We start from the raw sequence: 68,007 nt of genomic DNA, 5'->3' as shown, positions 1-68,007 counted from the left end.
AAATCTTGTTTAAAAAAGTCACAAACCACTTACTTGATATTTCAGTGGTAGACTGTCAGTGCAAGTCAATGAGCCAGCCTTACTTCTCCGCTACTATTTCCTCCTCCCTCCACTACATTTAGCATGTTTTTCAGTAACACACATTCTGTCCCTGAGTGTCACTTTAAACAAAAACAAAAAAAGGTTTGCCTGAAGCTCTGTCTTTAATTAGACACTGTTTTTGGGGTTACAAGGTGTCAGCATGTATTTCTTAAGTTACCATGCTGGCTGACAAAACAAGAGAAAGCATGCACTGTCTTACCTGGACTGATGGATACAAAGCTTCATTCAAATTATGCTACTGCTGATGGTACCCAGCTGCAGCCATGTGGGGCTCTAACAAAGATACATGCTTTTATTGTCATTTAAAGGTACAGTGTGTAACCTGCAAGTGGCATGTCACCTACATGATTCCATTTCATGGAAATAGAAAGTTCAAACCATATTCCAAAGCATTATCCATGCCAAGTAAGAGTCAGGTTTGTGGAGATGTAAGCCCACTCAGAGTAACAATGCCTCTTTTTGTTTTTTCAGTGCAGTCAACACAACCAAAAAGAAAGAAAGAAAAAAACAACATTATTTTTATTTAATCTATTTTTGGCTAAAATATACTGAGGCTTTAACATCAAACACATAAATGGAAAAGGTACTTATATTTTATATACTATATATATATATATATATATATATATATATATATATATATATATATATATATATATATATACACACACACACACACACACACACACACACACATATATACATATATATATATATATATATATATATATATATATATATATATATATATATATATATATATATATATATATATATATTATTATTATTATTATAGAATACTTATTCTTTTTGTGTAGGTGTGTACAAAAGGGAAAAAAAGGCGTTATGAGTTTCTTATGCAGAGCAGGAGATGAAAGCTTGTACTAATTAGAGGCTCTGCTCATGGGACAAAAGGTGTAGCATGTGTCATGTTCATTTCTATATATATATATATATATATATATATATATATATATATATATATATATATATGACGCATGCTACACCTATGTGTGTGTGTGTGTGTGTGTGTGTGTTTATATATGTTGTTTTGTTGACAAAATTAAACCTTTGTGGTATTTTCAACTTCCATGTTGCATATGCAGTGAAATGTGTTCAGCATTGATCGCATGTGATTGATTAACTTCTAGTAACTTATATGTTGAAAATTTACATTCCTTTCAACATGCTTTGTAATATATTAGGCCTCAGAATTAGAAAAGGCTAAATATGGGTTTACATTTTAGCACAACAAAATGAAAAGCTTGTTAAAGGTTATCAAACCCATTAGTGGCAAACTCTGTGAATACTTCTTTGCTCTCCTCATTAAAGCTGTGCACCCACCAGAGGACCCTCTCACTGACCTATGACTAAATACATATATTCTCTCCATGGACGGACAACTTTTAACAGATTTAAACTATTACCACAGTCACAATCCCTGACATCTGTATTAACACTGCCCCCTGAAGGACAACAGCACTACTGCATATTCAAGTGCTTGTCCTGAAATACTAAATCTTTCATGAAAGCTATTCATATGGTTTTCAGATTCTAGTACTAGTACTCCAGTACTTTTTATAATATGCATAAATGATCTCTGCAATTTATCAAATAGCCTAAAATTCTTTTTGTTTGCAGATCACACCACAATTTTATATTCTGGCAAAAATCTACAGCAGGTTTTAGAAACAATAACAACAGAAATTAATAAATTAAAACACCGGTTTGCTCAAAACAAACTCTCTCTAAGTTTGAGTAAAACAAACGTTATTTGGTTTGGAAATCAAAAAATCTAATCAAATATTAAATTAGTAATAGCAATAGAACAAACAGATGAACACAAGTTTCTTGGTGTTATTATATATCATAAAATCTGCTGGAAACCTCATGTCAGCTACATAACATCAAAAATATAAGAGCATTGCTGTTAAAGGAAAAACAAAGCATATACTGGCCTGAAAATCTCTGTTTACTTTATATTCTTCTTTAGCCTTACCATATTGATTTTATTATGTGGAAATATAGGGAAATACATACAAAACCACCCACTTTTTATATTACAGAAAAGGTCCCTGCGTTCTGATAACGTATAAAGCAAGGTTTAACTTATTACCAAGCAACATATTAAATATGCTGAGTAGAAAGAGGATGGCAGAGGCACTCTGATTTGCAGTGTATTTATTAATGGCCACCCCATTTGATTTGTGGTGTGACCATTAATAAATACACCGCAGAGTGCCTCTGCCATCCTCTTTCTACTCAACAAGAATTCAAGCCCTCTGGTCTGATAAGCACCTGTATGCGTAAGTTTATCTAATGTCAAATGTGTAATAAATATCATGTAGATGAAATATTGTTAATTGTAGGGGAAGAATTAAAGTAAGCTATGCTTCTTCCTACTCTTTTTTTGAACATTGAATGTTTTCAATAATTTTGTTATCTTTATTTTGTTTCTTTCTCTGCTTAATGTAAATGTTCTGAGAGTATGAAGACTAAATGTTGTGCCCACATACCTTTATGTTAAAAAATAAAATGAACTCTAACTCTATTATGCAAAACTGACTCTTGTGAGTTTTAAGCCATGTTAGAATGCTGTTACCTCATCAAAAACATACCTAGAATAAGGTTTCTATTAGTCTGTCTACATCTCCAAACTCCAAAATGCTCTGTTGCAGCTTGTGATGTCATGTAGTGGTTCTTTTCAAGTTAACAGATTTCTTTTACCTTTAGTACAGTAGTGACTGGTGATTCCAGATGTGAAATAATAGTCTAGTGAAGGTGTATTGGGGTTTAAAAACACAGTGGTGCACTAACCACATGCCCTGAGTGTTTTCAGTATGAGAGAAGATCACATTCTAAATAAGCAGGGTTTGTGTGTTAAACATGTGTGAATGAAGCAAAACACAACTCTAGGTATGATATGTTTGTCAGGAGGAAACAACATTATAACATAGATCAGAAAATAGCGCAATATGAGCCCTTTAAAAATGCTTGTTTGCAAAGAAAAAATGCTTTGTTTAATTGAAATTAAAATCAATTCTAATGATTGAATGAAATAACTAAACAAAACAAATGTGTTGATATAGGAAGGCTGCATCAAAATTAAAAAGTAGCCAAAAGTACGTGCGAGTCTGTTCCTCTTTTGTTAACCTTGGAAAGTCCATTAAAGGGCACTAACTATTGACAGCGGCTGGAGGCAGTAAAAAACCAGGCCATTGCCGCACACCCACTGAATACTGTTATAATGAGGCCTTTAATTAAACGTGCACAAGTAGGAACTCTGATCACGAAAAGCCCCCTCCTCCCCCGCCTGTCACTCATCTGCCCTCTTTTCCACCGGGACGCCCGCAAGATCAGCGTGACCATAACTGTCATTTGAAGTTTAGAAATAATGTGTGAATCACCTACATGCGCCCAGCTACGATCAGACAATAGAGAGGAGCGAGTCCAGACAGCTATTGATCCAGTGCGCAGCCGATTGGACAGTAATGAACTTCCTGTAAAACAAATGACAGTGGAAATAGACGTCCTCAACTTTTCATGCTGTTCTGGCTGACTTTATAAAGTTCCAGATATATTTTTTTCTGTTTTGAAAAGTTATTGCCAAACAAACCAAGGACATATTGTTTCCTGGAGTTGTGTTTTGTTTCTTACACACGTTTAACATATAAAACCTGCAAATTTAGGCTTAGTTCTTCTTTTCTCAAACAGAAAACAACTCCATACATATTTACTAGAAACAGTTGGATGATTTCAGCCATTGCCTTCTCTATTGATCAAAAGGTAAAAGGAGCTGTTAACTTGAAAACTACTGCTTCATGACATCACAAGGTGGAACAGCATTCTAAGCGTTGGAGATGTAAACAAACTAATAAAAAAGGGTCACCAAAACATGCGTGAATGAAAAAAAACACAACTTCAGGAATATTTATAGGACCATTAACACTGAAAATAAAGAATGGCACAAATCCAACTGCACTCAAACTACTTGGAACAGTTTACCCATTCTCACAGGACAATGTATGCAAATACTAGAGGAAAAGTGTCTTGCCCAAGGACACAATGACAGTATCCATGTAGTATTATGTATTACTACATGGTACACGTATTATGCAGAATCAAAATCCAGACTTTCAAATTAGTGCATAGGAAAACACTCAATAAACTAAGCCACCGCCAACACTCTTTTTTTCTACAAAGATCAAAGAGACACAGAATCTTGCATTTCTTTATTCCATCTTGCTTATATATAGATTCGTTTTATCCAACATTTAACTAACAATAGCGGAGAGATCTTTCTGCAAAAGAAGCACATTTTTAAATACATTACAGTGAAACAGCAAAACAGCAAAATCACAAGCCAACATTTTCAGCTAGTGTGTGCCAATGAAACCATCTTTGAATTAGATAATGCTAAACTGGTATCTTCTAAATAAAAAGCAATCTTCTGCAGTTGACCCAGCTCACAGAAACACGAATAAGTGCATAAATTAAAAATAATATACATATTAATCATCTATGCAGTGAGAGTAATCTGGTACGATGCCCAATTACCAAATGAAGCATGGCCCCAGAATAGTGAGTTTCCAGCAGACATGGCTTCTTACAAATTGGCTACAGTGAAATAAGTAGGGAGCAATTAAGTTAAGCCAACCAGAAGGAATTCATTCTGCCGCAACTGTTTTTTCATTACGAGCCAGCAGAAAGTTCCTCAGATCTATAACACCGAAACAGACCCTCTCTCACTACAGCTTTACGAGGCCTGCTTTTTTATTGTCCATTTAGTTTCATGAACAACCTGTCAAGCACTTACCTAGGTGACCCCCCGGAACAATAGGGCTCATAATGCCACCAGATCATTGTAAAAGGAGCAAGCTAAGAACTGACCTTGCCTATTTAGAGTGACTTTTCACCGTCTTGGGCGCTGTTTTCCCTCCTGGCTCCGAGCTGAATAATCATTAAGGTAATGGAGTGGTATAGTGCGGCACACAGGAGCAGAGGGGTACGTGTGCCCTCAACGCCCCTGGCACGCACCTCGCCCTGAATTTGAAAAGTGCCCCATCAATCTCTCATCCAGTGGCTTGTCCAGAGCAATACTGTAAGAGACTGTGTCCGTGAGGGACCTTATGCTGAAGGAAAGATAATAGGAGCTAATGGATTCTACGTTCATGGTCTTTAACTCTGCTACTTCATTAGAGAAGTAGAAGAACTAATTGCACAAAAGCGTTTACTCTTTTTTGTACTAAATGTATCCACTTCTCGGAATGCCAGCTAAATTTATATAAAAATAACTCAGTATTTCATATTAAAGGAACTGTATTGATTTAGGTTTTGAATTCTAGAAACATGATGTAACTGTGTCCTTACATCTAAAACATTTTCAAATCAATAGCTTTTACTGATAACACTTTTAATGCTGATTTATTCAAAATTACAAAAACATTGGGCATAATTGCCAAGTTCTTTATGTTATAAATTGGTGTCATGGTTCTTAAGACGATTATCCAATCAAAAAGCAGAATGAGCTTCACAGTATTTCATTTGGGTTGCCAATGCTGAAATCCAGTCGGTTTGAACCTAAAGGGACTGCAGTATGAGTATATGCTGTTCATATACTGAAAATGAGCAAAACTTGTATGTGTCTGACCGTTATATGCAGGTTAAGGTAACCCAGATTCAGTTGTGATTGTAGTACCTCTCTTAACACTGTAAGAATGCAGGCAACATACAGTCCCTTCAAATGTAGAGCATAATTGGAGTAGCTCTACTTTCCACCTATGATCCTCCTTCCCAGTATTTGGCTTGACTGACAGTCAGCACAGCACACTGCTAAAGCTCTGGCTGAGGGCACTGGCGCTGCATAAATTTGAACTGCCCTGTGGGACGCACTGCAGCCAAACACAAGGCTGCAGGAGGATAGTTTCCTAAGCTGACTTGAACTTCTTAAATGTTTTAATTTTGCCTGTTTGCTTTCTCTTCGCCTTCATCACAAGAAAGCTCTTAATCCACTTAGCACTTTTTGTCACCCTAAAACCCTCCCGCTAGTGGTTTGCCAGGCATCATTAACTCCGCCCCCACCAGCCATACTTTATGTAAAACATGTCTCTTATCAAAAATGTCCTCCTGCTAGTGGAACTGTGGAGACTGGCTGCGCACGCACAAACACAACTGAATTATCACTGCTGCCACATTGTCTGTAATGTTCTATTGTGGATTTTGATTTTCAAATATGGACCAAAAAACTGATAAGAGAATTAAGGGGTGTATTATACAAAGCAAGCAAATATGAACATGAGCAAGCCAAGTCAGATTGTTTTGTTTTTTGCCACATGTTCACACAGTACTTTCAAAGTTGAGGACTTGTAATTTTGAAATTATACATAATGAAAAAAACTAACAAACAAAAAACCACTAACAACCCACCCCTCCACAATCATCATACATAAAACTACACAACTAAAAAACACTAGGTAAATAAAAATTAACAGTCACTCAAGTCCCGTCCTGACAAGATGTTAAAAAAAGCAAAGGTGAGAATTTAACTTAAAAAAATGATCAAAGCCAGCATCTCGACAGTCACTGACATCCAAGTAAAAACTTAGTGCGTCCTTCGGTGTGTGAGATAAATTATCATTTCAAAGATGACTATCACTCTTTCCTGTGGGTCTGTGTTGAAGGAAGAGATCTGAGGAGGTTAGCTCTGTTCTAAACTCTGGTAGAATAATCTCAGTCAAGTCAAGCGTCTGTTTACATGAATATAGTCAATTACTCTACAAACACTAGCGCTAGATTCCTCCATGTCAGTGCCCAAAGATTATTTGTCTTGTGTTTATAACAGCAATTTCCCACCAAAATAGCTCTTATAAAGACAAGACATCAAGTTTGTTTAGTGATACTTTGCAGCTGATCTCATCAACATTCCCTGGGGGTGTGGTGCTAACTGAAGGCTCTGCTCTGTCTAAAACACTGTTATTTAAGTTATATTTTTATCTGAGATATGTTTAACACAGTCTAAAAAAACTGACTTTCCAAGTGAAGTTACAACAGATGAGTTTAAACATGTCCCTCTCAAATGACATTACAGTCATAAGTTAGCTAGCTAGCTAGCATTAGATGACAGTTTTTCAGTTAGTCACTCTCTCCGTTTTGTTGAAACTCTAATACCTTAACCAAAGGCTGCCCTATCTTTAGGCAAAAGAAGGCAGCTGCCTAGGGCCCCTAAACCTGGAGGGGCCCCCAACCAATTGCCCTCAGTGACACTAATGGCCGAGGCCCCAGAGCAATTAGATTTTCTCTCAAAATGACATTAAATGAGAGCAGCTTACTTTTAAACAATAATAATAATAATCATAAGAAAAAATAAAAAAAATTATATATAATGGACGTAAACAAAAAGGTAATTGTACTACTACTAATAATAAATATACTTCCAGTTAGTACTTCTCGTTATCTAATAAGCTACCTGACTAATAAGACAAGTTTCCAATCCACCATAAATCAAATAAATAGAGGTGTGCATGTCTCAAGAAAAATGGGGAAAAACAGTCAATAAATATATATTTAAAAAAAAAAACGGTGCATTATAGTGAGGGCCCCAAACTGAGCTTCACCCATAGGGCCTCCAAATTGCTAACTCCACCACTGACCTAAACAGGATGAAAACCTTTTTGACAGTGTTTGCAAATGTGTGCACTGCGTCATCATGGTTACTACAGAACTTTTTGTCTTAAAGGTTGTATAGAGGATTTTCCAAGGAACGAGAAATCCAGCGACTGTTTGTCCTTTTTCAAATGTTGCGCATGCGTGAAACCAACCCCCCTCCCCTACAGTTCCCTACGTAGAAACGCCTCCTCCCGCCTCCTCGTTACGCCAGAAACAGGTTTGTTTACAGCCGGTGCGCTGCACATGACTTGTAAACAACTAACTACAGTGTTGGTTAGGCAAGGCGGAGAAGTGAGGAGGGGGAGCGGTGTGTGGACATTTCGTGCGCGGACGAAAAGTAAGGAGCAGGGAGAAGAGCGGAGCAGGGAGAGAGGAGAGAGAGAGGGGAGCGGTGCGCGGAGATTCCGTGCCCGGAGAAGTGAGGAGCAGGGGAAGAGCGGATCGGGCAGCGGGGAGAGGAGCAGGAAAGGGGTGCAGAGAAGGTTGCGCGGAGATTCAGTGCGAATGAACTAGCTACAACACGCAGCAGCAAGCGGACTCTTTCTTTGCATTGAAAATTACGTTTTCAGACATAGGATATCGCTTTCGTGTCCTGAAAAATGTTTGACTAGCTCTTGGAAATAAAGTACGTTTTCATAATAAGCAGAAGTGACCTGTCCAGGAGTAATTTGGCGACCAATGCGTCAGTCTTTAGACCCTGCGTCTGCTTCAGTTGCGCCATCGCTGGAATGAATCTTCAAGAATCACCTTAGTTTGGCTTCGCTGCTTTTCCCCTTGTCTTCTTCTTTCAGCAATCTCAAAAAACTTTCTTTTGCGGCTAACTGCTCCTGGATTCTTGTCTGCCATTGCAACAAACTTTGTGCTAACTGCGAGGAAGATATAGGTCAAAAAAAGCCGCTAAGAACTGTTGCGTTGGTGGAGTAAAAGCGTCTGTGCGGCTTGCGTCTGTGGACTGCGTGACAGGCGTACGTAAGCCACGTACCGGCGGCGCTCAGGCAAGTCAGTTACGCTAGAAACGTAGGGAGATTGATTGACAGCCTGTCAGCTCACAGATAACGAGGCAGTGTCGTTATCTATTGGCAAATGTTTAGCTGGCCCCACCACGTCCAGAGTTGATGAATTTTTATTCTCTTTTTTTTGGTCATCATAATTACAAGGCTACTGCATCTCTATAATGCTATCATTGACAATTTGAAACCAAAAAAAATCCTCCATACAACCTTTAAACAAACAGACAGAACACCCCCAGCGTCACTGCAAAATATCAATATATGAGTATGAAGAACAAAATAACTAGCGAAACAGGAGACTTTGTTGCTGATGGACAATGCAGAGGCCATGCTGTGTGGATGCATGTTTTAGTTCTCATAAGCTGTGGTATACAGTAGGCTACTTTGCTGTAACCATATGAGTAAGTAAGTACATAAGAATGCTCTGTTACATCAACCAGGTCTTAGAGGCCAAATGATCATCATTATAAAGCACTTGTCAAACACTATCATGGCTTTTATACCTGTTTTATATGATGAGTGAATGAAGTTCCCTAAGGAAGATGTCCGCCTTGTCCTTGGTTGAATGGTGGTGTTAGGATGACAGAGCTGCTGTTCCAGTGATGATAATGCCCCACTCCATCTCCACAGCTCCACAGAGCTGGCAGGTCAGAGTTGAGCTTGCCTGAGAAAAAGCCAACAGTAGACCATGAAGAGACATCATAATGTATTCAGCAAAAGCGAGCAATGGTTGTGGAAAAAAAAAAAAAAAAAAAAAAAAGACCTGAACTGGACACTTGTTTTATAGTCAGACAATCTTGCATTGCCATACAAAACAGAAATGACTTTAATTAAATTACTTCAATTATAACAAGCATAATTAATTCCATAATTTTGAAGTATATACAATAATTTTAGTTATTACATATTTTTTGTATAATTATTATTTGTTTATTTGGTCAAGACAGTACGCACACCATATTGTAGCCATGGGTTGAACTCTTACTCATACACTGGCATCTGTTCAGTGTCCAGGTATTCCCAGAGGTCTCCCATCTAAATACTAACAAGGCTCAAGCCCCACTTAGTTTCTGAGATCGAACAAGATTTGACATTCTCACAGTTGTATGGCCTCAAAAACTTTTAATAACTATATGCGTGCATATGTTTTACTACCATCCTATAGTATACAAAGAACAACAAGTGAAAGCGACAGAAATAACAGCAGTAATTTTAAAATGGACCTAGCTAAACAAATTTGACACATTATTCAATAATGCATTAGTTGAATGTCTGGTATTTTAAGTTAACAACACACCTAGTAACAAAACTGTCAACAGCTCATAGACCACTAAATAATTCAATGTGACAAACACAATGAAATGCCAGTTAGGATTTGTGAGAAGAGGTGCTGAGCTGGTGCAACAGATCAGTGTGCAGACCATTCCTGCAGGGATAGCGCACTCGCTCAGACACACCAACTCGAAATGGTACATATGGCAGCGCATATATGAAGCAGAATATATCTTGCTCTTCTGTCATTTCTTCCCCTCCTATTGTCACACGCCTCACGTGCACACGGAAATGGCTGAGTGATTAACATTTAAGAGGCTGATTACAGTATGTTTCTTGTGATTGTAATGGGAGAGGATCAGGAAGCAGATGTCAGATCCTGCCAACATGTCATCCACGGCCCCTGCAGTGACGGCTCAGCAAGGGAGAGGAGCTCAAATCATGGTATAATTTATGTGCATCTTAACAGCTTAAGTCTCTGCTGTCTCATTGGAAACACATAGGGGCATCAGACAATAGAGGTTTACAACAAGAAAAACTTGTTCCAATAGTGTCCCCTTGTGGCAGAAGTCATTCTGTACCTGTATTCTATATATTAATGTAATCAAGTCCAGAGAAAATGTTTTGACTCTTTGTATCTATATAGTAATTACTTTTTTCCATTAAATAATAATAGTAATAACAAAAAACAATAATAATAATGATGCATAGTCTTAAATAGCATTTTCCCAGACGTTCAAAGTCGCTTTACTATTTCATACTTTATTAATTCATGGTGGTAAATTACTAATGTAGCCATAGCTGTCCTGGGGCAGACTAATGGAAGCTTTGCCAGTCTGCGCGATTGGTCCTTCCAACCACCACCACACACACACACACACACACACACACACACACACACACACACACAGAACATTGATACTGGGAAGTGGGTAATGTGGGGGAAGTGCTTTCACTTCGTACACAACAACAGTTTTGCCACTGGCGCACTGTGGCACCTGGAATCCCTAGTGGTTTCCTATCCAAGTACTAACCGGGCCCAGCCTTGTTTGCCTTCTGAAATGACGAGATCAGACTTTGACAAGGCCATAATTACCATATTTCAAACTTACAGCATTGTCAGATACCTCTCCATGAGACAAATAAAGCTTTTTTACATTTTTTTCAATCCATACCATTGTGATTTGCATGTACAAAAGTACTATTGATCATATTAAGAGAAACTGAGTAAGTTTTGAGGCGAGTCTAAAACTCTATTCTCTATGGACAATACTAAAACTCCTGGAATTTAATACATGAAAGATCCCTTCTACAAAAATAGCTTAAAATGCAAAAATAGTATGGAGCTCAACAGTGACCTCCTGCAAGTGGTATTAAGACTTGGAAACGCTTAAAATGTCTTTAAATTCAATAAACAGGAGGACTTAAACTTGAAGCCGAAATATTGAGTCCACTTACTTGACACTTCCACAACAATTTGGTCCCACGTGGAGCATACGTAATTTAACTGGGTTAAAGCGCAAAGGGTTGATTGAATTGAAGTATGTTGAGAAATAACAGGCAACAGAACAGAATTCGCATGTTTTGTTTGCCTTTGAAGAAATAGTCTGTCTCCAAAAGCGCAATAGAGACATCTAGTGGTGACACTGAGCATTGCAATGAAAACTTGAACGTTTAGACATTACATTTAGATATTGCTCATTAATGTAATAATTATAAACAATAACAGCTGTGTTTAGTGCATAATATGAGATTGGAGATTGGACTGTACAATCTATAGAAAAGTTATATTATTTAGAACTCCTTTAAATTAATACAGCATAAATAACTTGGGTGCAACATGTCTAAATTTTTGGCTATAATGCCGGCCCATTTGAAAAGCAGTAGGCTATAACATTTTTTCATGCTTACATAATGACATTAGACTAAGTAAACTTTAAATTTTGAAAGCACCATTAAGAGTAGCTAATTCTATTTACATAAATTAATATACCATTTAAAGTAAAAGATCATGACATATTCAAAAAGTTGGCATGACTTCACTCAGCATCACCTCTGAAAATAAAATTAAAGGGGGGGAAGAACAAAGAGATAGTCACTGGCCAAAATTAAAGGGGTAGGAACAAAGACAGAGCCACTGCACAAAAGTACGCCCAGTGAGATAGTTTATTATAGAGATGACTTGAGACATCCTCACTTTCAACAGGAATCCATGCCACTATTTACTTGTCATGGGTATGGCAACCACTTTAATAGCCTATGTAAGCATATTTAATAGTGTTGCTACTGTTACAGGTTTTAATCAAAATAAATACATTAATTAAAAAAAGAAAGCACAGCAACTGCAGCTTGTTACATTGTTGTGTGATTGTTCATGTCACTAAAACAATGAATTAGACATAAAATTCAACAACTATATTTTCCTTGATCGTCCCCTTTGTTTTCCAGAACTAAATGCTTCCTTCTCTGGGTCATAGTCAGAGTCACTGTCTGATGTAGATTTTGGTTTGATTTTTGTCACTGTCTGCTCTTGCTTCCCTTTCTGGAAATCAGTTGAGGGACCATCATCATCTCTGAAGTCCTGACTTTCATCAAAACCCTTAAAGCCAGTGTCATTTTGTTCACATCTTAACCAGGAACTTTCTCCATGTGAAGTTGGGGCTTTTTTAGGCCTCCCCAGTGGTCGACCAGCAGCACTTATCTTAACCTTCACCTGCTGCATCTGCTCAGTGTCCTGGTTTTGTACACTGTCTGCTACTCCGTCAGAACTCTTACTGTCAGTGTCTTTTTCCCCTGACTCCAGTGGGTGGTAGCGCTGAAGGTGGCTCTTTAGACTGACATTGTGGTTAAAAGATTTGTCACAGTACTGACATTTATAAGGCTGCTCTCCCGTGTGCACGCGCATGTGTGACTTCAGATTGCCTGATTGGTTGAAAGTCCGATCACATGTTGGGCACTTGAATGGTTTTGCTCCTGTGTGAATCATCATATGTCGTAGTTTGTGCTTTTTCCCAATTGCCAATCCACAAATGTCACATTTAAATTCATCTGGACCTTTGTGTTTTTTCATGTGCTTTCTGCGTTCTGTATTTTTGGCAAATGTTACAGTGCAATCAGGACATTTGTATGGCCTTGGTTGATTCTGGTGGATCTCCTCATGTGCAAGTTTGTCCAGTTTAGTTTTAAAAGTGGCATAGCAATATTTACAATAATGTTCATATGTTTCACTGTGTATGTTGCTGTGTAATTTTAGAGATAGCTGAGTCACACATCTCTTACCACAGACATTACAGACATATGGTTTAGTTTTGTGCTCACACACGTGTTTTTGAGTACAATAAAAGGCACCACACTCAGTGCAGAGCTGCTTTTTTTTCGGTTCACGAGTGGGCTTCTGATCTTCATCGAGCTCCGCTTCTTCAGAACTGTCATCCTCTGAAGAGGTGTCTCTTGTCATGTCTTCATTTCCTTCCTCTGTCAAAGTCTGAGGAAGCCAGTCCTCATCTGAGCTCTGGTTACCTTTGTCCCCTTCCTCCTCTTCTTCCGAAACATCATCTTCATCTTCATAGCTTTGAGCAGGTGCTTCTGGCTCACTCATATTCTGCTCTGTTTGGTCAGGCTAAAAAAATCATACAAACATTATAGCAGTGGCAAAACATTGGAAGTAAACAAAAAAGTACCTCAAATGTAACCTCTATGCTTCCAGGGCGATGTGAAGTGCTTGAAATGGTTCTGTACTGAGGAGAGAATTCATCACCGTTTTGGACCTGAAATGTAGAAATATACAAGTCAAAACAATAACTGCAGCATGTTGAAGTTGTTTGAAATGAATTTGTTTTATAGTCGACTTATAGGCCAGCAGATAAAGCAGAAACCCCTCACCCAGTAAATGCCCCTGTCTGCTCCATGTTGTCTCGTTGATTCCTTGTGCACCTCAATCTCAGACTCAGATTCTGAGTCCGGATCAAAAATGTAAGGTTCAATTTCACGCATTGCCATTGTTGCGTTGTTAATGTGTTTCCTATAATGTGTGGGAAATGGCAGTTCCAGTACGGGCAGAGCTGGTCTTCATAAAACAGCTGGAAAAAAAAAAAAAAAAAAGTTGTAATGTAAACAAGTAACCCTTATTTGCATATCCAAAGCTCGAAATGCTGTTCCACTTTGTGATGTCATGTGATGGTAGTTTTTAAGCTTAGCTACCTTTTACCTCTAATTCAGTCCACTACACACTGGCAAATCCATGGCCGAATTTATCCTAATGATTCTAGTGAAGGTGTGTGGAATTTAGAAATCCAGCGAAGCACTTCCTGTATTATCACATGACAGCAAAAGGTGGAACAAAGTGTTTGAAAGATGAACTCAGCCTAAACATGCAGGGTTTGTGTGTATGTGTGAATGAAACAATACTAAATTCTAGTTGTCTATGTTTTTGATGATACAACATTATAAATAGTTCCAACTAACCCCCCAACATACAACTCAAGCTGTTAGACGTATCATGTTGCTCCTTGGGTTTATTTTATTGTTTAGAATAAAAAAACACACACACATAAACGACAGAATAGAGGCAGTAGCCACTTCTTCCTCTATAACACAAAAATACCGCAAGAAATGAAAAGTGCTCTGGCTGACAAGGATAATAGCTGAATTAAGTTCACCACAACAGAAGATAAAAAAGACAAGCTCCGTTTCAGCCACAGACGCAAGATCTCTGCTTTAGAACATAGATAATAAACTACCTGACATTATTTTTACTGTGCTGTTCACCACGGTTAATAAGTTGGTTGGATATTTAACCAGGTAGAATATGTGTTGGACCATATAGTGTAGACTGGCCTTATTATAGATCCATGGTAATGACGCATTGGTAGGCCTACTATGACTATTGGAGGCTGGCACCTGAGCATCTTCTGGTGTAGGTGTGTGCATACCGCTGACAATAGACCTACAAAAGAGGAAAAAACAACTTACGAATCTGGCCCCAAAATGGCGAACTCCGCGTCTGATTTAGAGTCCATAGACGTCCCCAGTGCGGAGGTCTCTACAAGAACACGAATCCCGATCCTGGTTAGGTTTACCTGTGTCTTGGTCCTTTGGTGATCTCATTCTCTTTCTAATTTGGGCTACTACAGCACAGACCCGAGGCTGTCTGACAGGGGCTTCCTCATTCAAAAGGCACCAAGTCTCTCGCGATAACTCACTACTTGTAACCCGCAGACTGTATTGTAGGCTTCATAGACTCTTGTAACACGTCTATTCTCTCTGGGTCCTTTACGGTATTATAATTTCTGCTGTTGTGTCCAAATAGCTCTATATGATCTATGCATGTTTTACCATTAAGTCTATGTTTTCTTGCAAATGATGCCATGACACTGAAATAAAACCCCTAAGCACAAGTTTTACAAAGTTAATTTCCATTAATGTGACAACTATAAATACATTATCAAACGGACCATTGCATATTTATCCTTTTACTAACTGTATTTTTACTCATTAGTTTAGTGGAGAGTCCACCACCTGCTTGAGATGTTATTGCTTTTGCCTATAAAATTCCACAGTATAGCAGTAAACTCTAGGGTCAGATCTGTGGATAGTCAAGTCTGCTCACAGGAAGAATGAATGTTATTCCTACTGGTATGCATTAGTTATAAAACACCTGGAATTTAATAGATTCTACATAGAAAGTTTTATACTGAGAAGCATTCTGCACAAGAAATCTTATTGTGGTAGACCCAATTAAAGTTACTTTGTTCACATTTAACAGGACTTGCATCAGATGTAGTACTCTGTCAGCCTTCTGTTAGGGGCTGCAAAGCATAGTCACTTAATACCCAAAACACCCAAAGAGAATTTACTATAAAAACAAAATGCATTGTGCAATGTTTGCTCAGAACAGTATTATGAAAACAATACAGCATTATTTCATAGCTGTTTAAACCTCAACATTTCATAAAGGTTGACATGTATCATACTTTAAACATTTTCCCCACACATTTTGATCTTTGTGTCTTATTTATGCAAATGGACATTGGTATGGTTTTGGTTGTATGTGCAAGTTTGTCCAATGTACTTTTGAAAGTGGCATTGCAATACTTGCAACAATGATCATAAATGTCATTCTGTGTTTTGCTGTGTACTTGTAGAGCTCATTCAGAGACACATATCTTTCCACAGACATATGGTTTACTTTTGTGCGCACGTGTGGTTCTGAGAACAATATAAAGCTCCACATCAATGCAGAGCTGCTCCTTATTTTTCTTCTCTCTTCTATTATTGATCTTCACTTTGGTGGAAGATTTGTGTCACTTCTTCATTCTGAGGAAGCCATTCCTCACTTGTATCACCTTCGTCTGCTCTCTCGTCTTCCTCTGACACATCACCTTCATTGGTTTGAGCAGGTGCTTTTGGCTCACTGATGTAATCTTCTATTTGGTCAGGTTTGAGAGAAAAAACACAAACTAAGTCTAAGCACAATTTTGAAATGCTTCTATGAGGGTATAACTTATCCCCATTTTGAAATGTACAAGCACATGACAGAAATGTCAGAAAAATAATAATCATTTTACAGCATGTAACTATGAGTTAAAAATCTGCTATCACAAAAATCATTCAGCATGCAATAGAAAACCAAGAAAACATCAATTGTTTTGTAAACTATTCAGTCCTATGCTTCCCCTTCAAAGGAAGAGAAAACAACTCCACAATAGCACAGTTAGTAATCTTCTCTACATAGCAGTGAATTAAATATATACATTTTACATTACCATAATGTTTGGAAAGATAAGACACACACACACACACACAAAAATTTTACTTGTGTATTATTGGGGGAAGGCACCGAACTTAGTCTTAATGGGGAACTCACAGTCAGTTTCTTTATGGAAGCATCAAACTGAAAACAGAAACATCCAGTCCAAAATCAAATAAATGGATGAATGGTAGCTTTTAATAAACACTTTAATTGCACATCAATGTCGAAAGGAACCAACCTCAGGTTTAATGGGGAATGCACTTTCACATTTAACTTCTTTGGTGGCTCTCTTTACACATGGTGGGCTCTCTAAAAAGAGAAGCAATCGGAATTAATATCTAATTGGAAGAACTGTTCGAGTTGAAAAACATTTTCACTGGTAATGTCATTACAAGTGGGATTTGAAAAAGTAAACAAATAAAAATAGAAGCAGAGAGATGCTATTACTGTAGCATAATGCCTAATTTTCTCCCAACATACTCTAATACACGTTTGTTGCTCTAACAAATCATAAGTATTGCTGCTCAGGTTTAAAAAGCAGTACTTAATATTAAGACTTTGGTTATATATCATTGTGGAAATGCGGCATCTCTCTTAATTTGCGAGCTCTTTATAGAACCACATGAAAATAGAAACATCCAATACACCCAAGCCAAAAATATTTATCTGTTTACGGTTTACCACGTGCACAAAACCTCCAAAAACCTCTAACTTCTTCTGTTTCTTTTCCCTCTTCTTCTTGAGTGGCAGTTTAATGGTGTATTACCGCCACCCACTGTACAACTCGCATCATCGCTGTGTCATCGATGTTGATGACACTCCTTCACTCATTCCCAATTCCATCCATCTACAGGCTGGCTCATCTGCGCAGTCAAGAGAGTATGTGCTCCCCACCCATAGATGCCCCCACCACATCTGCTAAAGCCTGCTGCTCAGACAAATATTCAATTTGAGAAACTGCGTCAGTGCAGACTTGGCTTCCCGAATCTGCACGTGTAGGGTATGTTTTATATTTTTGCTCTTGGTTATTATATGTATTGTGCTGTGTGAGCTACTGTGCCCAAATAATTTCCAATTCCAATAAAGTTCAATAAAGTTTGTCTTAGTCTAAATTTTGTTGGTAAAGAAACTGAGGCTTAATTTACAGCTCAACAGGCTTGGTTTAACGCTCAACTAAGGTCATGAGCTCTGACTGAAAGGATAAGATGAAGTTGCTGAAATTAGCCAGCTGCAGGTAGCTGGACAATACAGGGTGAGGAGCTCAATCACATAGGAAGAGCTCGGAGTAGTTCTGCTGCTCCAAGTCAAGAGAAGACAGCTGAGGTGGCTTGGGCATCATGTTGCCTCACAGCCAGTCCCACTGAAAGGGGGCTCTCATCTGACTTGGGAACGAGACCCATCTTGCTGGCTAATTTACCACTTGCCCTGTTAGTTCTGATAAACTGCTTGCTGATTGCACAAAAAGCAAAGAGTCCAACAAAGCTAGAAAAAAGTGTTTCTGTCCTGTTATGGGCCATTGTGACCCCTGACAACAAGGATTTAAGTAAAAAAAAGAAATATTGCTTTTAGGTAAGGTGCAAAATACTATCGCATTTATTTATTCACATTACTATACTCCACATTTACATTTTATATATCATGTGTTTGTTCCAAAACTATAATGTTAATTGTTTTACTTTATCAGTACCATTGTTAGTGCTCAGATGATTCACTGCTTACAGTTGAGTTTTTTTTTGGTCTGCCTAGAGGTCGCCCAGAAGAATACCGTCCATAATATCGCTTCACTTTCTTCTCAATCTTCTCTGTGTCCTGGTTTTGTACAATGTCGTTTGTGTCAATCACATCATCACAACTCTTGTCGTATTTTTCCCCAGACTCCAGTGGGTGGTAGCGCTGGGTGTGGCTCTTCAGACTGATATTGTGGTTAAAAGATTTGTCACAGTGCTGACATTTATAAGGCTGTTCCCCTGTGTGCACACGCATGTGTGACTTCAGGTGACCTCGCTGGGTAAAAGTTCTCTTACATATTGAACACTTGTGGGGTTTCATTCCTGTATGGGTCATTTCATGTCTCTGTAAACTGTCCCTTGCTAAGAATACAATTCCACATATGTCACATATATATTTCTTCTGACCTCTATGTTTCTTCAAGTGCTTTCTGCGTTCTGAGTTTTTGGCAAATGTTACAGTGCAATCAGGACATCTGTATGGCCTTGGTTCATTCTGGTGGATTTCTTCATGTGCAAGTTTGTCCAGTTTAGTTTTAAAAGTGGCATAGCAATATTTACAATAATGTTCATATGTTTCACTGTGTATGTTGCTGTGTAATCTTAGAGATAGCTCAGTCACACATCTCTTACCACAGACATTACAGACATATGGTTTAGTTTTGTGCTCACACACATGTTTTTGAGTACAATAAAAGGCACCACACTCAGTGCAGAGCTCCTTTTTTTTCGGTTCACGAGTGGGTTTCTGATCTTCATTGAGCTCCTCTCCTTCAGAAAAGTCCTCCTCTGAGGAAGAATCTCTTCTCACTTCTTCACTTCCTTCTTCTGTCAAAGTCTGAGGAAGCCAGTCCTCATCTGAGCTCTGGTTACCTTTGTCCCCTTCCTCCTCTTCTTCCGAAACATCATCTTCATCTCCATCACTTTGAGCAGGAGCTTCTGGCTCACTCATATTCTGCTCTGTTTGGTCAGGCTAAAAAAAACCATACAGACATTACAGCAGTGGCACAAACAGCAAACAACACTGGAATTAAACAAAAAAGTATTACCTCAAAAGTAACCTCTATGCTTCCAGGTAGATATGAAGTGTTTGAAATGATTCTGTGAGTGAACTTATCACCATTTTGGACCTGAAATGTAGAAAAGTGAGTCAAAACAATTACTAAATCATGTTAAAATTGGTTGATGTTGTCAAAAGTATCAAAAATTGCATACTAATCGAGACAAAAAAAAAGTCACATTCACAAGACAAAAATTAAACAGACAGTTTGGAATTATAGACATAGGGCCTTATTTCCTAGTGAGCCAGAGTGCTGTAGATGTGAGGAGGCACTAGCTTTAGCTACTGTAAGCTGAAGTCATCATCACTCGACGCTACCATCATGAGAGGAGCAAGCTTGAGTACAAACCTGTTCTTCGTCGAAAGCTGTTGGTGCACTTGTAAAGACGGCTGGCACAGCAGTCGTTTTCAGAAAAGGCCTTATTTTGGACTGTGTGAAGTCGTCTGGACTGAAATGATCACTACAGACCATCCGGTTGCGCAGAGCCTCCATCGGTGTGTCCATGTCCAATCCAGCAGCTATAAGCCATAGTTTCGTTTTTCCGGGGTCTCTTACTGGAAAGTGGTGGAAACTTTGTGGTGCCCATCTTTTGGCTTTATTTTTGCAATTGGTAAATGCACACTGATTTACCATGCTGCCACGTCGTTGGCTTGTAATCCACTGATCGATCCAGCTATAGTAGAACTAGCTACTACAGGTCTCTCGCGACTCTAGTTTGAAGTGAATGTTTACATCACAGCTAACTAGAGGAGAGTAAAATTCCGCTGCTGCTGAGAAAATAGTCCCTCAACATGCGACGATTCATGCGATACAAGGTTAGTTTACTTCCAAAATTATTCTACCGACACAGACATTCACATCGACAGTCTGGCGTAATAATAGATTTGCCTCGGGTGCACTGTAGAGTGGCTAAGACTGTTTTCAGTGGGAGAACAACAGTGGCTGTTGACATGCGCTAGCCTAGCCCCAGCGACCTCTGCAAATACAAGGATTGGATGGATAATTTCCAAAAGTGTCTCCACACGTCTACAACACTCTGGCTCATTAGGAAATGACGCCCTATATCCAAAATTCCGAACTGTCCCTTTAACATTTACTCAATATTTTTAATATTACTTGACTAGTATACGCCCATGGACCACTGAGGAACCTACCTGGACAACACAGATATAAGGCCAGATGATAATGTTAAAAATCACATTCTACTGTCCAAAGAACAAGTGTTTTATTATCATTTTCGTATAGTCCATATAGACTATGAAGTCTATTGTTTATAGTTTAAAAATCAAGTTTGAAATTTTAGTATAATGACAACACTTTTTAAGTTGTTATTACTTTTGATTTATTTATTATTATCATTTTTATGAGCGAAACCGTGCACAACATAAATTAACCTTAACAGGAGAGATGCATTGTGCCAGGTTGTAGTACTAGAGCTAATTTCCACCTGTAATCCCTGGTGCATGTTTTTTTTTTTTTTTAGGTTTGGCTTATACACACCATAGTTAAATTAAATGAACGAATGATAAATGATCAGCTTTTAAATCACATGTAACTCACCCAGCCTGCTCCATGTTGTCTTGTTGGTTCCTCAAATTCAGACTCAGAGTCTGAGTCCGGATCAAAGATGTAAGGCTCAATTTCATACATTGCCATTGTCGTTGGTGTGCTCCCTATAATGTGTGGAACTTTATAAAACAGCTGGAAAATGCCAAATGCAAATAAATAAATGAATGAATAAGAAAAATGCTATATAAAAAAAGTGACCATTTGATGAGTGCAAACAACTCTGCTCCTTTCCAGCCACAGACCCAAGCTCTGTACCTTACAACCTTATTCCTTTTATAGACCCACGATTACAACTCAAAATAACGTGGAGTCAGATGAATGTGACTTTTCCCATGTTTTATTTTATTATGCTATTGGCCACTGTGAAGTTGTTTGGATATTGAATAAGATTCAGGTTAAACTGTTCTTATTACAGATCCAACAATGACAACAATGACACATTGGTAATCCAAATGACTAGAGGGTGACACCTGTACTACTTTCTGGTGTAGGTGGGTGCATGGTGCATACATATCGCTGAGAATAGGCCTACTACGCCTACAGTACACGCAAAGAAAAACTGCTTACGGATCTAGCCCCAAAATGGCGAACTCCGCGTCTGATTTAGAGTCCATAGATGACGGCGGTCTCAATGAGACCACGAACGCCGATCCTGGTTAGATTTACCGGTGCCTTCGCCCTTCGGTCGCGTTCTCGCTTTCTAATTTGGATTACTACCCGAGGCTACTACTCGGACAGGGGCTTCCTCATTCAAAAGGCGCTAAAATCTTGTCTTCTCGCGATATCTCACTAGTTGTAGACTATGTTTGTAACACATTAATTCTCTCCAGGTCTTTTATCATTATCATTTCTTCTGTTGTGTTCAAGTAGCCCTATGTGATCTACGGATGTTGCATAACTTCAGTGAACCTGTGTTTTCCTACAAAGGTGTCATGCCTCTTAATGAAAAACCTAGTTTTAGTCTTTGCTTTAAGTAACTGCATCAGCCAAAAATAAATAAATAAAATAATAATAATAATAAAATGACAACGAACTTTGACCCTATTTTGTTCAGACTAGGTAGTTACAGAAATTACAAATATCCAATACCATAAATGAGATGCAACAATAACTGTTATCAAATGGACCATTATCCTGTTATATTTCTTGTAATTACTTTAAAGGTGCACTGTGAAACGTGTGGTGGTCTCCATCACCTGCTTGAGATGTTATTTAGTTTGTCTAATGTAGCCTACTTAGCTTATATTTACCTTTAAGAGGACTTGTGTCAGATGTAGTCTCAGTTTTTGCATGGCATAACCCTAAGGTTACCCTGGCAACCAAGTAGGCCTAAGGACACTGTTTTTATCTTGCTGCAATATATATTCCCTTTAAAACAGCCAAAGAAAATTTAATACTGGCACAGTCTATTGGTGCATACTGCCAGGTACTGTAGCTACAACTCAAATTACTGTGCAAAAAGAACATTTCATCTAATGATATAAATAAGGAATTATATACATCACTGATTTCATTGTTGAAACCCTTGAGGTCAGTTCCCTGTCTTTATATGCTTGTGTTTAACAGAAAATGTTGCCTTCAGAGGTGTAGGCTTTACTTCTTTAAGTTACTTTTTAGTCTTCGTTTAGTTGTTTTAGTCTCGATTTAGTCCTATCTTAAAGAGCCCATCTATATTATAATCTCGTTTGCTCATCAAAAACCTAGGCCTACCTGAAGTTGTGTTTTGTTGTTGTTTCATTCACACTTTTAACACACATCTTGCATATTTAGGCTGAGTTCCTCTCTCAAACTGAAAACACAGTTCCACCTTGTGATGTCATGTGGGACAGGAAATGCACCACTGTATTTTTAAACTCCAAAGACCTTCACTAGAAACATTTGGATCATTTCAGCCCTGGAATTGCCCATTTCTACAAAAGATAAAAGGTGGTTGTTAACTTGAAAACTACCGCCAGAACATTTAGCGCTTGGAGATGTAGATAGCCAACAGTCCAATGATGCAAGGTGAATGAAACAAAGCACAACTCCAGATATCTTTTGGAAGAAGCAACGACATTCTAACATGGCTTAGAGCTCAGAAGAGTACATTTTGCGTAATATTGGACCTTTAAGCTTAGCTCTGATTTAGGACCTAGTTTTGGTCCAAGTCTTGATTTGGTCCCATCCAGAAGTCATCTGTAACATTTCTTGCGGGCTGATTTATCACTTGCCTGTTTTCCTGCAGATGGCGCCATTGGATTAGAATCCACAAACAAGGCGCACCGCACCGAATGACAAATAAGAATTTGTCATTCTTTAGGTGAAGAGTACTTATGTGTTATTAGTCTGAAGTGGGACTAAACACTAAACAAGTCACATTTCAAACAGAGTTGAGAACTGAGCAGTGTCTGTGGACGAAAGACTGAGAAAGAGTGAGAAGACAGGAGCGGGTCTGGAGGCATAAGGAACACAGATTGGTCTAACAGGGGTCCACACTTCAAACTCCGCCCCTGCAGCCAGGTGTTTGGAATAAGAAATACCTGTCTGTCATCAGTCTTGTGTGATGTCACCAAGCACTTAAAAGTGCGCAGGCCACTGGAGCCAAGGCACTCATTTTCATGTTTATTTAGCCAGTTTACATTAAAATGACAAAAAGCACTAGTAGACAATATTAAAACACCATACACAGAGTTTAGTAACAAAAAGGTTTATGTAGTGTTTAGTTCCATTTTAACCAGTACATAAATTTGAATCATCAATAATTCATTTTTATGGAACTTCAGATCTAGAGGAGCATCTTAACCAATAATGCATACTTACTAGGTAACCAAATAGCTTTCTTGTGTTTTTTGCCCTGCTCTAGGCATAGTCACGTCTGACAACAGGAATTTAAGTTCCAAAAATAATTAATGAACTGTGTTATTAGGTATTTCACACGTGTAACAATCTCAGTATAACATTCACCTATAGCATCATGTGTTTTATTCATATTATTGTACTCATACATTTTTCATTTTATACATAATGTGTTTGTTTCAACACTATGGTGTATTGTTTTACTTTTATCAGTACCGTTATTAAAGATCAGATTATTTCGACCAGGATCATTTGCTCACACTTGGGTATCTTTTTTTTTTTTGGCCTTCTGAATCTTCTCCGTGTCCTGGTTTTGAACAATGTCGTTTGTGTCAGTCACATCATCACAATCCCTTGTCGTGTTTTTTCCCCAGACTCCAGTGGGTGGTAGCACTGGGTGTGGCTCTTAAGACTGACATTGTGGTTAAAAGATTTGTCACAGTGGTGACATTTATAAGGCTGTTCCCGTGTGCATGCACATGTGTGACTTTAGGTGACTTTGCTGGGTAAAAGTTCTCTTACATATTGAACACTTGTGGGGTTTCATTCCTGTGTGGGTCATTTCATGTCTCTGGAAACTGTTCCTTGTTAGGAAAACAATTCCACATATGTCACATGTATAGTATGCTGAGGCAAATATCATTGTGCAATCAGGACACTGGAATGGTTTTGGTTGATTCTAGTGGATCTCTTTATGTGCAAGTTTGTCCGGTTTAGTTTTAAAGGTGGTATAGCAATATTTACAATAATGTTCATATGTTTCACTGTGTATGTTGCAGCATACTTTAAGAGAATGTTCAGTGACACATCTCTTACCACAGACATTACAAAGATATAGTTTAATTTTGAACTCACATACGTGGTTTGTTTTGTTATAATGAAAGACTCCACAGTCAGAGCAAAGCTGCTTCATGTATGGCCCCTCTGCCTCTTCACTTTCAGATCCTTGTGTCGGAGGAAGCCATTTCTCATCTGACTTTGCCACACCTTTATTACCTTCATCCTCCTACTCTGAAACATCATCTTCATCACTGCTTTGAGTGGGTGCTTCTGGCTCACTGACATCATCTTCTATTTGGTGAAACTTTAAAGAAGAACAACAATTTTATGAGGGCAAAAATGGAGCAGTAGCAAAAAAATGTCCTAATCTTACCTCAAGAGCAACTTCTATGCCATGCTCAGCATTTGAAATGCTTCTGTACTGAGGGCATAAGTTATCCACATTTGGAATCTGAAATGTAGAAGCACGTGTCAAAACATTTATTATTGTAACATGCACGCACATGTTATTTATTACTGTGTAAAAGATTTGATGAAAGAATCATTCAGCATGCAAAAAGCAAAACACAGCTCTACTCCTGTCGGTCACAGAGCAGAGTCTGGATTCATGCAGAAGTGCAAAGAACATGTTTTCAGCCGTGATGTGTCCAGTGAGCAGTGTGCAAAATAATAAGTGTTTTTTTCACGTGCCTCAGAACTTCTCACTGTGCAGTTGTCAAGTTTATAATAGTTCAAAGGACAAAGATAGGAAAGAGATAGCGAAAAAGAAAGTGAAGTGAAATTTAAAGACTTGATTGTATAGCCTACTATACGTGCAGAAAGGCACCAACCTGAACCCACTCTGTACCTTGTGAGCATTGTGGGGAACAAAACTTGAAAACAGATATCATAAAACTTACTGAACACAAAAGCAACCAAATATATCAGTAAAATAACACTAAATCCATTATCTGACTGAGCGTCACGACTTTTGCATTGTAGCCTGGGCAGATGTTTAATGAAAGTTGTAAGATATAAAACAAACCTTTAATAAACAACAGAAGGCTGGCAGACAGGCCTCACAAGAATGCGATTTTCTTTGGCATTCTTTAACTATAGAAATAGAATAGAAGAGTATTATAATGCAACACATAGCAAACCAAATAGCGTTTATACTGCATTGTTGACGACACAAAGCAACGTTATGTAATTCCTGGCAGGGGAGGTTGTTTATTATTCTTGACTTCTTGACTTGAATATAAATATGTCATTATTTGTATTTCTAAGGAGCATTTCTCCGGCAGTGCTCGTTCACCTGCCTGTGTGCGCGCGTTCGTGCGCTTTTGGTCGGATGCTCATTGCTGACAACATCAGTGCATGTATTTATGATTCGATACTTGTGCATAATTTATTTCGGAAGCTGCTACAGAAGCAATACCTGTAGTGAGCAACAGACTTTTTAGTTGACCATTTAAAACTTACGAGTACAACAACATCAAAATGCGCGTCTGATATGGCTCCAGCTTCTGCGCAGTCTCGCCAAAATGCCCGTCCGATGTTTACCAGCATCTGTTCCATTGGAGATCAGTTTCTTGTACTTCCTTCAACAAAACAAATCCCAATGGGGCATAAATGGGGACTTCTCCATACTGTAGCTGTACTTCTCACTGTCCTCACATCTGGCGCGCGCGTCTTCTCATCGCTATTACTACTTGTTTAGCCATCGGACATGTAGTCTGTTGTAGTCTGTGTGTATTACCGCCATCATCTGGTAAGGAGCGGGAGGAGTTATAGAATTATAAGTATTAAGTCATTATTAGGCTTTATTTTACTCTTTGATCATATGTTTAGTATAATATCTACCAAGTTCAAGAAGTAGGCCTAAAGTAGATCATTTAAATGTTTGGAAATAGATAGACTAATAGATAGGCCTACATGTTTAAAAAAAGGAGGGTCAAGGAGTGGGGCTGCTGGTTAGAACAAGCAAAATATTTGGTAGTGTAATGGGGGACATATCTTCACTTTAAGGAATTTAACCTTTGACTTTCATTTATGTCCTATCATCTTTCTTCATTTCATTTCTGGGAAACAGGAGTGGAGTCCAAACATGTCCACTGCCTTTCACATCCTCAGAGGAATGTTGGCAAAGACTTCACAATGTTGTCAGTAAGTATATAAGACTAGCAAACTTCACACGATTTATGGCACCACATACCATCATTTCCTGCTCATTTTCCCATCACATCAGCTCTTGGGTAATTTTTAAAATAATCTTTATTTTATTATTATTATTTTTAAATCAAACAAATACTAATTCAATTAATGTTTTTGTTTATTATCAGTTGTAATTTATATATAAAAACACAATCACTGATTCATATTTTGTATATTTTTAAAATAAACTCACTCCACAATTAAATTATATCTTGCCATGTGTGGTTCATTCAGTCAATCCAAAATATAACCAACATATTATTATGTTATTATAGACTAAATTAAAAATGTTGTGTACTGGCATGTTTGGTTGTTGTTGTCACGCTCAACAAAGTATTAAGAATGTTGATTGTTTAGAAAAGGTGTACGGCAGCAAGCAGGAATTTGAAAAGGTATTAGCGGCGGATTAATCTGGGAGAAACTTCTTTGTCACATATAAGGTTACGTGTCCCTGTGAGAATGTGATCTATGTCAAGCACGCTCCCGATGGCAAGAGGAGAACAAGAGAGCGGGCCACTCGAGAAAGTTGAACCCAAAAGAATGCAGCTCTGGTATTCATTAATGAAGAGCCCTCGCCTTAGTGGTGGAACAAGAGCACACAGGACAACAAAGAAAGAAATCTTCATCATACTGTGACTTACCACAATGTTTATGATTACACTAAACTAAAAAAATAATAATAATAACAGGCATATTTTAACATTTTACTGTTTATGAAATGTTGCATTCAACTGTAAAAACCTTCATATTGTTTGAAGTTCACAGAAATGTCACATGGAATTAACACTTGTATACAGGTAGACAAGACCGTGATTGTCAGAACATAACTCTTTGGCATTTAGCTCATTGCAATATCTAAAATAATACAAATATCTGTAAAAATACATATATAACAATATATTAATAAACTTAACCTGTTAGTTTAGAAGCTCACAGTAAACACAGAGTAGTTTTCCTCCCCCTCCAGTGGCATTCTGACCTGCAGAGCAGCCACGTTACTTTCACAATATTATCATACAAGCAAACATTTTGTCAAGAAGTACTTTTGTTTAATAATATACTAGGCACCTTCTGGTCACAGAGCCATAAACCTCTGTAGATCCAGCTACAGAGGCTAAGGGAATATGACAGACTACAGGAGCAATAAGTGTTATCACGTTATCAATGATGGGAATAGATTCCAGATCTGAATTGGGATTGCTGAGAATTATAACTTGACAAGGAGGGGAATGCAAGTCTGTGCGCCACATATATTATATATTTTAGAAAATGTAGAAACCACAATAAATATCTAGCTTTTTTCAGTTGGGAAATAATATTTAAGGATGGGGAAAGCAGCAACATTTCACATATATACTATAGAGAATATAAATATTTTGGCATTCACTCTGAGAAAACATGTTGTCCTATTACAATCCAAAATACTGTCCAAGTACCTCAGATGTGTCTCCTCTCTGTGGCTGTGCACACTGCCAGCAGCTGCTCAGCCAGAGGTCAAGGGTGAGTCAGAGCACAGCTCTGGCCCAAAGATCTGTCCTTTTTCAAACTTTCTTTTGTCATTCACAGACACTTGCTCAGTGTCCCATTTCCAGATTATTTAAATAAAGATTTCCACAGCCTCTGTCTCCAATTCATCCAAGCCTTTGAATGGGTTTAGTAGCAACTTTTTAGGCACTGCCTTCTCTGAAAAATAAAGACAAAATAAAAATATTGAAACAAAAAATTCATGCTCAAATGCAATAACAAAGTTGATCTAACCATACACGTATATTAAGGCTCAAAAAAATAAACCTTGACCTGCCACATACAAGGGCCTACATAAATTGAAATGCACTTATGTACATATTGTTTATTGTGTGTATGCATCTTAGAGAGAAAACCATAGAATAAATAATCATATTCTTACCAGTGTTAAGCTTTGTTAGACTTGAAGCCAGTTTGGCTTTAGTTCCTGTCACCGGTCGCTCCAGAGTCCCCGGCTCAGATTGTGCAGAGAATTGTCTATTTGGAGAAGTCTGATCGTCTGAAAGACTCTTCCCTGAAAGACATAATTGAAAAGGCTGTGTAAATAAATAACTCAGAGATGACAAGGTTGCAGTGTAACAGGGTATGGTGAGTACAAATATGACCAACTCAGTAATGTGCAACACACAGTGGGCCATGGCTTTGGTATCATCAACCATAAACGATTCAAACAAGGCAACATAATATAGCTCACCTCTGCTCTTAGTGCTGCTGATGCCAGTGCAGATCACAGGAGTGGAGGAGGCTGGTCTCAGAGGTGCCCCTGTGGTACTATAGAGATTTGCAGGACTGTCTTCCCTTTTCCTTTGGTCCTGGTGTAACCGCTGGTTGAGGATTTTTATTACAGCATCCTTTTCCAAAATCTGGGCATAAAGAGCCCGAATTCTACAAAAGATAAAAGACAGCATTTTAGTTAACAACTGCAAAGCACTTGGTTGCAGAATTTCATAACTATATAGATTTAGATTGTACCTGTTTTCCATCTCTTGATTCCTGTAGTCTGCAGGCGGTAGGTCATCATTGAAACTATTGTTAGAGGAGTGGCAGGGTGAGTGGTTAATGATGGTGGTGTCCCTGCAATCAATGGTAAATTACAGGTTAATTTAGGTGAAAAATAAGTATATGTTATAAGGTGCCACAAAAGAAGTCAATTCCTTTCTTACCTCTGAGCGGCAGCAGTTGCAGCCACCTCCATTGCAAACTGCCTCATAGTGCTTTCCTCTAAATACTTCTGTTCCCAGCGCACCATGTCTGCCTCCAGGGCTAAGATCCGCTCCTCCTTTTCCTGAAGACGTTCTTGGAGAGAGCTCATAGTTGTTCCTGGGGGCTGTGTCTGCCTCTGTAAGAAAAAAGCACAAGAATTAAAACTACTGATCACTTTTAGCCATAATTTACAAGAGCTGGTGTATACAAAGGATTTATAAATGTCACATAGCCATTTTTAAATTAAAAATACCATAACTGAAAATAGATTACTGTATATTGCCATTATAAGACAGAGCAGAAGAATATTGCAGTTTATAATTAGTAAAATGTCTTTTTTAAAATAAAGTTGCAATATCTTCTTGGAGACAACTATTCTAGATGGCGCCTCCAAAAAAGATATGAGTTGGGTCTGTACAAACTCGTAACTTTCTATTTACTTTACTATTTACTTTACATTCCATTTATTGATTGAAATGTTCCGCAGCAAGGCTTTATATTATATAATGTTGTGTATGGTTTTGCTTTACCTGCTGTGCCCTCAAGGTGCGCAGCTCCTGCTCTAGTCTCGTCCTGAGCTTCATCTCGAGGCTTTCCCGTTTCTCACAGGTGGACTGCAGCTGTGCCAGGGCACTCTGCAGCCTCTCCACCTTCTCCACATACGCCCGCTTCCGCCTGAGCTCCTCCTCCAACTGTCGCCCTCGCCCCAGCGCAGTCTCCAGGGCATCCTCCAAGCGCTTTGCTTTCAGGGTCTGCTCCTCTGCCGTCGACCTCAGACGCTGTAGTTCCCGTTCCATGCGCTCACGTTCACTGTTCTGCTCTTCATCTATGACAAAAAGAATTTATTACAGCAACTGTGGTTTATAGCTAATTCCCACCATAGCATGAAACTGATCCTTTCTATGAAGCTGATAATAAGTACCAGAGCCCCCAACATGGAGCCCAGTGTTCTTCATTAAGTGAAGCACTCTCGGTATGTTGAGAGGAAGACAGAAGAGGAAGGCGGTGAAAGCTGCCCTATCCCTTTGACCCACATAGCACACAGCATTCCTCATCAAGACTACATAAACACAGCTTCCCTACTTTTAACACAGACAATATGAATCACAGGTAGGGAAGCTAATTTGACCACTTTCATAGCTGCTCTGTCAATTTATGGTTCCTTTCAGGGGGCCATTTAGATTGAATTCTTCAGTTTAAGCCTCCTTACAAACAAGCTGAGGTTATGCAAGTAGAATTCCTACTCCAAGTAGAAGTCCTCAACTACAAATGAGCCTCCTTCACTTTGCTACAATCCAATCATACATGTGGATAGTTAAGAAAGCAGGGAACACGCAATACTCACTTTGTTCAAGGAGTTTAGCCATGATGTGCTGGTTGTGGTCTGCGGCCTGTGCTTCTTTTGCAACATGCGATCTGGCATTTTCCAAGTTTTCTGTGACAAATTTAGATCTTGGTTAGCACATCCACTTTTTTTTACACCAGTAGTGAGTGAGAGTTCTTTAGAGGCTCATACCTCTTAGGTCTCTGTTAAAATCCTGAAGTCTTCTGACCTCAGCCACCAGCCTCCTCCTCAGTGTCTGCTCCAGAGTTTCCCTCTTTGTGCTGCCCTTCATTAGGGTTTCATAGGCCTCAGAAATGCGCTGGATCTCCTGCTCCAACTGGGAAGTGAAAGGAAAGGGGGAAGGACAAGGAATACAGAAATAGAAAAGTGGAAAGAGGACAGTTTTGGTTAGCCTACTTTATTTGCCAAGGAGTAACTTTGGAGGAGTTTTGGTTCATGTTTTAACAGAACACAGACTACATGTTTATATAGGGGATTGTAAAGTACACTTAGCCAGTATGTACAGTATGTTTGTGGTATAATTTGGAGAAGGAATTTTAGTCTGCACCACTCCCTGTGTGACTGATTTATATCTACATTCCTGAGGCTGATAGCTCATGTTCCAGGTGTGAGTGCATAAAAAAGCTTGTACACAACACAACTTCACAGCACACACACACACACATATACACACACACACACACACACAGTGTAAAAGGATTCTGGGAAGGCTGCCAGCACGCGGAAGGTGTACATGCCTGTGCCTGGGCTGTGGAGACTGCAAAGAGACACCCACCATTACAGCAGTCACACAGGCATGTTTACTCAGGGCTGCGGCGGACGGGGAAAAGTTTCCAACCTCAGCAATTACCATTCTTTAAGGCTGAGACCAGGGTAACCATGTGACATAACTCCAGCACAGTGCAATAAGATTTACAATGATTGGCTTAAGGTGTCAAATGACTGTTGTAAAAGGAGGCACGACATCATGTTTTAGCCCTGTTTAGTAGTGATAGTGAAAGGCAGTTAGGGAAGAAGAGACACCAAATGACTACTGAGTGACAAGTGATGACTGAGATGGAAACTAAGGAGCACATATTTTGACTGCCACTGGGTCAGCTCCACAATAAGTCCAGTGTGTAAACAGCGCAACAGTCACCCATGCTATGAAATGTGGCAGCTGCGGGTGTCCTCTGCCCTTCCAGATGGGCAAGTGCGTGCAGGATTAGCTGACAACTGCTCACTGGGGTTGTGTTATGTTGACAGGTGGGTAAAAAGACTATAGTGCACACACACAGACACACACAGACACATCAAGTGTTTCTGTTGTAAATATTCAGTAAAACATGTGTCAAGCTGGTAGATGTAACAATGATGTTCTTTTTACCTTCTGAATACGCCCTCCTTTCTCTCTGTGGACTTCTAGCTCCTGTCTCAGCTCTCATTCTCCATCAGCAATAGCTCCACTTGGTTGGGCTCCTCCAAACCAGCAGGTGGCAGGCTGTGTAATGAGCCATAGCCAGGGACATCACCTGGCTGCTCAAACCTAGAGAAAGAAATAAAAGGAGACACATTAGCAAGGCTTCATGTTTGCTGACTTAAAGCCTACATCAGAAATACACATGGTTTCATCAGCAAGACAATGCCAGCATGTTAAGCTCTCTTGTTACAATGAGCAAAGCATTGCAGACATTCTTGGACTTGTTTTGCTTGAGTCTATTTTCAAGAAGGAAACTTGATTGGTTCACATGGAGAAACGTAGAGTGACTAACTTTAAAGGCATGAGGTGTTATAGCGTGTGAAACAAACTTGACTCCTACGCTCCACAGATTGTTAACATTTCTCTGCTGATGCCATAAGTAGTGTAAAATGAGTAGGTCCTGGTAGTACCTTTGCACTGGCTCTTGGAACTGGTGAGGGATAAATCCTTGGCCCTGAATGGGACTTGAGTACTCTGGAGGAGGGCAGCGTTTGTCCTGGCCTGGTGGGCTGTAGTAAGGCAGCTCCGGGTAGCTGTGAGAAGTGCTTTTGAGTGCTTCTGCTTTGGCCGTGTCAATCCTTTCAAGAGACATCTGCATACGCTGCTCACTCAGAGATCGAGCATGGTTGCACTTCAGGTCCATATGGTCTGCCTCTGCGTGGAAGGCCCCCTCATGGAGCTGCATGACTGGGCCTGTGGGGTCCCAGTGTGAGGCCAGGTACTGAGAATGGACCTTTGCCTGGTCATATGTAGGTAGGGGTTCACCATGGTGCTGGAAAAGCTGGAAGGTGCTCTCTGAGTGCTGGTAGTCCCCTTGATGCTCCTGGCCCTGGGGCTCCTGTCGGGCTGATAGCTGAGGGGACGAGGGCTCCTCTAGGGTCAGACTCTCCAGAGATGAGCGGGGGCTTCGGCTCATATCTCCTCCACTGCTCGGTGCACTGCCGCTGCCTCCGCGCAGTGCCTGCTGCTGGATGGCCAGTAAGGTGCGTGCGTCTGTGGGGTTTCCATATCGGAGCTGTTCCTGGATGAGTCTGTGCAGGACTGTGCCAGAAGGCTCCTCTGTGGATGACATAGTGCTCTCTTTTCTATCTATGGGACTGATCCAAAGTCTCAAATAGATCTGCTGTAAACCTGTGTGAGAATGAGAAAGTTAATTAGTATTACTGTGATATGACATTGATAAATACAAACACACATTGCCCTACATGCCACTTTAAGAACAAACACTGCGGCCATAGAAATCAAAATATAGACTGGAAGTTGTATGCCCATCGAGATGCCTTCCAAATTCATAAACAATTTCTGTAATTAATGTGCAATCAGGCAAGAAAACACTTCCCAACAGCGACAGTGCAGGTATGTGGACACATTTTCCATCGCAGGCAAAAATGTATGCGCCAAAAATTCCTATCTCACGGGGGAGCAAAAGCACACAAACCGCGTAAGAAAAGAATTAACTTTTTAACAACGAGCGTCCTAGAACTTGTTTAAAGCTATCAAACTAACTTTTGAGTCAAACTACATGTATATTCGAACAACATGGCCTCGTTCACGGCACTTTAATTCCGTTTTTAAGTCGTTATGCTGTGTTTGAATAAAAAGGAAAACATTGTTCTTACCAGCTCACGCGCTCATCATGGTAATATCCTTTTAGTTGAGTAAAATGTCGTTTTTCCGGAGTAGTTCCAACTTAAACGTGCCTCATATTAGACGTAGTGCTTTGGTCCTGCCTCGCTGTGAAATGACTGTGGAGGGAAAGAGCGGCGATAATAAGTAACCGAGGCAAGGAGGGACTGAGGTCGGAATGCCAGGAATGTAAAACGCGAGCTCCCTCGGGGATCAAAAGCGTAAAACCACACGGGAGGGAGGGAGGCCGGGGGAGGGGCGCTGCGCAGGCGGCCGTGGCTCAGGCAATAGTCGTAATTGTACTTTTACCTTTTTTTTGCCATGGGTAACCTGACATTTATTAAAGAGTAATCCCAGTGCAAACTGCAGTTGCAGAATAGAACTATAATAAGGTAACTCAAAGAGAAGGGATAACTATTCTGGGAAACACGTTGCCATTGAGACTTTGGATGAACTTGGAAATGGTTGTGGCATATGCGTAGGGAATACCAGGCCCATATTTTTTGCTGGGTAAACCCTGCAGGACACCATAGTGTCTAAATAGTCTAAATATCCTTTCTTTTTTATACGGCCTCCTATGATGGGTATAATACCATGGGCCTTTTCCCATGTTTATGTTTAACGTTTTAAGCCATCTTGTGTGTAATAGCATCATATTTTCTTTTTGAAAGAAGATAGAGAATATAAAAAAGATAAAGATATTTTTTCCGTATGTGCCCTGCACTGAGGGGAACATTTACTGCAGGTCACTGATGGTGTGTTGAAGTGAATGCGCTGGATGCCACGCGCATGTGTCCTGGTGTGGTGCGCAGCAGCTGTCCTCTGGAATCTGAAGTCTGTATAGGTCTATGCTCTAACACACCCAGGCTTTGTATCCAGTGACACACTGCAAGCTGCAAAACTGAGCCTTTGGGATGCCACCCGCAGGAATTGTATCTGGCTTAAAATTGACTGGCTCAAAGCCTTGTTGCAGGAGTGCTAACTCTTGGGGCAATACATTTATGTCAAATTATAGTAAATAGAAAAAACAAACAAAAAAAATTCTTAAACTTTTTATTTGCTGGTGTCCCATGTGCATTGTTTGAGCTCTCTTTTTTTAGTTTTAAACTATAGGTGTGAAAGGAGATCCTGCTCGTAGTAGGGTTTAAGTATTATGACTGCAGTAAATTGTTCATTATGACAATGCAAATAAATGATACTATGTTTGACAGTAATACATGAGTAAATCATCAATTTAAGTAGTGCTCCTTTGAAGAGATAATCCTCCTGCCTCAAGGTGGAAAGCAAGCCTTCATGATAAGTGTTTGCCAAAAGACAAGACCAGCTATTTATTATTCTCTTAAACTGTAAAGCATGCCTATACTGAGTATCTCAGTACTGAATAACTTTGGAATAGCATGGAATAGCGTTGTTATACTTTAACTAATCTGTTATCATTAATGCATACTCGTGTGTAATTTGTAGTGTTTTCATTGCTATTCAGAGCACCAGAAATGAGTGCAACAAACAGGTTACAGTAATTGATTATTGTGCTTCGTGACCAGTTGCCTTGGGCTGATGATCTCATTAGACCCAAAAATCTATAGGGCCCAGTGAATTGGTATTGACCACACAGCGGTTTGTCCTCTGTCATCTTCCTGATTGTCTCTCCTTAAGTGAGCACACCCACATTCTCGTCATGTTTGTGATGTGTCCTAAAACAGGACCTGGTTAAAACATGCAGACACTGTGTCTCTGGGGGTGGCTCTCACACGCAGGCGGCTGGTCAGCACCACATTGGAGCATGTTTGCATTTCACTGTCACATCCGCACTGTCCTGAACCCAAGCCCTACCTCTCTAAAGTCTGCTTGGTCACTTAACACCAGCTCATGACTTCCTCTGTTGCTGTGGCTGGTCATTGCCCCTGGCCATTCATTGTAACACGTTTCCTCTTTAACCTCCAGAAGAATGCAGGGCCAACCCCTTTGAAAATGAAGACACATTCAGAAACTCATTACAATAGATCAAGATCTAAAATAGTGGGCCACAAAAATTCTTGAGTGTCTACACAAACCCAGACAGTGTATTTTATAAATAAATCTCCCTTGTTTACGTGGAAAGGCCTCAGTGCAGTGACTGCTCGAGGACACCTTTTAAATTAAGACACAACGTCTCTGTTGGTATTTTTGAGGTTTTAGTGGAAACATGACACAAGCAAGACAATGTGGAGTCAAACTACCAGTTTCTGAATTGGAAAGTCTGAGTTAAAATTTAAACCAGACATTGTAAGAATAACTTTTAAAGAAATTAGTGTGTGCTTATGAGGTATAACTACTTTAGGATCATATAACGTTTTGTCAAAGAGATACTGAATTTAAATGGAACAGCCCTGGTTAAATAAATTTATGTCATGTTATTCTTGTCATTGCTATTAACATTTCTATCAAGTAAATCAGTTATAATTTTCCTATGAACTATGTGTGCTGTTGAGGGTTAATGTCATGGTGATCATACAAGAAATATGAACAGTCAAAATAAGGAGACAAGTCCACAGTGATAAATGATTACCTGTGGACAATAGTGATATAGAGTAATGTTATGACTCCACAACAGTGTTCCTTGAACTAGAATGTTGGAGGCTAGGTCATATATCTTTACCATTGCAAGACTTGTGTGTGCTTTCTCCATTGTATGATAACTGATTACTTTGATAAGTACTGTATGTGCCTTGCATTTGGGAGGCTGGTTTGGTCTGCCTTGTTGAGCTTGTGGTTTTATATTGGCCAGAACTGTTGATGTCACTCCTGGAATATGAATGTGACAAAGTTTTATCTAGACAGAGATGTCCTTATATTTTAGATAAATGTAGGTGACAAGTTCAGTTCATTTAGATATTTGATTTGCTTTATATGTCTCTCTTTTGTATCTCTTATGCTGTTATGCACATAAAAGTCAGATTTGGAAATTAGGTTAAACTGGGCCCAATCTAACTAATGTGCTGGGGGGGGTCTTTGACAGAGATGGACAGTGTGGGAACAAGTGTGACAAAATAAAGCACAAGGTCATCTGATAGGGCAGCCCTGATGAGGAATGTAAGCGATAGTGTTGGATTCCTCTCACATCCACAGACAGCTTCCTCTGTCTCACAATACACAATAGACAAGGACAAGGTGCAGTGCACTCCAGCAGTATCCTGTTCTCAGGAAACCTCTGACTACCCGCTTCCCATGTCTTTGAGTTTCCCAAAGCTTGGTGTGAAATCAAAGGCTTCAGGATTCACCTTAATCCTCTCCTGCTATAGATCTACATTTAGACATAAAGCTCTCTGTCTCTGGTTTGTAGACCTTTTCTGCTGTTGAAAAAGTCCAAGTTTCAATACTTTTCTGTCCTTGTTTACTTTGTTAACGGCATAGTATGTCACTTTCTGGCACTTCAAGCTGCTCTTTTCATCACAGAAAAACATACTACATAAATTAAGTTCAATTAAAACTATACGGAAGATTGTCCATGGACACAGACATGTGTTACTGCAAACTGTGGAAGATTAAAGCCAAAGGAACATTTCCATGGAAATAAGAAGGAGGCCAAATAAATTAGAGTATATTTTAGAGATTTTTTTGTGTGCAATACAACCAAAATAATAATAAATAAAAAACAACAACAAAAAAACATGCTTTTATTGTAGTCTACTTTAGCTAAGAAGATACAAACTGTGGCTTTAATTGATAGTCATGAGATGGACGAATTAAGAGCCTGGTGGGAAAAGTTGGTATATTATTTTATTATTTGACTAATAACTGAGAAAAAAATTGGCTTGAACATATACCTCTGAACTAAAAAAAGCCATTTCCCCTTTCCCTATTGAAGATAAGAGGAGAAATCAGGGCTTGTCGGAGCCTGTCGAACCCTTTTGCTACTGGAGGGAATTTCCAGAAGTTCAGAGCAAACTGACTTCATACATGAGTCAGAATTGGATGATGGTTCAGTGTGGAGATGACAAAACAGATGTGAGTGATCTTACCTGAGACAGGTAAAGAGAAATATATAGTAAATCACTCTCAAAACACAGGCCAAGGCCTCAAGCTTAAAATAGATTTTGGGAAAAACACAGACATGAAAAAATACTGAAACTGAATTTGCTCTCTCCCAGAAAATGCAACTGGTATGTTCCTAACCATTACTATATCTAGACCATTACTGAAAAAAGTACTTAGACTTAGACAAACACAGTAACTCACTGTTACGGCACCAGGTCTTCAGTTCTAATTTTTGTGTGTTTTATATTATTTTGCTGAGCTGTCCTGATTCCTGCTGTGGGAGTCCTGGCCCATGATTGGTGGGGCATGTCTACGCCCACCTCACCTGCAGCCGCTGCCCCCTATTTAAGGAGATTGCCAGCACCTGTTCGGGGCTGCTGGCCTTGGTGACTGGTTTACCATTTTGTGTTTGTGTGTGTTTAGTTCTGTAGTTTGGTTCTGTTTTGTACCTTTTTTAATTTTGTTACTCGATTCTGTTTGTGGGTTTATGTGGTTTTACTTTGGGGCACTTGTGTTTTAATTTTGTGTGTTTTTGTGTAAGCCTGCGTGACCCATTTTGTGGCACAAAACTCGTATGTTAATTCTGTTGTTTTGTTCTTAGTTTAGGTTATTTTCTGTATATATTTTAGTTTGTTTTGTTAATTTACCTGTCATCCCTGTTAATTAAACATTATTTATTTAAGATAAGATAAGATATGCCTTTATTAGTCCCACAGTGGGGAAATTCCAGTGTTGCAACGCACAATTTCAGAACAGCAGGAAAAGGTAACACAGATAATAAATAATAGCTTAAAAATAATTTAAAAATAGACTTAAAAATGTATTCCATTTAACTTTTTTTTTTTTTTTTTTGTTACTTCCCTCAACCCAACAGCCTGGGTTGTAACACTCACACATTACAATATATTGTAATAACAAAAGATAAATGGTAATAATAAATTCTAAAAAAAATAACAATAGTAAGAGACTGGTGTCAAATAAGTCATATTTATATACACGTACTTGTACAAGTAGAAACAAAATAAAATATAGACGTAAAGTAATGATAATCTCGGCTATATACAGCCCATAAGAAAAAAAGTGCAAAGATGATATGATGATGACAGGACATGGGGCAATCTGTTACATAAGGGTGAGTTGTTGTACAGTTGTATGGAGTGTGGTATCAACATAGTCCTCAAACAGCTAACAGTATTTTTCCTTCAAAAGATTAAAAATTATGAAGTAAGTACTAAGAAAAATTGGCAGAACTAACACAAAATGAAAATTCTTGGGAAAATAAGTACTGCCTTTAGGCCCTGCTTAATGGCATTCAAAGTGAAAGAACTATGACAAACATGTTCTGTATGTATGCTCTATGAATGTTTGTCTTCACTTGCTGTTGACATTAGAAGAACAGCCATTCTGTTTTGTTCATATAAAGAGCAGTTGACATAAAGGGCCACAAATGACTAATGATTTTAGATAAAACTCTTCAGACTTTTGGGGAGTGTGTATTTTTGCATTGTGCTTATTACAGTTTCATGTTGACATTACTATAGCAACATAAGTGCCTCCTGTATTCTTAAAACACCCGAATACTTGGCCTCTGTTCAGTACAGACACATCAGTCATACAGGGCTGAGGGCAAATAGTTTAGTGTCACTGTAATCATGTTGCCTTTTTGCTGTTTTCACTGGTTTCTTCTATTCATTAATCTTTTTTTTTTTTACACATCTGGCAGAGGTTTACATTTCTGACAGTTTGAATATACGTTATTAAGTAAAATGATTAGCTAACGTAAACTGGGATAACAAGACAAAAGACATACAGTTGTTCAGTGAAGAATGTCAACATGGAAAGGTGAGACCTGTGTTGTGTATACCACTGGTCAACTATGGGCATAAAAGTCCTAAAATAAGTAGAACTAAAGAAATAGATTAGACAAGGGCAAAATACATGAATATATAATGCATTTTAAATTAAGGAAAGCTGAAACAACACAAGCAAAAGCAAGAATATCTAGAATAGTACATCCAAATTGTAAAACATCTAGAAAAATGTGTAAAACAATGTCAATAAAATGATAAAAATGGACTAGATCTGACCAAATGGCACAGTTTGTGTTAAAACAATACACAGACATAATAACAAACAACTGACACAGCAGCAGCTAGCCAGTCAGCCTGTCCTAAAAGAGCCCAGCCCCCCACAGGGCCACTGCTGTCCCGGGAGGTCACCCAAATGCCACCCATTCATTTGGGCCCCAGCTCTGCCTGTGCTGCTGAGGCTGCACATAGCATGTGATCTGATGGCTCTGGCCAACAGCGAGTAGAAAGAGAGTGAGAGTGGGGTCTGTGTCTATGAGCTCAGCACTGTAAATGTACCAGGGGCTTTCCATGGTCCACCCGCAATGAAGGGAATGTAGGCTAGCTATGTGTGAGGGTATGATAAAACAGAGGAGCTGTGTGGTGAGATGGTGTCCAGGTTATATAGATTACTATCAAATTTATCTGTAATCTAGTAAACTGGATGTGGCCTTTATAATCTTGGCTAACTTATTAAATACCATTTGCCTGGCAAATGGTATTTATTCCATAATGAATGAATGATGTGCATTTTTATGCAGATTGATTTCAGTCTGGTCCCTGTGGAGGGTTTGTTGCATTTCAAACACGGCCTAACTTGATCATGCATTCAGATTTCTTTATTACAGTGACACAGGTGAAATAAAGGAGCTCATGGGTCAACTACTATTTGCAAATAAGACCAAATTTATCTCAACTCATATTAACAGGTATAGTGTTTTGCCCATTGATTGTGCAGAAATCAATGCAATGTTTTTCAGTCCTGGTGACCAGAGTCACATCTTTGTACAGTATTGAAAAACTCTGTATTCTGGATCCCAAGCAAAAATGCCATGAAAAAGATGATAACTTTCCAAAGTTGTGCACACTAAAAAGTTACAAACCCACATGTCCTGCTAAGCCATCTGTTGGGTCTCAGTGCACACTGAAAGGTTAAATGAAACTATAATTCTCCAATCATTCAGGAAACATTCAAATAATTCTAAAGAGATTTTCATGGTTACAATGCTTTACTTTCCCCTGTCTGTTGTTGAAATTATTGCATAAAAATAGCTTGGTTGAAACAGCTATTTCAACCAAGAAAGTTAAATGTTTTTCACTACTAGCTAGTTTATTAGTCAGTCCCTCACTGTGTTAAGAGTAGTTTACATTTATCACAAGAGGAAGACAGTTCAGAGCTGTTAACAATAGCTTCATGTCCTTGTTTGACACGTCTGACTGTAGTAAATAGCTGACACAATCGACTGGGAACCAGTTTCTCTCCTTGAGTCACTGTCCACCTATTATTAAAATCAAATTCAAAGAATTTTGAAATCTGAATTCTGGAAAAAAAAATCATTATGTTTCCACTGACTACCAGTAAATGAGCATGATTCAGCTGTGAGATATGTTAATGGATAAAACCCCCGGCCTGAGCGTGTTTGCTACCACATAAAGACTGTATTGTAGGGGTCATAGAGAACCACTGTCTCATATCTTTGACTATTTTTACATCGGCTCAAGAAAAATATCTATTTTGAGACGAATTCAAATGAACAGTCACAATGAAAAATATGATTTGTTCTTATTCCAGTTGAAAAAAATTTGCTTTGACCTACTTTGATAATGCAGTCCTCTTCAATCTAGTCATTATAACCCAGTTTTATCAGCAGCATCACTTGATCATTAAACTAGTATGAAAGTATTCATACATTTACTTAAGTTTTTTTTTTCTTATGCCTTACAAATTAGGGGTACCATAGGAGTTGGAGCCTACCCCTCTAAGTATGACCCCGAGCTGGAATTGGATAATGAAATGACAGTCAGGGGGTGATCAAGCCTGAGATTGAACACTGAACCAGGATAATACAATAATGTATTTAAACATCATGGTTACATTCAATTATAATTAACAAATAGAAGAACACCATCTTTAGATGTACAATGTCTTTCTTTTAACTCTGAGAAGTAAAAATGCATTTGCTTTGCATTAATCTACTGTAAGTACATCCACTAAATTATGTGTTTGTCAATGGCCAGTCTTATTAGATTTCAAAAGCTAAGCAAGGCCTGGTTAGTACTTGGATGGGAGACCCCTGTGAATACCAAGAGCCAAAGTGGGATTGCAGTGGCTCTAGTGCAAACTGTCACTTATGAAATCCTTAGGTAAGACACTTGGCACACATTGTCTAGTATGAATGTAGTAGAGTGTGTAAAATATATATTTATTTTCTCCTCTCCAGGCAGGCGTTGCAGATTTGCAACCGCTAAATTCCAATTACCTACTTACTCCACATCCATATTTTATGAGCTTTTTTTACTCGGGAGCCTTTTCTCCCATCCATGCTGATAAACATGGATGATGCAGACTGTGCAAGAATGGATAAACACAAACGGCCTGCCAGAAGTGCAAAGTACTTTTGTTTTTTACAAAGGATAAAAAAGTCAGGATTGTGTATTACTACCTCATATTATAATTTTCCCCAAATATCAGATTTTTCCTGATACTAAAAATTAATTTGAGCCTGAGAGGGTTAATGACATCACAAGGTGGAACATGGCATTTGAGCTGGAGATGTAGACAGTTTTATTAGAATTATCAGAATTATTCAAACATGTGTGAATGTTCAAGTATGTTTTTGAGGAGGTAACAGAATTCTGACATGCCTTAAAGCTCACAGTTTTGTATATATAGGCCCTTTAAAGTGAGATCAAATAAGGATGTATGATGTATGAATCAGCCACAGGGATTACTGAAGAAATATGAAAGGAGGAATCTCCTGGCAAATATGGACCTATCAATCCTGAATGTCAAACTTCAAAGCGTGTAGTGTCCCATTGAAGCAGCAGCATGTCACAGCTCTGGCATATTTACAGTACAAAAGGGAACATTCACATCTGCAAGCTTTCATTCCCCCTGCCTGTAATTCCTACTCGGGACAGGGCCATGATCACAGGCAGTCCAGTTAGCAATGTTGTCCCAAAGAAGAATGCAAACAGCAGAGGAGTACTTCCCAGAATTCCCAGTTGAGGATCTTTCTGGAATGCCCTAATGAGCCTTGTCCGCGCTGTTTACAGTTCCAGTCCGGCAGTAACCCTACAATCTTCCATGCCAGTGTATGATTATCCCAACTCCTCTGAGGACGCAAATAGTGAGAGTCACAACGAATATTCTCATACTGCAAACAATACATTTCTGCAACCCAGTTTCATAAAAGTAGGGACACTGTCTAAAATGTAAATTTAAGTTATATAATAAGTACTGCATGATACTCTAGCACTGCGCTAACTGAAGTAGGTTTTCATGATACTAAAAAACTAAATTTTCAGAGTTAATAAAAACACATTTTAAAAATAACTGTATTTTATAATATTATATCTTTTATGTAATGTTACCATGTGGTCTTATACTAGTACTAGATCAAGATCATACCAAAATTATTCAGGATTGATCCAGTTTCGTCCTGTTTGCTAAAGCTTAAAGTTTAAAAGTTTCTCTTCTAATCTTCACCCCCATTTTACTCTTAACGTGCCCTGTCCAATAAAGTCTATAGGCCAAAACTATTATTTTCAAACACATCTTGAAATAGAAGAAGGAATCAAAGACAGTCATCTAGTGCGCTTTATGCTACAGTTATCACAAACTGTTGAATATTACAATTAAAATTATGGTTTATCAGCATGAAGGTTCTTTCAGGAATGCACTCTTCTATGATTTTGACTAAAGTGAGTCCAGATTAGACAAACAGGATGACTGACATTGACATTCTTCTAAAAGTGGAAACTATGCGTCAGTAACTAGACAAGGGGTCAGAAAACGAGAGGAAGGCATGTGACACAGCTGTGTTAACTATGCTATGGGTGAGTCCAGACCTAAGCTAACATGTCCACATCAGACTCTATCTCCTTGAAGCTCTTATGCAACACAGGAATGTTGGAAAAAGACTGACCTGCTAAATCAAGAGCTGAAAAACAAAACTGAAAAAAAAAAAAAAAGAATACTTAAAATAGAAACTTAATGATTTAGCCACACTTGAATAATTCTTTCCAAAGGCCCCCAGTGTTAATTAAAAAAACAACTCCAAGCTGCATTCCTGACAGTTTCCCATCCACAACAATAGCACAAGGAAAGAGCAACTGGAAGTGATGCAGGTAACACTTCCTCAGACATTCACTAGCTCCTTGTGTATGAAAGAAAAACCTGGAAATGTGCCCTTGACAAAAACATGATTAAAAGGTAGGGGCACCTAAAGAGTGTGAAATACACTTTTGATTATCTTCCAAGAATTCCAAGTTAACAGCAGTTGTCAAGGGATATGCATAAATACTGAGTAATTTTACTACATGACTCAAAACCCAAACATTTGCAGAAGTGAATGTTGCTCAATGAGCGTGGTATTGTACCACAGCCTACTCATTTGCTCACTCAGGATCTGCTTCACTGACCTCTAGTGATGATGACAGTTGTTGCAGTCTCTATGAGTATGCAACTTGATAAACAAATTAAATGAATTATTGCAATATACTGAGTAACTGATGAGTTTCATAATCCATATGACAATTTGTTTGAAAACTTCAGCAAACAGTTTTGACTCTTGCTGTTAAAAGTAAGCCCTCTGCTTAGAGAACTATTTAGAAAATGCATTCATGAATACTTCAAGACATTTTATGCACAAATACAGAAACACATTTATTGTCCTTTGTTTTGGCTGCCATAGCAACAAGAGACCAAAAGTGTAAAAAGATCTGTGCTCAGTTTGGCCCAGTGTCCACAGTCATGCTAAAACTCTAAATCCCATGACAAAAACAACATTCCACATCTAAGTGATAGTCTTCATGGAATTCTTGTTAAACAGAGGCATTTCTTGCTAAGACTGCGTCATTGTATTAAAACCATCTGGAGGCCCGTGTGAATTCTTTCTCCATACAGTCTGATATATACGTCTGAGGACCGTATAAACTTAATGTATGTCAAAGCCTGTTATTGTTTAAATTCTGCACGTTTGAAAATGATACATCTCAAGTGTGTAGGGTGCATCCAATCACAATTAGTTTACGCACATTTATATTATTGCTAGTCATTTTATATCTTTTGCCTTTGCTGTTGTTTCATACATATTTTTTCTTATAATGTGAGTAGTAATACAGTGTAGAAGCAGTAGTCTAATCAAATGATAACAGCACTTGAAACAGTTTACCATGTAGCAATAGACACTAGTAGGAATAGTGTTCATATAGTGGTTAAATAAAAACATGTCTTTGCTATGGTGAGGTCTGTCTGTTCTTTTCATACTATTCATTTACCATAGCCTGCCGTGAACAGTACATTGACCCTGCATGTAATCTAGCCTTATCTGTGCTTATAGATGTTTTTGTTGATGCATGCAGGTCCGGTGGTCTATCACTGGAAGCAGCCTTGAGAGTCATGGAGGGGTCTGGAGATGCTATGAAAGGCCCACTGTAAGATGCCATCAAAGGAGGCCTGCCCAGAAACACACAAAGAAGTCAATGCACCTCCAGTGACATCACCTGACCCACAGCACTGATCTCACCACAATACTATTTTTACTGCCACGTTATCAAATCATAGCCCCGCCTATAAAAAAATTTTATGTGGCTGGTTAAAAGCAAAATGAAACTATTTGAACTCTGAGTGACACAAATGAGGTTGTAAATTCTTTGAGATGCAGTCATTATATTTACATTTATAATTTTGTTGACAGAATATTAGTATGGGAGGGTAACACGCCTAAAATTTATATCATAATTTTCTTAGAGCATATTTTACACTATTAAAAGATCGTATATTATGCAAAATTGACTCTTGTAAGCTTTAAGCCATTAATTTTAGAATGTTGTTATCTTATCAAAACATGTCTGGAGTAGTTTTTTGTTTCATTCACACATGTTTGAGTAATCCTGTATTATTAGTCTGTCTATATCTCAAAAGCTCAAAATGCTCTGTTCCACTTTGTGATGTTAAGAAGCAGTAGTTTTTGCAGTTAACAACTACCTTTTACCTTTAGTTCAGTACAAACTGGCAATTCCAGGGCTAAAGTTATATAAATGATTGTAGTGAAGGTGTATTGAGTTTAAAACTACGGGAGCGGTTCCTGTATTACCACATGGCATCACAAGGTGGAACAGTGTTTTCTGACTGAGAGAAGAATTCAGCCTAAATACTGCTTTTGACACTGTCGATCATGGGATCCTCTTACAGAGACTAGAGGACTGGGTGGGCATCTCTGGTACTGTACTACATTGGTTCCAGTCCTACCAAGAAGACAGGAAGTATTTTGTTGAATTGGAAACTGTGTCTCAGATCACATGGCCCTGAACTGTGGGGTGCCTCAGGGGTCAATCCTGGGCCCCCTGTTGTTCAATCTCTACATGCTGCCATTAGGCCAGTTAATAAGCAGCAATAACGTGTCCTACCTAAATTATGCAGATGACACTCAGATCTACGTCTCTCTGGCAGCAGGAGACTATGGACCAGTGGACTCACTTCGTCACTGCATCCAACAGATCAGTGTGTGGATGCAAAACATCTTTCTCCAGCTAAACTCTGACAAGACTGAAGTCATAGTGTTTGGTCCACAGAAACAAAGGGACAGTGTCAGCAGTCACCTCCAGTCTCTCTCTCTAAAACCTTCAAATCAGGCAAGAAATCTAGGGGTAATAATGGACTCAGATTTGAACTTTAACAGCCACATCAAATCAATAACATCTGCAGCCTTTTACCATCTAAAAAACATAGCAAAAATCAAAGGTTTACTGTCTAAAGCAGACTTGGAGAAACTTATCCATGCGTTTGTCTCCAGTAGGTTAGACTACTGTAATGGTCTGCTCACTGGTCTCTCCAAACGAGCTGTGAGACGCTGCAGAACATCCAGAACGCTGCAGCTCGGGTCCTTACTCGAACTAGGAAGTACAAGCACATAAGTCCTGTGCTCATGTCTCTGCACTGGCTTCCTGTGGCTCAGAGAATAGACTTTAAAGCAGCTCTGCTTGTGTACAAGTCTCTCCATGGCCGAGCACCAAAGTACATCTGTGACATGTTAGTGTCATATGAACCATCTTGCACTCTGAGGACCTCAGGGACTGGCCTCCTGCTGGTGCCCAGAGTCAGAACTAAACAAGGGGAGTCAGCGTTTCAGGTTCATGCAGCTAAAACCTGGAACAGTCTTCCTGAACATGTGAGACAGGCCTCTTCTGTGACGCTGTTTAAATCCAGGCTCAAAACATTTCTGTTTAACTGTGCATATAACTGAAAGGTTTTCATTCCGCACTCTTCTCTCCAATTTATGTCTCTCTTTTTTTATTTTAATCTTCAAGATTATTTATGTTTTGATTTGTTTTTATTATGATTTTAATGTATTTCTTATTCTGTAAAGCACTTTGAATTACTTTGTGTACGAATTGTGCTATACAAATAAACTTGCCTTGCCTTGCCTTGCCTAAATATACAGAGTTTTTATGTTACACCTGTGTGGGTGAAATAAAACACAACTCCAGGTATGTTTGTGGTGAGGAAACAACATTATAACATAGATCAGAAAACAGCATAATATGGGTCATTTAACCACAATTCCTATATACAAGGTGTGTTCAATTATGTTGGTTTCCTCCTGCTTTAGCTCATTTTTACTCCTTAGTTAGCTCCTAATCCTGGTTTATGGCGTGTTCCTGGAAACTGGTATGGGATTTTTCCCATCTCTGATTTGAAAAATGTTCTGGAACGCATCTTGAACTGATAATTCCTTGAGAAACTCTGCGTTGGTGGAGAGATTCGCACTTCCCCAAGTAAAAGTATTTCATGCAGATTTTGAGATCTAATAAAGATCTTAACATATCATATCAGTCATTTCAATCTAACTTTATAGACACTAATAAGTTTTTAATTAAACTATGCCATAAACAATGTAATCAAATGTAACTGAGACACACTCACATCAGCCAGGATTGAGTCCAGTTCAGAGCTATGGAGAATGCCATCAGGTTCAGTGGAAGTTTGGTTCTGGCTTTGTGTATTTTGAGTTGCAGAAGTGATCTATAGGGAACACAATTACAAGTATTTTAACTATTCCACTTATTCCAGTCTTACATAAGACTGAATGATTGAGCATTTTGTGTACACACCTGCAGACACTTAGCCTCCCCCTCAGTGGAGCCAACCCATGATTTGGAGCATGACGAGCAGACAGACCTGCCTCTAACATAGAGAAGCAAACATCAACAAATGACACACACTGTGAGAAATTCTCTAGTATTTAGTTCAGGCATTCGTTGGGCAGCTAAGGAGTCCTTGGGAGCATAGTGTAGTTACCATGGAAACGCTATTAAATCTAACATAACTGCTGTAGCTTGAGTTCATTCCCTTTATCTAAGTCTGTGGTAGAGGTTTGTTTATAAATAAGTTATAATGACCCTTTAATGACTGTTTGTTTATTTAATTGTTCTGTAAATGCTCTGATGCTGATTTGCAGTTATAAGTGATAATATTGCTGTGGATTGTTTAACAGTTATTCATAGGCTCATGATTGATTTCAGACTAGTAATAGCTAGCACATAATACATAATTATAATTATATATTATTATACTATTACTACTCTGATACAGTTATTTCAGTTAATATTTTTTTAAAATGTTCTAATAGATAACCAGACAGAAAAATACGAGAAAGGACATTAAAGCTCCATCGAAGGAGTGCCCACCTTCACTCTGACTGGAGTATTCTTTGGATGAAATCCTACCTATCTCCAACACACTCATTACACAAATTTTACTATTAAGTCATAAACCAAAAGTGTAGCAAAATAATTAGGGATTGTAGTGGTTTAAGTGGTTCATACAGTTAGACATAAATGTGACAACTACTTTATTAGGCCTAAACCAGTCAATAAAATAAATATCGCCAAAATCCCTGGAATATATCCCTCCAAATATACTAGTATATGACAATAATAATAGAAGTCTCCTATCTAAACAGACTTTTGTCTGTATCTTTGTCAGCTGCTTTTTTTCCCCGAATTATGATTATGTTACTGTTGTGCCCACTGTATGGTATTATTTATTTAATACAAAAAAAAAAAAATCTATAAAAAACAGACTATTCTAAATATTAGGAATATTTCACTTAAGATCATAAATACATACATAAAGATCCTATTGATTACTATGTACTTTAATGTATAGCCAGCATTTGCAATCCTGGATGGCTCTGTCTGTGATGAATAACTATGAAGGAAAACGCATCAGCTTCTAGTGGCCAGGATGAGAATTGAAACATGTCTGTCCTGTTAAAACTGAAAAGCAAAAGCACAAAAAGCTAATATTCATGTCTTTGCAACCACTTCTATACAGTGAAGTGAGTGTTTCCTTGTATTTGACTGCCTTTCTATGTTTGTATGTTAAATGAATTATCCCTGCTAACAGCATACATGCATTCCCTGTGGCTGGGATCCATTTACAGTCCATTAGTCACCATTAGCAAGAGCGACCAGAAGCACACTGCTATAATGTGCAATGCTGATCAATACTCACAAGAATTTAGAGGAAGGAAATCCATCTGCAGACTTTGTACTGTATAGATGATGAAGCTAAAATAGGACTTGGCTTTAGGGCCAATAGTATATGTGGTACTGCAGGTAATAAAGTAATGCAGTTTAAAGGTCCTATATTGCACAAAATTGACTCTTGTGAGCTTTTAGTCATGGTATAATGTTACCTAATCAAAAACATACCCAGAGTTGTACTTTTTTTATTCATACATGTCTGAGTGACCCTTTATTATTAGTCTGTCTACATCTCCAAAGCTCAAAATGCTCTGTTCTACCTTGTGATGTCACGAAACAGAAGTATTTAAGTTACCTTTTACCTTTAGTTCAGTAGAGACAGAGGTTGAAACTATCAAAATTATCCTAGTGCAGGTGTATGGAATTTAAAAACACAGTAGAGCACTTCCTGTATTAGCACAAGACATCACAAGGTGGAACAGAGTGTTTTCTCTTGAGAGAAGAACTGCTTATGCAGGGTTTGTGTGGTAAACATGTGTGAATGAAACAAAACACGACTCTAGGTATGTTTGTGATGAGGAAACATTAGAATAACTTAGATCAGAAAATAACGTAATATGGGCCCTTTAGTATGTCTTACTTGGAGAAATTGCAGTTCATGTGGTAGCGCTTTAAACATTGGAGGCACAGTGTCAGGTCTCCTCCACCAAGATGACAAACTCCACAAATTTCCACGGCTGGCTCTGAGCACTGATCACAAAGAAAGAGCAATAACAAAATGAATATCAAAACTAAAGGCTACAACAGTCACCAATTAATTATTTTATAAGTGTATATAGCAATTTTACCTGGTTGGGTTCCTTTGTGTTGACATCTGTTGTACTGAGAGAGAGGGACGATAGTAAAGGGAAATGTGGTGTTGTCTGCTGGGTCTGGGGAGTAAAGGGCTAAATTAAATAAGAAATACAAAGTTATTATTATTACCAAGTCATAATAATCTTACTTGGGTATTATATTATATTATATTATATATTATTATGTTATGCATTTAGGCCTATCTTGATAATTGCTGTATCAACTCAGTATATAATAGAAAGAACAATATTTTTTTCAGGCTTTTGTACTTTTTTAAAAATTAAGTTGAATATTTAACATATATGACACTTTATAGATACTAGAATTAACTACTACCTTAAATTATTTAATTGTTCCAGTAATTTATGGTTGGTCACATTTTTTACAATAATGTTTACATAGTAAAATCTTTCACTGGGGTAGTCCTGCTTTGGGGTTACTGTGTCAGTGGTATTAAGTAGTTTCTATATTATTCTTTATCGGGATATTTTTCTGTACATACTTCAAAATATGTTTATTCTTGACAGGCCTAATTACATTGTTCACACTGAATTCTCGTCATGTAGTCTGAACAATGTAGGGCTTATGCAATATTACACAGAAGAAACAACAATACAGTTTTAGCTTTCATTCTCACCCTTCACTGATCTATATAGGTGCATTATGCAAATTGTCTCCATGGTGCTTATGTTGCTTGGAATGCAACACAGTATGGCGTTAAAGGTATCTAGTATCCACTGAAATCATCTCATGACTGCAATACTATTTTCACAGCCACATTATCACATTATAGGCCTGCCTTTAAGTAACTTTTTTGTGGTGTTTAAGAGCAAAATTCAACTTTGTGAGCTCTGAATGACACAAATATGATAATTTTTAAGATGCAATCATTTCTTTCACTATTGGACTGGCGAAAAAAATCATATCACAATTTTATTAGAGCATTTTGATACATTTTGATCACAATAACTGCACTGTTGATGTAGTGAAAGATAAATATTTTAATGCCATACTGTGGAACACTCCAGGCTAAGCAATAATATCTCAGTGGGGTCTAGCTGATGGCGATTTACTCTACAGGAAAAGTTACATAGTAGAGCTTTAACAGCCTAATAGAGCGCCATTATTTTTCTTAACTACATTTGCATCTTGCTAACATGCTAACATATGATTAAGACCATAGTTAGCTACACACCAGGGCAGTTATGGGTAACTATGGTTAAGTCTGAAATCTTTTATTGCCCAGTCCTGCCTAATTCTCTAAAATCCAGTTTAACAATACGTTTAGTTATTATTATTATTATTATTATTATTATTATTATTATTATTATTATTATTATTATTATTATTATTATTTATTTTACTTGTGTCACTCGCGGAGCTTCCTCTTTTTTCACTATCTTCCCACAACACAAATCACACTGCCACGTGCCTCTGCAGATTAAAAAAAAAAAAAAAAAAAAAAAAAAAAAAAAATTAAACACATTTTTCTTTTTATTCCAAACAGGAAAATATCATAAATAAAATACTCACAGGGATGATTTTAAAATAATTTGAAGAAAATGAGTAGCCTACCCTGGTATGGATGTGAGAGGGGGGTTCAGGCAGCTGAGGTGGAAAGCACGTGGGCATCCATCGCAGCAGATCAGCTCTCCTCCGTCCTTGCACACCGCGCACTCGTCATCATTATAGTGTCCCTAAAAGCAGCAAGACCAGACCTCAGGTACGATTTGGGACGGTTTGGGACAGTTTAATCTAAAACTTAACATGACTTGCCGTTTAGGTTTATTCAAAGCCTATTACCTTGACACTGAAAGACTCCCCCTTGTGGCTCAATGTCGCACTTGCAGTTTTACATTTGGTTGCAAAACTAGGCACACTGCATGAGTAGTAGTTGTTCTCCCCAACTTTTACGTGTTTCAAAGAGGTGCCTACCAAATGCAATCGAAGAAAGAGTGAATGGTAAGATTCTTGAGCTCAGATTAGCAATGAAAGACTGGCTCACCATCTGATCCAGGAGTCTTTTCTCTGGATTTGAGGCTGGGCAGTTGTTTACTGGTGGATGCTGAGGATAATGGGGCTTCTTGTACTGCGCTAATCCCACGTATAGCTAAAATAAATTGGATATGAACATTATTATTAATATTATAGGCTATATTTCTTTAGCCTAGATTGGGTTTGTGCAAATATGCAAAAGATACTTACTATTTGAAGGCTGTTGGGAAAGAAGAGCTTCGTTCTTCACTCTTAATAATTTGACTTTCCCCCCTGTGGATACAAGAATACTATGAATAATAACATATGGGACAAGTACATTAACCTTAACCTTATATGTCTGTATTTGTGTGTGAAAATAACTACACTGTTTAACATCAAAATATGAAATAGTGTTTACAGGCTTTGCAGTACCTGGTCTGTCAGTAGTTCTGGCTTGGTAATGTGAATACTGGCCGTGTGCTGTTGTAGCTGTCTTTTTGTTTTCATGGCTTCTTTTCTTTCTTTTGCTATGGCCTTCAGGGGACTGTGTTTCCAGTCTTGAAGCTAGAGTTTTTATCCCTACCAAACAATAACAAAATAAAAAATATATATATTAATGTATTTATTTATTTAAATTTGAAAGATTGACAGTGTCATAAAGGCACATATTAAGTAAAACTGACTCATATTGAGTTTGAAGACATATTAGAATATTGTTACCTTCTCAAAAACATACTGGGAGATGTGTTTTGTTTTTTGTTTTTTTGTTTTTTTAGAATATACCTTTTGTTCAGTAAAAATTAGCAATTGTGTGTGGTGGCGCACCTCCTTTATTACCACATGACATCAAAATGTGGAAGAGAGTATTGTCTGTTTGAGAGAAGAATACAGCCGAAATTTGCAGGGTTTGTCTGAATGAAATAAAATACAACTCAAAGTATATTTTTGATGAGAAAACAACATAACATAGATCAGAAACGAACACAATATATGCCTTTTAAACATATGAAAACAAAGAGAAAGCGCATACTGATAGGCACACATTTTACAATAAAATTAAGAAACAATTAAATATTTCATGTTATTAAAAGCACATCTTACTGAGTTTCAGATTGGTCAACAGTGTCCGTAGCCTTGGGTAACTGTCCAGATTGTAGTCTTTATTCAAGCATTCCCAGAAATCCTCCACTTTGGATCTGCCCTGCTCCAGAATCCAGGACACAAGGGAATACATGGCCTTGTGGATGCCTTCTCCAGCCTGTTTTTCCATAGACTCCTACAATACCAAAGTAAACACCATCCATCCAATCCAAAATATATTACTCACACTTAATTTTCTCACCTTCAGTTGCAGGTCACTGATTACGCTTTTGTCCACCAAGCCATAGATGAGGGGAAAGGGGTCATGCACTGCCATGGCGATGTCCGTACGAAACTCCTTCAGCAGAGAGCGTAGGTTTGTTTTTCTGTACGGCTGGGCTCTAGACATGATCTGCTTTTTTGTGAATGAAATAAAAAATGTCTTCCACTTACCAGACCGGACCTCACATTATAATCACAGAGGAGGTGTGTCTTAATTTGGAAATATTGTATTACCCATATGCATTATGTGTTTTTAAAGGGTTAATAATGAGCTCTTACATACTGTGCTATTTTTCATGTACCAGAAGAAGCTAGTTAGAAACCCATTTTAGACTTTTTGAGAATTTATTTTCAAGGGTTGTTAAATAATAATCTAACAACTGTTTTCTATTTTAGCGGTTTTAAAATCTCATAATTAAAAAATAAATATTTCGTTCTAAATAAGCTAACTCTCAGCTAATTGTTGCTATGCCAATAAGCCAAAAGATACATTCCTGAAATACAGACATATAAAACAAAATAGGATGAATGATTTAAGTATCTTTTAGTTGCATTTTAAAATAATATTTGTAATGTAAAATTTTATCATAAATGTATGAAATGCCTATATATCTCACTTTGAATTTATTTAACATTATAATTTAAAAGCCACAGTATGTAACTTTTCTATTTTGGTTATTTTTATGCACTGAAACACATACAAAAACACTTGTTCTTACAAACCTGCTTGTCTAGTAATGTTGTTCCTTTGACTATACTATTCCATAATATGGCATAATCTTGTATCTATTTCTGTGGAGAATGTTCTGAAGTGTGGTTTATTTCCATGGAATTCCATGGTACATACTGTACCTTTAACTGTTGTTATTTTAACTTGATAAAATTCAATGTAAATATAATAATAATCGTGAAAATGACAGCCATGTGTGTCTCATCGGTGTTCAATGCCTGCAGTTAACCTTTGACCTGTGTGTGGATCAGATGGCTGTGTGGCTGCAGGGGAATACCTCTCCTCTCACAGCTGAAATAAACCGTTTTGCGCCTAAAAGGTTCTTTCCACCTCAACTTCCCCTTAACTTTCAGGTTTTCAGACCATGACTCAGAGGGAACATGTGATCACTGCTACAATTATGAGACTGTGGGGAACAAACAGCAAACAATGGAGAGATTGACAGGTTGATTACATGCAGCCTCATAAAGGGGCTCCACTCATTTTCCTCAGCACTTGTCAGTATATTTCTCTCAATAGACTGTAGCCTGTTCATTCGTCACATGCAACAGACTGAAAAACAGCTCAAGGTCTTAGGATTACATCACCATTAACAGGTGTTACACAATATTAACAGGTGTTTTAGCTTCCATAGCTAGCAGCCAAAGAAAATACATTGTAGACTACACACACAAAGCCAGTGAACATGCTTGGTTAGAGACAGTTATATCCTACCTACTCTAATGCATAGTACTGCTTATACTATGTCAATAATATTTTACACAAACCATTCATAAAATACAATCAGACCTACCCCCTTTATGTATTGCATGAAAAATGCTACACAAATGCTTCAAACATTTTCCCCAACACATTCCAACAATGGTACAGTTGAAAATGAGCAATTTGCAAGAACAGTTTAACTAAAATAGTTATGTAATTGTTATATAATAATTGAACCTTGGACATGTGATTGTAAGAGTAAGAGTGACTTGCTATAAACATGATCAAAATTCATATAAATGTTGTAAACCATGAGGTGAGTGGTGAAGGTTCACAGAGTGAAGCCCTTTAATTTGTAATTTATTAATCATTAAACATTATTACATTATTCATACTGGTGAACAAGGACCACTTCTACAGAGGGACGTTCACAACATACATATTACATTTTATATACAGTGCAGTGCATTACAGTGGATCGTTATATGTGTATTTCCAGGATGGAGGGATGGGAGGATTGGACAGGAAAAGGGTTAAGAAGGTAAAGAGGAGGAGCGGTCAGAAGGAGGAACAGTTGTGAGTAAGTTGTCTTTTTTTGTTACTTATTTTTCAACAACAGTACAGTTTGTTCTATAAAAGTTAAACCCATAGAGCGATAAGAGTGCCACGTTTTCACAGCTACGGTTGGTGAACCTACAGATTTTTGTGGTAATATCAAATGAGATACGTTTGTCATGAGATGCTATAGAGAGATGCTATAAAACATTCTAAGACAGCCACCCCCCGCCCAGAGAGGGTCAAAGGTCAGATCAGCGTGCATGCGTGCTGTAGACATTCAGATGTGTTTGGCCACCTCCACAAAAATGGCTGACCACTACTGTATTACTCCTCCTCTATGTTTAGGCATCATTTTTGGTGCTTTCCCTTTTTAATATAAAAAAATACAAAACATAACAGTTCAAAGAAAAGAATAGTCGTTTCAGTTTTTCCCTTTTTGTTCAAATTTGCTTTTCGGTATCTTTCTTCACTTCCAGTCACTTACATATTGACAAAGTATACAATATTTTACAACTGAACAAGACTGAAAGGTAACATTTGATTTGTCCAATCAGATACAAGGCCAGGTTCCTATATCCAATTAGAGAAGTCAACTGGAAGCTAACCAGTAGTAAGCAACACAACAAGCCTATGATGTGAAGAGAACTGTCCACTCCCAGCTCGCCATTAACACGAGCACCCGCCTTCTGGCACAGCAGGCTCTGCTGGTTTGTCCAGCTTTATGTCAATCACTGTAAAAAGTATGGTTAAGGAAGACATCAAATATTCATGGACCTGGTATACTGTATTGTGTCATGAAGAACACATAAGTATGAATATAGAACAATATGTTACTTGAGCCTGTGCTTGTACACACGCCTTATGCACCTCTTTGGCTCAGTGCATTTTATTGGGCAGTGAGTGTGGCAGGGAGCTGGGGGATCTGTACCAATGCCAACTACCACTAAGAGATTAAAAATAAGCTTTGTGTCTCACTGTGTAAAGGATACTGCCTTCAGGGTTTGCATCGTCCAAGCTTTCCATGCCTGGTAGAGCTGCGGCAACGCGACGGAACAGCTACGCAAACAAGAAATAAAGACTTAGAAGAAAAAAATCAATTTACAGCCATGTAGGAGCTAATATGAGTAGCTAAAGTACACCAGTACTGATTAATAAAAAAAAAGTGATCTACCTACATCTTAAATCAAAACATAATCAAGCCAAACAGATACAGTGAAATCTGTTCAAATCTTTGGTGTCACCTGTTTGACATTGCAGCCTGTCTTGGCACTGGTCTCAATGAACATGACGTTCAGTTCTTTGGCTCTTTGCTCGCCTTCTTCAATCGTGATTTGCCTGAGAAACACAAACACAAGATTCAGTGTCACTTTGTTGAAACATTTTTTGTTCTAAATATGAACTTTTTGTGTAATAAATATATTAACAAGGTAATCCTAATATCATCGAAAGTGTTTATTGTGAGCCAAATGATGGATCATAAAACAATGACAACTATTCATGCAACTATTTTGAACTCACATCAGTTTCCATTCAAGTTAAAATGAGAAACTTTAAAGGTGACATCTTTATAAAAAAAATATTTTAAAACATATTTGCTGCTATATTATAACACTATATTAACACATCTTTCTTGAGTCATATACTTGCCTCTTTTCCTCCAGATCGGTCTTGTTGCCTACGAGCATAATGATGACATCACTTCCTCTCTCTGTCCTGACGTCATCAATCCACTTGGTAGTCTGCTGGAACGAGTTTACATCTGTAGACACCAAAACATTTTATTAATCTGATACAAAAAACCCCAAAACAAAACAAAAAAAAACATGAAAAAGACCACATTAAAATTCATAATGACACAAAGCTAGTTCTGTTTCTTACTTGTGATATCGTAGACCACAACAGCCACTGTTGAGTCCCGAATGTAACTGGGTATGAGACTCCTGAAGCGCTCCTGTCCTGCAGTATCCCACAACTGCAGCCTTACCTAGTTCAACACATATTTGTACACGTGTAAGCCTGGCGGCTCAGGGCCTTATATTCACACTTCTAAAGCCTGTATCAGCTTGTTGTCATCCTCACATGCCATATTATTCTGACATAGTAATAGCATTAACGCCCGCTAAAGTAGATGATCCACACCAAGGCTTAGACATCTAGGGTTTGAAATACGAAAGCGATTACCACAAGAAATAACCTTAGCGTAATCGTGTTAGTCTGTGAAGAGAGCTGTAATTAGGGAAATCAAATCAAGGATTAGGCTAAAAAGACATGGCAACATTTTTAAGGTGACTCACTAGACATGTTCACTGTTTAATAGCTTCTATTAATTTGAAGGGAATGACAATATTGTGGTCTTACTGTTCGATCTTCCAGGTACATGGTCTTTGATAGAAAGTCTATTCCAATGGTTGCCTGTGGTCAGAAGAGATGAAATTGTTATGTTTTATGATGAAAAGAGCAATTTAACTTATAGTAGCTACAGGGGGAATACGAGTAATAGTATGATAGAGAAAACCATGTATTAGTTATCTATCACTTTCACAGAATTGACTGTAGTGTGCGTCAAATTGAAGAACTATTACTAGACTGTATGCACATATGCACATTAAATATACAGAATAGTTTAAATAGACAATAAAACTTGAACAATAAACAAGTACTGGATTCTGTTTTCTTACCTGATATGTGTTGTCAAAACTGTCATACATGAATCTGGTGATGAGAGATGTTTTCCCCACTGAAAATGAGCACAAATATGATTAGACCAAATTGTTAATCTGTTATTTTAGTCATTGCACAGAAATGAGAGTGTCATTTGCAGAAAAACTGTAGAAAAATATATTCAAAATATCCAGTCTAATCTGGATACTTACCACTGATTTAACCAAGCAATGTTATTTTTGTATCCTAATCCTGACTGCATTATAAGGTTCTGCAAACAACTTTGGTAAACAACAAAGATAGACAGCATTCTTGGCTGTTTTAATTGACACTAGCACAAGGACAACATTCGAGATTTCTATTCACATTGTCTGCCCTTATGTCTCAAAGAATTAAGATTGTTATTATTAGCAAATTATTTTTCAACTCCAAACATAAAAAACAGCCCAATTCTCTGTGTCATAGAAAAACAGTGCTTTGGAGGCTGCGTGTCTGCGATGGGCAGTGGCCAGGCCTCAAATCAGCACCACGGACAGCAACATTGCACCACGGGCCACACAAAACCCCACTAGCCTCCTCATACACATACAACACACACATACTTTACGTCTATATGTAAGAGCTCTACATTTGTCATTCCAGTACCATACCATTGAGTTTTACTGCTTTTTATGGCGTATGGGTTTCTGCTGCCACCTTGGATGTCAAGATATTGAAGCTGCTATAAGACCTATCGATCCTGAATTTGTGCTATCACATCAAAGCACGTACACAGCCCCTCTCCACAAAATAGATGGATTATTGAGGATACGGTATAAAGCTGTGGCGCTGACAGGTCGCTTTGATTTGTCTTTTTATGGGACGGAAGCGAAGGTGCGATGTTTTGGAGAGGCTACAGACACGGCCAGCCGGAGCCTAGGGTGTGTCCCGAACTGACACATGGGGGAACCGTGTGTTATCTCCGCCAGACCTCCTAAAATGGCACACCTTGTATAACTATAAAGGCTTTTCAACATCTAATAAATAGAAATAAGGTTTTTGCCCAGGCTTTAAAGAAGAAAACTGCAAGCGTAATTGCCAGTCACTGCAGCAAGCATATCAAAACATTTAATCCCAAAGCACCCCCATCTGAAGTCAATTGTTCCACTTCTCGCAGAGAAAAGTGGGTATACGACACGATTTGTATGTGTCCTTGAGGGATGATGCTTATCCTGAATAATTAAAGCCCTAATTTGTGACTGCACGTTCCTTATCTTTCCTTGTCTTCCGTTTCTAGTCAAATGTTTTTCACCTAATTATGTGCCAGCGATCTTGGTGTCAGTGATGTCTAAAAAGCCAGAACCGATCGCACCTTGATACAATTACATTTTGTAACACAAATGGCCTTCATTGTAAAGCTTACGTATGTTAAGCGTCAGTAGAAGACGTTAACCAAACCTCAACGATGCTCACCGCTTTGCTCTCCCAGAAAAACGAGTTTAAATTTTCTGAGCGGGTTCCCCAGGTCTCCTCCGGCTGACATGGTGCTAGATAAAAAGGCTCAACTTGGATTATCCTCTGTTTTCCAGTCGTTCGGCGTCTCGTCGGTTGTTGTAGTGCGCACAGAAATCTTCCTCACAAAATGATGGGAATGCAGCTCAGCATCCTCCTGTCAATTTACACTGACACTGCGCATGCGCGACCTCACCTATTGCCAGCCTGTACCTTTCAGGGGCTCAGTAGATAGCCTACATTTCCTTACTTATGTTTTATCCCCGTACAAGAAAAGGAAAAGAAAAAAAAGTGGCCTACTTATCGCTGTTCAGTAGCTTTTGGCGTTGTGTGTAGAAGACAAAATCCTGATGGGTAAGTTGTAGAGAGCATTTTTTCATAACCACATTTTATAATATTTTGGACTTTTTGGTGTTGCTAACTTTCCAGAATATAACAACAGAAAAAGACAAAGAGAAAAGACTACTGGACTTACTTTGAATCTAATCATAAACCTTTCTTTGTATTGCTTTGTCAATGTGGCTGTCATCTGAAACTTGTGATTTGGGATACTCAAGGAGCTCTATATGAAATGTACAGTTCAATTTTAGTTTAATAAGGAAACATTTCTCTTTTATTATGGTTTGATGTTACAAAATCAGAATAAGACACTGCATTAAAACGTCCCTTTTACCCTTTAGATGTATGCTCAAAGTCAAACAGCTCTGCCTCCTTCTCTTTCCAGAAGGCGAAGCTACGATCAATATATTTACAAATGTCTTCTTCATTGTTGAAACAGGATACATCTGTGCCACCCATGCACTCACCAGGGCCAGAGGAGTGGACTCTTACATGGGGCACCAGCTTGGACTCATGCAAAACTGACATGGTGGGATAGCAGTACGCTTTGGAGTCTCCAAAGAAGTGCACTTTAATGTCATCGAACCCATCGCTCCATTGACGTCTTCCGGTCTGTATTTCTTGCAAAACGGCTTTATGGAAATCTCTTACCGTCTCCCAGGGGAACGTGCCAACATGGTCGAACACCTCAAAGCACAGCAGATGCCTCATTTTTCTTTCCTCTGCTGACAGCGGCTGCTCAAGGATGTGAAAATACCCCAGCATGAATAGATCAAGAGTTAAGCTATCGTAGGTCACAGCATCGCCATTCGCGTCAGGTACAAACTGCTCAGGAGAGTAGGTTACAGAGGGAAGCTTGCTGTGTTTCCTATGGGTATCACTGATGTCTAGTCTAGTCTTCCATGAGTTCAGCATCTTGTCAACTGCACATTTTTGCTGACAGAAGTGAAGCATGGAGTTCCCCTTGTGTTGCTGTGTGGTTGCTTGATATTTACTCTGTTTCATCTTTCCTGATCTCTTTGATATAGCATAAGCTGACTTTTTCCAGTGACTTAGAAACAACACAACAATGCGCTCTTTTCTCAGACTGGTGCTCTCCATCACTGGTATGTTTTTGATTTCAGCAGAATAATCCTTTCCCATATCTTCTTTCAAAACACCTGCAAAAGGATAGACCCCACCAATCTGACCTTCAAAGTTTGTTCGGAGACTGCTCACCGATACACCAGATTCCTGAATTTCCTGTTTCACCTTGTCCCTTTGGGCTCTGTTGTAAGTGCTAGCTTCTAAACGATGACTGAAAGCTGTTGCCATGCCGATGTGGGGTATCCTATGAGCTGTTTTATGTAATTCTAGTTCCACAGGATTGCCTTGTTCAGATCCTAAACTCTCTTTTCTATTACTGTCTTCATTTACACCTTCTTCTGTGTCTTTCTCTTCAGTTATTTGACTTAAATGAGCTAAAAGCAATGACATGTTTTTGACCATTTCAGAAACACGGCTGCACCAATTTTGCAGTGTGCGCCGTCCCTCTTCATCCATTTGCTGAAGGGCTTCTGTGTTTAGGGAAATATTGACGATAGGATCGGGGAAAATTGCCTTCAGCTCTTTAGTGAGCCTGGTCAGTTCCAGCTCATAGACCTGGCACCTCTTCTGCAGTGAAACATTTTCAATCTGCTTTTGGAGATAAACTATGTCATCTTCACTTAGCAGCTCGCCAAAAGGACCCAAGACTGCATTATGAGCTTCAGAGTATTTATAGTCATCAAATGAAGGTTGGGTTGGTGCTGCACTCTGTAAAAAAAAAGAAAAAAAAGAATGCAATTTAAAATATTTCTTATTTTATTATAATAGTATATATTTAAAAAAAAAAAAACAGATTTCTGGACTCATGATCATTTAAATGCATTCCATCATAATTATCCATAATTTCTATTCTATAACTGCTTTCAAAGGGATTAGTTACCTATTTACATGTTTTGTTTTGTTTTTTAGCAGAAACATAAATAGGAAATACATTTTTTATTGATTTTATTGTCATCCTTACTGTCAACAGACTTATATTTCCACCTCATCCTGCTTTTTTCATGGAAAAGTTGTTCCTTTGGCTATAATGTTCCACAGTATGGCATAAGACTGATTTATTTCCATGGAGAATGTTCTGAAGTATGGTTTTGACTTGGCAAGTGGTGAGCTTCCTCCAGAAAGTAACACAGTGTTGCTTTAAATCTCTGATCAAATCAGAGATCAGAGTCAAATCCCTCTGATATGACTCAAAAATTACATAAAAACTCTCTGCATACAATATAGAAATCTAAAAAGTGTGAAAGAATCTCTACTGTATATATCTGTAAAGCTACTATGTGGTATATGATGTACCTGTTTAATATCTTCTTCTTGATCCAGCAGTCTGACTTGTAGCTGTCGTACCATCACCTGTCTTTTCCACTCCACGATGGGAAGTCCAGCTTCATCGTGAGTTGGCACTAAGGCGTCGATGTCAGCCAGGATCACATCAGCGAGAGGCATCATCTCCTGGACCTCCTCATCTTCAGACCTCTGCTGCAGCTCAAACACCAGGTAAATGGGATGAGACTACAGTTAGACTACTTACTCTTATTGGATTTTACTAGTTTTATTGTATATGTATATTTATATTTACATTGTATTGTTTTATCTGCATTGTGCAGCACTTTGGAAATTGTTTTGCTCATGAAATGTGCTATACAAATAAAGTGGATTGGATTTTTTTTAAACATAACAATGCATTAATTTGTGTATTAAAAATCCCATTGTATGTGTGCACACATTGAACTAATTCGACAGGGATGGCTGGATGGACGACAACAACACTGCTTGATTCAGAGATTAGGATACATTAATACAAGACCAAAGATCCAATCCTTGTAATCACATGCATGACATGTTTTTAAGATGAACAGAAAAGGTATTTGTCCTAAATTATGTGATGTTTGAAGTATGTCTAGTGTTTGACATTTGCACAAAGAAAAAAGTTTGTGCAAATGTTGTACTCTTCAAAAAGCCAGTTTAATTCAACTGCAAGACTTCACACATGTTTATTCTCACTTCTAATATTGTCATTTATAATTGGTTATACACTTGCTTGGGGCTAAAACTTACATTTTGTCCAGTGAAAACCGCTGTGAGCCCTGCCTGTTTCATGGACTTGACAGCTTTCATGTGGGATGTTGGCGTAAGATCTCTCTCTGGAGGCCGCAAGTAGTTGAACGATGATACCACTGTTTACATTTATTTTGGAGACAACTGGTTACAACATGTATGTATGTGTATGTAAGTTTGTATCTATGTATCTATATGTGTATGTATTTCATGAATATGTGTGTGTGTATGTATGTATGTATATATGTATGTATGTACGTACGTACGTATGTATGTATATGCATCAGTCAAAATTTGGACAGATCATTCACTGTTTTTTGTACGTGTTTACTACTTTTGACATTTTATATACATACAGAAGACATCAAATGTATGAAGCAAAAGCAAAGAGGAAAAAAAAGTTTAATAAAAAATTTTTTTTAAATATATTTTATAACCGAATGTTCAAATTAACCACATTTTGCATTGACTTTTTTCCTTCACTAAATAATTCCATATATTTTGCTTCATATATTTGATGTCTTCTGTATGTATCTAAAATGTAGAAAGTGGTAAGAAAGTGTCCAGACTTTTTGAGTGGTAGTGTATGTATGTATATTTATTAGGTATTTCAGCAGGGGAGCATAAACTCACCTGATGAGGCCACTTGCACATGCTGAAGGGAGCCTGGGTGTTTTTTGGAGCTGGGAGCAGGATTCCCATAGGAAGAGGTGACAGGAAGTTGGGAGGGGTGCCGAGGCAGGGGGGGGACCTCCTTCACCGGCTGCTAGGGACACCAAGCACAACATGGGTGAGCAATATTTAGTGTGAAATTAAAACGATTCTTTTACTTCTTTCTATAATTATTTGGTCACCTTGATGTTCTCCATGTGAATTTTTGAATTAGCCAGTCTGTCTTTTATCTGAAACAAATAAACAAAAGTAATATTTGTGCTAAAACATATCCTGGAACCCCAGTAGTGGAGAAATCTGACACAGCATCCCCTATGACTACGTGTTAACAGCACTTTAGTGACAGACCTCCCTGCCGGTAACATACATTATGAGTCTGTAGTGTCGGGGAAGAATACACAAAATGGTGAAACAGGAAGCCAATGTAATGAATGTAGCGTAGCCCACACAGAGAGCTGGAGAAAGCATGTTTGAGTTTGGAGACATCTGATATGCTGCGTCAGGTAACCCAAATGATTCAGAGCATTTTGAACAACCAGCGTTTAGGAATCTGAGTACTCACTTACATGGTAACAAAAGGGCTTGGAATGATTTCACTCAGCACTAAACAGAATTAAAACTCTGTAACATACAACATTTTTAAGTAAAATGTTTTAATTAATACATGCACAGTACTATTCTGTAATTAAAACACCTAGTTGAGTTATTTTTTTTATTACACAATATTTATTATTGTTATAACAATTTTGAAACTGTGATTTTAAGTCACCTCAAAGTATCACATCAATTCATACATTCACTAATCTTTCAGTTATTAAAAGTTTTTTAGTCTACCACATAAAAATAATTAATATAATATGTTGTTAATGTAAAAAAAGATAGGCATTTTGGTCTTTTCTAGGTCAATCATCTGTTGCATCTGCTGTTACATCCATGCAACAGCAAATCTTTCATTCTCTATACATTAGTTATCAAATTCATACTTACATTGTTAGATTATCATTCATTCAGCTCTTTCAATTAAAAGAAGTGGAACCAAAACACTTGGACAAAAAACAGTGGCAAATAAAATACACTTGAAAATCTAGCTGTTTCCCTTTTGGCAGGTGGAAGCTGAAGAACCCCTGTATCCAGGAGCGGCAGCACCCGGCTCCAGACCTCAGATGGGGGTCCTTTCTTTCTGTGCATTATTGAAAAGGTGGGATTGGGTGACCTACATGTGGAAGTATAGCTCTGTGAATGTATGTGAGTGATAATATACTCTACACTGGAAGGTGTATATGGAGTGTATGTAGTGAGTGGCCAGCACATGCTCTGATATCACTTTTGGGGAATACAGAATAACTAATGAGAGAATAATCACCAGTGTTATCAAAACTGGACACTGGTCATCAGCGGTGAAAGAACTACTCAATTTTGTTGCTTCACTAACTGGAGCACAACAAAATTCTCACCTGAAAAAGTATAATTAAGTAAAAGTATTACTTGTTTAAAAATATAGAGTAAAACATCAAAGTGTTTCATGCAGATTTTGAGGTCTTAAGGCTTCAGATTTATTAATTTTGATAAGAAAATGTGCTGAATCTTGTTTAACAGAAACAATTACATTAATATTTTTTCTAGCTTTTTGATCTGTTTGTTTATTTGCTCAAAATATGACCTTGATTAAAAAAAAAATGCTTGTTAAAAAATGCAGAGTAGAATGTACAGATATCTACTCTCAAATGTACTGAAGTAAAAGTAAAAAAAAAAAAAAATATATATATATATATATATATATATATATATATATATATATATATATATATATATATATATATATATATTTTTTTTTTTTTTAAAGTAAAGTACAGATACATGCATATACTTTTTTTTTTTTTTTTTTTTTTTAAAGTAAAGTACAGATACATGCATATACTTTTTTTTTACTTTTTTTTTTTTTTTACTGAAATCATTACCCTCAAAAATACTGGACATTATTCTTTCACTCCTTACACGGTGGTGATAACTACAGTAGATCTAGCCACAGCTGCCCTGTGAGAGACTGACATGAGGCCGCCAATCTGCGCCATCGGCCCCTCCGACCACCACCACCACCTTCTGATTGGCCTATTTCCATCTATTTCAGAAATTGACGTTTACGGAAATTGGCGGAGTTATGTTGTGCGTCAGACGGTGCAGCTGTCCGAGTGCCATTAGAATACATTAAACAACCCTCTGCGTCAGAAATAGACAGAAACGGGCTACGTCGGCGTCAGAACTCCACGCTAAATTTAAGGGCACTGTTCACACGCAGCTCTTTGACGTTTTCTGACTGTTGAGTGGACACATGTGCCCTCCTCGCTCCTGTCTCTGATGGAGTTGTGAGTGGATTAGTCCGACTGGCCTTGCTTCAGCTGAGTACATGGTGAGTGCACGATCAATAATAGAAGGCTGTACAAATGCCGCAGAACAGACTCCCATATGAGCAACAGCACAATCTGTTACAGCACACGCGGAAAAGATGGCCATGTGTCTGTGAGGCGCGCGCATCAGTGTATTCAGTTACTGCTGTTGGAGACGAGGCAGGATTTTAAAATGTGACCTGCTGAGGTGTACTGTACATGCTTATTTTACAGAATCTAATACCATTTTGTACTTGGAATTATATTACATAACTACAAAAAGCAACAACAGAATATTATTAGTCCTGTTCATTATTTCAAGACCTGTTTAAAAAAAAAAAAAAAAAAAAAATCGTATATGGCTATATTTTGGCTGTTGAATATCATTGTTACAGGTTTCTGTTCTATAAAGGGCCCACACTATTTTATGATCTTCTGAGATGTAGACAGACTAAAAAAGTTACTCAAACATGACATGTGAATGAAACAAAACACAACTCCAGGTATGTTTTGGCAGCATTTTAACATATATGCCTAAAAGCTCACAAGCGTCAATTTAGCGTAACATGGGACCTCCTTACTAGCCTGATTCACCAGCCGGTTTCACTTTGTGGAAACCGTCTGACTTCGCAGCATTAACATTTGTTTGCCCGACGGTAAGCCGGAACTTTTTTTATTCAACTAAACGCTGCTATTTGGTTGTGACATATGTAATGCGCCGCTAACGGAGTAACTCGTAAATTAAGCTTTTCCCAAATCTCATAGGAAGAAGGGCAATAATGTATTTCCCCTTGATAAAATTCACCTAACATTCTCTTTGTTCTGACTTTAAATCCTTGATCTGGGAATCGCTGACTACACTGAATGTATGGCTCTTCGTTGATTGGCTGGTGCCTGAATTCGCACTTCCAGGGTTCTTGCAAACCATCTAGTGTATTCCAATTCCTGACCTAGTCGCTTGAGAGAAATGAAATTGAGCGGAGACACTAGGTGGCGCCGGCCTGACTACCTCCTTACGCTCTGACATAAAAAAATTCAAATGGAAAACCCTTATAAATAGAAAACAAAGCCCAAATTATGATAGATAAGACATAATTAAGGTTCAAACACGTATTCTTTTATTTGCATTTTTGTTAACAACTTTTTGTTACGTGTCCACAGACATGAGAAAGAACACTCAAAAGAGAAAGGTGAGATGTCTTTACTTGCTGGACCTCATCTTTTTTTGTACAGTTCCACTCATTTAGGTAACCCCACAACCACTTTCACCTCACTGCTATTTGCAAGGTTCCACCCAGGTCCACACTTTTCAGGCTTAAGTGACAACAAACAAAGCAGTAGGTCATTTACATCATGATATACACAGACTTGATATCATCTGTGAGATCGTACTGACACAGAAATCTCCACTTATGTACAAGACAGAGCCAAGAGG

At 38.2% G+C, this 68,007-nt stretch overlaps 6 protein-coding genes and 1 long non-coding RNA gene across 13 annotated transcripts; all 7 read right to left on the bottom strand.

Annotated features, from left to right (window-relative positions):
• Positions 1-12,197: 12,197 nt before the first annotated feature.
• On the bottom strand, positions 12,198-15,261 carry LOC110158949 (zinc finger protein 184-like). Of its 2 annotated transcripts, none has more exons than XM_055151739.1 (4): positions 15,021-15,261; positions 13,932-14,128; positions 13,742-13,816; positions 12,198-13,668 (listed from the first exon to the last, which is right to left on the bottom strand). In XM_055151739.1, the coding sequence occupies exons 2-4, from the start codon at positions 14,046-14,048 to the stop codon at positions 12,463-12,465; spliced, it is 1,398 nt and encodes a 465-aa protein (XP_055007714.1). In that variant the 5' UTR covers positions 14,049-14,128; positions 15,021-15,261; the 3' UTR covers positions 12,198-12,462. The 2 variants fall into 2 exon arrangements, with proteins under 2 accessions (XP_055007714.1, XP_020779171.2); XM_020923512.2 differs by having other exon boundaries at positions 13,730-13,816; positions 15,021-15,260.
• Positions 15,262-16,042: 781 nt separating this feature from the next.
• On the bottom strand, positions 16,043-21,899 carry LOC110159367 (zinc finger protein 252-like). Of its 5 annotated transcripts, XM_055152156.1 has the most exons (6): positions 19,937-21,098; positions 19,577-19,657; positions 19,401-19,500; positions 17,039-17,109; positions 16,915-16,941; positions 16,043-16,474 (listed from the first exon to the last, which is right to left on the bottom strand). In XM_055152156.1, exons 1-6 carry the CDS (start codon positions 20,219-20,221, stop codon positions 16,352-16,354), a joined length of 687 nt encoding a protein of 228 aa, XP_055008131.1. In that variant the 5' UTR covers positions 20,222-21,098; the 3' UTR covers positions 16,043-16,351. The 5 variants fall into 5 exon arrangements, with proteins under 5 accessions (XP_055008131.1, XP_055008128.1, XP_055008129.1 ...); XM_055152153.1 differs by lacking the exons at positions 16,043-16,474; positions 16,915-16,941; positions 17,039-17,109; positions 19,937-21,098 and adding exons at positions 21,149-21,289; positions 21,725-21,899 and having other exon boundaries at positions 18,371-19,500; XM_055152154.1 differs by lacking the exons at positions 16,043-16,474; positions 16,915-16,941; positions 17,039-17,109; positions 19,937-21,098 and adding exons at positions 21,149-21,261; positions 21,725-21,899 and having other exon boundaries at positions 18,371-19,500.
• Positions 21,900-23,770: 1,871 nt separating this feature from the next.
• Positions 23,771-26,550, bottom strand: LOC110159818 (uncharacterized). The gene is made up of 4 exons (XR_002318741.2): positions 26,234-26,550; positions 25,797-25,864; positions 25,146-25,223; positions 23,771-25,076 (listed from the first exon to the last, which is right to left on the bottom strand). It is a non-coding gene; the product is annotated as an uncharacterized LOC110159818 (long non-coding RNA).
• Positions 26,551-27,656: 1,106 nt separating this feature from the next.
• amotl2b (angiomotin like 2b) lies at positions 27,657-34,326 on the bottom strand. The gene is given in 12 exon segments (XM_055152071.1): positions 27,657-28,648; positions 28,872-29,003; positions 29,184-29,374; positions 29,462-29,563; positions 29,653-29,828; positions 30,223-30,518; positions 31,038-31,127; positions 31,209-31,353; positions 32,404-32,456; positions 32,459-32,562; positions 32,871-33,627; positions 34,116-34,326. Coding segments are annotated over 11 exon segments (2,073 nt in total). The 5' UTR covers positions 33,569-33,627; positions 34,116-34,326; the 3' UTR covers positions 27,657-28,562.
• Positions 34,327-45,418: 11,092 nt separating this feature from the next.
• On the bottom strand, positions 45,419-54,021 carry aire (autoimmune regulator). Its single transcript, XM_055151921.1, has 13 exons — positions 53,875-54,021; positions 53,634-53,808; positions 52,965-53,111; positions 52,761-52,823; positions 52,561-52,665; positions 52,359-52,486; positions 52,131-52,252; positions 51,920-51,989; positions 50,549-50,647; positions 50,341-50,450; positions 48,324-48,396; positions 48,136-48,234; positions 45,419-45,666 (listed from the first exon to the last, which is right to left on the bottom strand). The coding sequence occupies exons 1-13, from the start codon at positions 54,019-54,021 to the stop codon at positions 45,586-45,588; spliced, it is 1,419 nt and encodes a 472-aa protein (XP_055007896.1). The 3' UTR covers positions 45,419-45,585.
• A 2,529-nt stretch (positions 54,022-56,550) lies between these two features.
• Positions 56,551-60,067, bottom strand: rab6bb (RAB6B, member RAS oncogene family b). 2 transcript variants are annotated; one of them, XM_020923014.1, is made up of 8 exons: positions 59,998-60,067; positions 58,563-58,621; positions 58,243-58,296; positions 57,763-57,868; positions 57,532-57,643; positions 57,126-57,219; positions 56,874-56,940; positions 56,551-56,615 (listed from the first exon to the last, which is right to left on the bottom strand). In XM_020923014.1, exons 1-8 carry the CDS (start codon positions 60,065-60,067, stop codon positions 56,551-56,553), a joined length of 627 nt encoding a protein of 208 aa, XP_020778673.1. The 2 variants fall into 2 exon arrangements, with proteins under 2 accessions (XP_020778673.1, XP_055007827.1); XM_055151852.1 differs by lacking the exons at positions 57,126-57,219; positions 57,532-57,643; positions 57,763-57,868.
• Positions 60,068-60,705: 638 nt separating this feature from the next.
• Positions 60,706-64,557, bottom strand: espnlb (espin like b). Its single transcript, XM_055151920.1, has 7 exons — positions 64,537-64,557; positions 64,371-64,418; positions 64,150-64,282; positions 63,513-63,635; positions 62,755-62,924; positions 61,794-62,169; positions 60,706-61,712 (listed from the first exon to the last, which is right to left on the bottom strand). The coding sequence occupies exons 1-7, from the start codon at positions 64,555-64,557 to the stop codon at positions 60,706-60,708; spliced, it is 1,878 nt and encodes a 625-aa protein (XP_055007895.1).
• Between the last annotated feature and the right edge of the window lie 3,450 nt (positions 64,558-68,007).

Source organism: Boleophthalmus pectinirostris, unplaced genomic scaffold (assembly GCF_026225935.1).
Source record: "Boleophthalmus pectinirostris isolate CB_2022bp ecotype Guang Dong unplaced genomic scaffold, ASM2622593v1 HiC_scaffold_16, whole genome shotgun sequence".
NCBI lineage: Eukaryota > Metazoa > Chordata > Actinopteri > Gobiiformes > Gobiidae > Boleophthalmus > Boleophthalmus pectinirostris.
The sequence above is the reverse complement of the archived record's forward strand: the minus strand, read 5'-3'. Positions and strand labels throughout refer to the sequence as shown.

Coding starts and splice junctions, on each gene's coding strand:
- LOC110158949 (XM_020923512.2), bottom strand. CDS start 14,048: ATGGCAATGCGTGAAATTGAACCTTACATTTTTGATCCGGACTCAGAA. Junction 13,817..13,931: donor CAGACAGGGGCATTTACTGG/GTGAGGGGTTTC, acceptor TCTACATTTCAG/GTCCAAAACGGTGATGAATT. Junction 13,669..13,729: donor GCATAGAGGTTACATTTGAG/GTACTTTTTTGT, acceptor TGATTTTTTTAG/CCTGACCAAACAGAGCAGAA.
- LOC110159367 (XM_020923919.2), bottom strand. CDS start 20,221: ATGGTAAATCAGTGTGCATTTACCAATTGCAAAAATAAAGCCAAAAGA. Junction 19,658..19,936: donor CAGCTTTCGACGAAGAACAG/GTTTGTACTCAA, acceptor TCTACATTTCAG/GTCCAAAATGGTGATAAGTT. Junction 19,501..19,576: donor GCATAGAGGTTACTTTTGAG/GTAATACTTTTT, acceptor GGTTTTTTTTAG/CCTGACCAAACAGAGCAGAA.
- aire (XM_055151921.1), bottom strand. CDS start 54,021: ATGTCTAGAGCCCAGCCGTACAGAAAAACAAACCTACGCTCTCTGCTG. Junction 53,809..53,874: donor TCAGTGACCTGCAACTGAAG/GTGAGAAAATTA, acceptor TTGGTATTGTAG/GAGTCTATGGAAAAACAGGC. Junction 48,235..48,323: donor GGGAGGCTAAGTGTCTGCAG/GTGTGTACACAA, acceptor TGTTCCCTATAG/ATCACTTCTGCAACTCAAAA.
- rab6bb (XM_020923014.1), bottom strand. CDS start 60,067: ATGTCAGCCGGAGGAGACCTGGGGAACCCGCTCAGAAAATTTAAACTC. Junction 58,297..58,562: donor GTTTTGACAACACATATCAG/GTAAGAAAACAG, acceptor TTCTGACCACAG/GCAACCATTGGAATAGACTT. Junction 57,869..58,242: donor TGTACCTGGAAGATCGAACA/GTAAGACCACAA, acceptor GTGTTGAACTAG/GTAAGGCTGCAGTTGTGGGA.
- espnlb (XM_055151920.1), bottom strand. CDS start 64,557: ATGTATGTTACCGGCAGGGAG. Junction 62,925..63,512: donor TTTCACTGGACAAAATGTAA/GTTTTAGCCCCA, acceptor AGAGGTCTGAAG/ATGAGGAGGTCCAGGAGATG. Junction 61,713..61,793: donor AGAGAAAGACACAGAAGAAG/GTGTAAATGAAG, acceptor TACATAAAACAG/CTCATAGGATACCCCACATC.